This window comes from Beta vulgaris, chromosome 5 (genome assembly GCF_026745355.1).
Source record: "Beta vulgaris subsp. vulgaris cultivar EL10 chromosome 5, EL10.2, whole genome shotgun sequence".
Classification (NCBI taxonomy): Eukaryota; Viridiplantae; Streptophyta; class Magnoliopsida; order Caryophyllales; family Amaranthaceae; genus Beta; species Beta vulgaris.
The window spans coordinates 6,643,654-6,699,929 of record NC_079206.1 but is presented as its reverse complement, the minus strand read 5'-3'; the positions used below and the strand labels follow the sequence as shown (position 1 = coordinate 6,699,929).

The window sequence follows — 56,276 nt, the reverse complement described above, 5'->3', positions numbered from 1 at the left end:
CACCACCAGCATCACCATCAGCACCACCTCCACCACCTTACCCCCGACACTTTAGAGGATGAAACTATTATGACCTTTGGTTCATTAGTGGATAATTGGACCGTGATTTTCTGGCCGCCTTCGAGTTGGTTTGTACATGATGAAGAGTACCCTGAATATGAAATGCAAGATTAGTGCTTAATCTTGAAACTATTAAGCTTCTGACATTCTGCCAATGTTTCAAGAGTACTCAAATGCCTTATAATATCGAGAAGCTTGTGCAGTATTATTGTATTGTAAATTCTCTGCAAACACATCGCCACATCTTTTGATTTCAGTCAATTAGTACTGAAATTAAAGATTGTTTATTTCTGATTTTTTTTTTTTGAAGAAGGGAGGCGTCCACCAAGGACGCCCCACCACCGGTGGAGGCGTCCTTGGCAAGTGCTCCACCACATGGTGAGGCGCCTGCCAAGGACGCCTCCCTTTTTTAAAAATTCAAAAAATAAGGGGGCGCCCACCAAGGACTCCCCACCACCGGTGGAGGCGTCCTTGGCAGGCGCCTCACCATGTGGTGGAGCGCCTGCCAAGGACGCCTCCACCGGTGGTGGGCCGTCCTTGGTGGGCGCCCCTTATTTTCTGATTTTTTTTTAAAACGGTTTTTTCACCAAGTACCCCTGAGTTTTCAGAAAATTCACCTGGTACCCCTCAAGGTTTCAAAATACACGGGGTACCCCTAAGTTACAAACTAATACACTCAAAATACCCTTAATGACTAACGGCGTTAACCGCCGTTAGTCTTAACCCTAATTAACCGTTAATTTAACCCTAAACCCTAAAATCTAACTCCTAATTAAACCCTAATAGCTTCTAACCCTAACCCTAACCCCCTAACCCCACCCTCCCCCACCCATGGCAGCCCCCACCTCAGCGGGCCCCTCCCACCACGCAGCCCCAACCCGTCGCCACCCCCTCCTAACCCCTCCCCGTCGAATTTCGCACCCACCCCACCCCACCCCCACCCCGATGAATTCTGCAGCTCCTCCCCCCACCCCTGACGAATTCCGCAGCCCCTCCCCCACCCCGACGAATTCCGCAGCCCCTCCCCCCCGACGAATTCCGCAACCCTCCCCCACCCGACGAATTCCGCAGCCCCTCCCCACCCCGATGAATTCCGCAACCCCTCCCCCTACCCCCGACGAATTCCGCAGCCCTCCCCACCCCTGATGAATTCTGCAACCCCTCCCCCCCCCCACCCCACGAATTTCGCACCCCTCTCCTAACCCCTGTCTAATCCCGCCTAATCAGCTCTCCAGTTCGAAGATGAAGGTTGTTGATTATGGGCTCGTGAAGGCTTTGGCCTGTTGAATTTCGAGCTCGTGACGGAGGATGGGGGGGGAGGGAGGGTGAGATTTCGAGGGATGCAGTGGTTGCAGGAGTGGGGGAGGGAGGGTGGGGGTTGCGGTGGTTGGTGGGAGTGAGGAGGGAGGGTGGGGGTGGGTGGGGGTGGGGTTGCGGTGGGGGTTGTGGCTGCAGGGGTGGGGTGGGTGGAGGGGAGGGGGTGGTGGTTGGGTGGTAGTGGGGTTAGGGTTAGGGTTTGAGGGTTAGGGTTAGGTTAATTAGGCCTAATTAGGGTTTAGTTAGGTTGATTAGGCCTAATTAGGGTTTAATGGGGTTAATGACTAACGGCAGTTAACGTCGTTAGTCATTAAGGTCATTTAAGGGTACCCCGTGTATTAGTTTGAAACTTAGGGGTACCCTGTGAATTTTGAAAACTTGGAGGGTACCAGGTGAATTTTTTGAAAACTCGGGGGTACTTGGTGAAAAAACCGTTTTTTAAAAAAACGAAAAAATTTTAGAGTAATGTTTTCAATCATTATGCATTGTAGCAGGTATTTGATAGCTTACTGCTATATCCATATCCAACATAACGTTGTGATTGAGTAAACAAAATGTTTTGAAATCATACCTCTGTTTGTGGTTATTATTATCTTTATCTAGATTAGGTCATCTTATCAATCTCTACTCCTTTCCTTCCCGCTCTGGTGGTGCCATGGAGAAGGTGGTGGTGGTGGTGCTGTGGAGAAGGTGGTGGTGGTGGTGGTGCTGTGTAGAAGAAGGTGTGGTGGTGCCGTGGAGAAGAAGGTGGAGGTGGAGGTGGAGGTGGAGGTGGAGGTGGTGTAGTAGTAGGGAGTGAACATTTGAAATTGGATAGGGTTTAGGGAAGTATATAAATACAGTATAAAAATACTGTATGTAGGGCGTTAGTAGGAAATTGTAGGGCGTGGTTTAGCAAATGAGGAGGTGAATGTAGATTTTATGTTATACATTCCCCATTCCCACCCACCCTGCCCCATTCCATCCTTCCTTACTCTATTTATCATTCATTCGATACCTTTTATTTATTAAAAAAACATATTTTCTTCAGATTTTTTTAGATGTTACACTTTTGAAAAACACACTTATCTAGGCAAAATTTTAATTGAAGATTAAACAAGGTAAGAATGAGGATTAAAGGAAGTAGGACCACCCCTCCCCCACCACCCCAGCAGCCCAACCCCTCCCGGCCCCCACCCAACAGCCCAACCCATTCCCCCACCCTACAACCCCCCTCCCCACCACCGCAGCCCCCTCCCCACCACCGCAACAACCTCCTTCCCCACCGTCGCCCACGTGAACTCCCACCACCACCCCCACCAATGCAATAGCCTCCTTCCCCCACCCTCGCCCACGTAAACTCCCACCACCACCCCCCACCAACGCAAACCCCTCTCCCACCACCCTCAGTCTGCATCCCCCTCTCCCCCACCCCTACGAATCCCGCAGCTCCCTAAACGCACACCACGCTCCTTCGAATCTTCAACGTCCAACCGAATTTTTCGGATCTGCAACTACCTTCGAATCTGCATTCAAGTGGCCACGTTTTTTAATCTTCAACCTCCGACCAACGTTTTGCAGTTCTTTCAGTTCTGCAACGCAAAGAAGATGGCGTGGTTTTGCGCGTGGATTTGCGGCGTCGTGGTTTTGCGAGGTTGGGGGAGGGGTTGGGCGGCTGAGGTGGGTGGGGAAGGGTGGTGAGAGAGAGAGAGATGAGGTTTATTTAATTTAGATAGTATATAATGAGGTTAAATTAAGTTGGTTTAATTTTGGTTAATTGTTATAAATAAGGATAAGTTAGTAATTTTGTAGCATAAAACTTCCCAGATTTGGGGTAGAAAAAAAATGTAACATCTAATTTGAAACATACCATTTTGGAAAGTGTAACATCTAATAAAAAACGGATGAAGTATTACATTTTCTAAAAACGTTCATGTGTACATTATTTTGCAAAAAGTAGTAATTTGCAAATTGTAAGATTGGTATATGAGCTTTGACCCATAACGTAAAGAGTGAAGAGTTGAATACTAAATATAAGTTAATTTTGTAATTTAGTTCATAATGATTTATCAATTTTACAATATTTTGGGAGAATAGTTGGGGCGGGTGATAAAGCGAGTATGAAGGGGGCACGTGTATCAAGGCGGGACATGCATGGAGCGGGGACAAATTTAAATTCATACCTGTTGGGACGGGGATAGACTTGGAAATTTCTCGACAACAGGTGGTGGGCGGGGATGATGATGGGATTTTTAGACGGGTGCGGTTGTGGAGGGACCATCCTCCGTACTTGCCTCGTCCAATTTGCATTCCTACGGTGTGATCTTCCCATTTCTTCCCAAAAAAACCTAATATTTTCCATTCAGATTGGGCTGTCATCAACCTTTTGATGGTGGTAAGTCCTCTATCTTTTATTATCTTCTAGTTTTTGTTGCTTATGTTATTAATAATCCTCTGTTCTCTCTCTCTTTTTGATAGTTTTCTACTGAATTGTGAGCTCTTTCTCTCCTTTGATATGATATTGGAGTTTGAATTTTTTTTCTCTTCCTATTTAGAAGCAAAGAGATTGCCTATCAAAAAATTAAAAAAATTGGTATCATTACAGTTAGAAATTAGTACCTTGGGAGCACTTTTTGGTACTAATAGAGTATCACTTAGGTCCTATTATTTTGGATTGAGAGAAATTGAAATGGCCGAATTAAACTGAACTGAACTGAGAGAAATTGAATTGAACTTAACTGAGAGAAACTGAATTGAACTGACTTGAAAATAAATCCAAAAAAAGTCCTTAAACCGTTCCTAGTATCAAACTCCCAGTGGTCCCTTGTCAGTAGACTAGGCTCAACCTAATAAAAAATGGAGTATTAAGCTGATGAAATGATATTATTTACCTGATGGATTCAAAACATACTCCAACCATTAATGGTACAAAATTTTGTAGTTAACGAGTAACTCCTCGATCGGCCGAAGATCTCACGAGGATCAAGATTCCAATACGTGGATCCAATGGATCCAGTGGATATGGATCCGAAGCTAATTCCTTAGGATCCAAGTTCAGCTAGCTTGTTGTCATCTATAATATACCTCAATGTTATAAATTTTAACATTTATCAATAACCCAAGCAATGCTTGGTAACATAAACTATGTCTTAATTTATCATTATTTTTTTTTAGGTAAGATGAGTGGCTCTAACATACCACTTACTAGTCGGCCCAACTTGAATTGGATTAGATACTTTGGGAGTTGGGGGTGGAAGGGTAAGAAGAATAGAAGATCTCCTCTTCTAAGGTACTCTCAAAATATATTGAAGGGAGGGGATATTTATAGTACATCATATAAAATCTAACTTAGGTAGAGCTAGAAAAACATATCCTAAACTAAATATAATACTAATAATATACTTACCTAATATCATAAAAAAACTGTATATACTCGTTTCCTTATTAGTCTAGGACTCTAATATAATATATTTACCATAACTCTAATAGGTACTCCTAGTAGGAAATAAAACCTCGACCTTAAAAATTGAAAAGTGCTTCCTTTTCACTTGTCCAAACTTAGCTTGGTTGTCTTGATATGCCTAATTCTAAGTAAACTTTTGGGTGTATTATGTATACAACTAGACTACATAAAAATCACGAGACTCAAGAACATCATGATCTGAATTTCTCCGATTTTGAACAAAGGCTTTTTACCCAAAATCCAAAATGGCTCGACCCTAGTGAACATGGAAATTTCGAGTTATGGTCACGGTTGAACTTGACATGATGGACCAAAATTCAAATAAAATTTTAAAAACTAAAAACTAAAATATAATATTATAAATAATAGCTAATCAAACATAATTATATATTTACCTGAAATAAATGTTTACTTTCACATCAATTTCAACGTTCTAATTTGTTATCATTATTGTTCTATATTTTTACCAATTTTATTGATTTAAATCATATATAAGTTACTTATATAGTAGTGCGATAGTATATCATACTAAAAATGAAATAATAGTTTTTGTAAGAAAAAAAAAATACTCATTTTATATAAAAAAACAAAAAATAGATAAAAAAGTATCATTGACCCATATCTTGACCCTAACACGACCCATAACCTATATAACCAGACTCAAAAATAAACCTGACTTGTATTTATAGAACCTGGAGCCCGCCTGCCCGACCCGTTGGATAAGTATGTATACAACAAGTTGTACAAAAGAATTGAAATGTGAAAAGATAGGAAAATAATATTCACTTTTATTTGTTTTATTCTTTCAGTACTCCTGTACAGTGTACATTTCCAGTGAACAATTAGATTGAATGATTATTTCACCCTAGCAGAAAAGAGAAACAACCAATTGTTGCAAATTCAACATTTCTGCAACAAGAAGATGAGATATCAAACTACTCGTTCTGCAGTGGCATATAGGTTATAAAATATTGCAGCAGCAAAATAAAGCATAGATGTCAAGGTTAAAAATGCTTTGAAAGATCCAAGCCATTCCACAAAGTACCCTGCACCAATTGTGCTAATAATTGCAGCTAATGTCCCAACTGCATTTGTTATACCTGTTAAAACAACCATTTTCTACTCATCAATATCATATATCATCCTCTTGAATAACTAACTGTATCTCAATCTATGTTGCTCGGACTCGGGCACCTATATCCGACACGGGTACGTCACGTGTCCAAGTGTTTGACTCGGCTATTTTTTGGAACTTTTTCCATTTTTTGGCCCAAAATGAAGTGTCCAAGTGTCCCACCCATGTCCCAGTGTCGAGGATCTGACACGGGTACTTGAGGTGAAATGAAGAGTTCGAGCAACATAGATCTCAATATATTAACTTGTCAAAATATGTTATACATGTATGACAAGAGATCAAGAATGTACCATGAACAAGTCCCGCGGAATGTGGAGCAATATCCTGTTAAACAAATTTGTAGAGTCTCGATTAACATTTACGAGAGACACATTATAAGACCAAATTGACGACAATGTTACATCTTATTAACTAACTTACATATAGGTCGATAGTTGATATCACCATCTTGAGAAAAAGCTACTCTTAAATGAAACCGTCTCATATTAATTTGTAGCAAGATAGTTACCCCTAATAAGGTTAGTAAATCACCCTTAGATTTAGAAATAGGTAGTGTGTTCATGTTGGTATCACAGTGAACTACTGTTAGACTGTCTATACAAGATCATCATTTTGGCAATTGTTTTACCAAGAAGGGAGTCACACAAAGGGTATTCATATGCAAACCAATATCGAACTCAACTCTTCAATCTTCGGTATTACATCAAGTGAGTACCGAAGATGAATGAATCAAAATAGTGATGCACTAAGACAGAGATGTTAATATACCTACTATCCGCGATATAGTTAGCTTATATGGACTCACTCTATAAGAAAATTTTGGTGTAAAAGGAAGAGAAGGAATTATTACTTGTATATTGAGGAAATATCCAGCTTGAGTGAAGGAACTCAAGCTCAGAGCAATTGTAAGAATTATAGATGCAATTCCTGGAGACGTAGCATAGTTTAAGCAAAGTAATGACAATCCAGGTCCAACAAATCCTATGGACTGCAAACATCAGAAGATGATTAGCCAAGAAACAGAAATTATGCCTAATAATCAAGAAGTAAAATACCAAGATCAAGGTTAAACAATACACATGATTTTTAGCATATAATATAAGGGGACGAAATGACGAATGTCTGTATTACGGAGAATATTTATAGTACACCTGGGTGTACCATGCTCATGGTACACCTAATACTATTTTCTCCAAATGAGCAAAATGAGAGAATGAGCAAATGAGCAAAATGAACAAATGAGCAAATGAACAAAAATTTCTACCACTTTTATTACAACATGAGCAAAAGAGTAAATGAGCAAAATTCCCATATGAGCAAATTTGGTGTCAAATGAGCACCTGAAGTTCTAATTTATTACAAAAATACCCCTGGGTGTATCATGCTCATGATAGACCCGGGTGTACCATGAGAGAACTCTTGTATTCTGTATCAAATCTTTCCTCTTCACTCCAATTTTAAAAATAGTAATATTCAGTATAAATCGGTTTTAATCAGCAATATATAGTTTCACTTATCAAAAATACTTTCAACATATAATTCACTTTAGAAAAGTGAAAATCAGTTCAGCAAATAAAATCAATTTCAATGAGTAAAAATCAGTATAACCAATAAAAAATAACTTTCAGCTTAACAAAAATCTGGTGAAGTTAGCAGGAACAGAACCAAGAAAAAGAAAAAAGGAGGCAAGCTAGTACCTGCATGATCTTACGAACTAATATCAAAGAATAGCCAGCTTTGGTTAAGTAATCTGATGTTGAACCAGCAACAAAGCTCGATACAGCCATCACTCCCCATGGAATAGCACTAAACCATGCCGCTTCCCTTAAATTTACATTTAGTACCTGCATTTACAGCCTTAAAACCCATCAACTAAACTTGAATTAGATCCCTTTATAGTTTACAATATTCAATATATTGCAAGTTTGCAACAGTGCTTACAGTTTTGAAATAGATAGGCATCCACGACAGAAGAACAAAATATCCCTGACAAATCGACAACAAATATGGTATCAATTATTCGTCAAGAATGCAAAAAAAAATAAATCTTAGGGCCTATTCAGTATCATTGTCAGTTTCCAGTTTTTCGTTTAAACATTCAATGAAATCCTACCCAATTGTTGGTGAAATTCGCAAAAACGATTGCCCAAAAAGGCCGTTTTGGTAAGAGGTGGCTTAATAGTTGGGATAGATTTTTTCTGTTGCTATGAGAAGAATCAGCAGTTTTCCCAGCTTGGATAAGTTGGAGTTCTAACTTGCTGACAAAAGGGCTTTGTTTTGGATCATTTGCAACTCCATAAATCCATACCATCGTCCAAAGTAGCCCAAGAGCTGACCACAGCACAAATGGTCCTGATATTCCGACTAGTGACATTAAAATGGGAGTTAGGCATAGGCCTAATACATTTCCAAGCTGAAATCCTGCCATGGAGATCCCTACCGCTCGTGCACGTTCATGGATCGGAAACCACCTAATCAAAGTAAAGGGCATCAATGCAAGTATGTACAACTTCGGATATGGCTTGTAATGTACCTAGGGTCTTCCCCAACCCCCTAGCTACAGTATTACTCAATGTATTGAGGATTCCAACAAACTTTTTTAAGTTAAAAAATATGCAAGTATGTAACCCATCTTCTATAACTTTTGTTTAAATTCAATTCTTTTTTCCTTTTATTAAAGATGTATAATTAATAATCTGACTCGAATATATAACCCGAATGCAAAATCATCTATCTGAAATCTCACCTTATCAACTCGTCTGAATGGTCTAACAGTTATACCAAGATTTTACCTAACTCTAGAGACATCCAAGTCTATTATGACTCAAGTTAAAAATCTCTAAAAGAGTAAAAAAAATGAGATTGCATTTGAGATGAGACTTCAATTACTAGTTACTTACCACTACAGCCTATATATATGCAAGTTGAATACTACTTAACAATACTTGAGTCAGTGCATTGTCATGCCACGTTAATCCATGTGCACAATCTTAAGCACACATAATCAATAATATGCTCTATAAAGATCATGGGATCGTAAAGTAGGTATATTAATTACCTTGATAGGAGGATGTTCATGGCCGGAAAAGCTACGCCTTCTGCTAGGCCAAAGACAGCTCGAACAACCAAGAGGGTGGCGGCCGAGTGGTTGGCAGCCCATGGGGTAAGGAGGGTAGCCAAGGACCACAATGCAACACCCCATGCCATTACTCTTGTTCCTCCCAATTTGTCAGCCATTGCTCCACCAATTACGGAGGATACTATGTATCCCCATAAAAATGATGACTACAGCAAAAACAAACATATGAACTACTGGATATATAGCATATTAGCATAAAATGTCCTTTAAGGCTAACATTAGAACATGATTGTCAAGAAGTATGGCTTAGCTTATAGAAGCTATAAAACTGGTAGAAGTGTAACTTAATACCCAAAGGCTTCATTAATTAGCCTGTAAGGCCAACATATAAGTAATAATCTAAGGAACTTGAGTTGTATAATTATTTTCTTCACCTAGAAAAATCTAGATAGTTCAAATAGTTGAGAGAAATCATTTTTTCCCCTCCAATTTCACAATGTATATATACTCATTGTTCATTAAACCTTTTGAGTAAGAAAATTGACATGAATTTAATTATATGCGTCTTTGTTGAGGTAAATACACCTCCTTGCGGAATTACTCAAGTGACAAGAACAACTACAACTAGCAAGTTCCTACTTCTAGTATGTTCAAGGTCACACCAAAATCACCATAATCATGATCTATCTCCCAAAATCAGAATTCTCCAATAATATCAACCAACAACCACAACAAGATAAGCAATTCAACAATATTAACAATGAAACAAAGACACACAAATTTTTACGTGGAAAACCCCTTCAATGAGAAGAGTAAAAACCACGGGACGATTAGGAGTCCACCCAATTGCTCTTATTATGATAAAAGGAAGGTTACACAAACCCAATTCCAAGTCCTCAAATGGGTACACAAATTACCCAACAATAGATGATAATTTCTGAACTTCAGATCACAAATGATTAAAATGTAGAGAGAGAAAGAGAGAAAGAGTTCAGGATATTTCAGTATTATTTCAGTATTGATTGAATAATTACAAGAATGAGAGAAGGGAGGTATATATACAGAATGTTGTAAGAAAGAGTTTACACAATCTGTTTGTATAACAAACTAACAGAATCATAACAGAATCAGTTATGTATGTGCTGAGCTGGATATCTGAGCTGGAGGAGTGTATACTCCAATACCCCCCCTCAAGTTGGGAGGAGGTGAAGAAGAATGATCAACTAATCCCAACTTGGATAATAGCAGCCTGAACTGAGGAGAAGAGAGGGATTTAGTGAAGACATCTGCGAGTTGAGAGGTAGTGGGTAAATAGGAAAGTTGCAGAAGACCTTCCATGACTTTGTCACGTGTGAAGTGACAATCAATGTCTATGTGTTTGGTCCTTTCATGGAATACGGGGTTGCGTGCAATATGAAGAGCACTTTGGTTGTCACAGTGAAGAGTGACAGGCTGCAGCTTAGAGACATCTAATTCTTCCAAGAGACGAACCACCCAAGTAACTTCAGCAGCAGCTGAGGCCATGGCTCGATACTCAGCTTCAGAGGATGATTTGCTAAGTGTACTTTGCTTTTTAGATTTCCATGAGATAGGAGAGGAACCAAACAAGAGAAGATAGCCAGTGATTGATTTTCTGGAATCAAGGCAAGCTGCCCAATCAGAGTCTGAGTATGCTTGAAGGGTAAGATTGTTGCTGCCATTCAGGAGAATACCTTGCCCTTGTGTACAATTAACATATCTCAGTGTGTGAATCAGAGCATCCATGTGAGAAGATCTAGGAGTTTGCATGTATTGGCTCAATGTCTGGACAGTGAAAGCTAAATCAGGGCGAGTGTTGGTGAGAAAATTTAGCTTACCAACAAGGGACCTATAATGCTCAGGATTAGAAAGGAGAGTACCATCAGTGGCTTGAAGCTTCAGAGTAGTAGGAAGAGGAGTAATAGCTTTCTTGGATAAGTCAAGAGCACAAGAAGCTAAGAGGTCCCTGGTGAACTTCTTCTGGCTGAGGATGATGCCTTCAGGTACATAACCCACCTCAATACCCAGAAAGTAGTGTAGGATACCTAGATCTTTGATGCTGAAAGCATTGTGAAGATGATGTTTCAAGGCTGTGATAGAAATAGAGTCAGTGCCAGTGAGCAATATGTCATCTACATAAACAGCTGCTATGGCAATAAGATGATCTTGTTTCTTGATGAAGAGACTGTAGTCATTCTTGGATTGGATGAAGCCTTGAGCAGTCAATGCTTCCACAAGCTTGGCAAACCATTGCCGAGAAGCTTGTTTAAGTCCATAAAGAGACTTATTAAGTTTGCAAACATGATTCTGTGCATTAGGGAACCCATCTGGCACTTTCATGTAGACTTCTTCAAGCAAATCTCCGTGGAGAAATGCATTGTTGACATCAAGTTGGTAGATAGACCAATGGTTGTGAGCAGCTAGAGCAAGGAGACACCTAATTGTAGTCATTTTGACCACAGGAGAGAAAGTCTCTTCATAGTCAACACCATATTTTTGGTTGTAACCTTTAGCTACTAGTCTTGCTTTACATCTTTCAAGACTACCATCTGCATTGAGTTTAACTTTATAAACCCACTTGTTGCCAATAGCTTTCTTGCCATCAGGAAGAGGAACTAAATCCCATGTGTGGTTATCAGTAAGAGCCTTGATTTCCTTGTCCATAGCAGAGACCCACTCAGGTTTAGAAGAAGCTTCTTTGTAAGAGAGTGGTTCTTTAATGTCAAAAGAGGGGACTGAAAGAAAAGCTTTATGATGAGAGGGGAAGGAAGAGTAAGCAACCAGGTTACACCAATGTGGAGATATAGCAGTAGAGTCTGTGCTCAGATGACAGTGATAGTCAGATAAGTAAGAAGGAGGTTTGTGAGGTCTGCTAGAAGATCTGGGTGGAGCAAGTGGAGGTAAGACAACACTGAGATCAATGAGAGGAGGAGAAGCAGAGACAAGATGTGAAGAATCAGAGACAGTAGGTGAAGAATCAGAGACAGTAGGTGAAGAATCAGAGACAATAGGTGAAGAGGATGAGAGAGGAGAAGAAGTATTATTGTGAGAATCAGGAGTATGTGCTGATGCTGGAGAAGTATGAAGAGATGGATAACCATCATCAAAGAAATCATATGTAGATTGAGGAACAAAAATGGGTTCAGGTTTGGATGTGGGAGACAAATGAAAGGGAAAGTGTCTTTCATAGAAGGTGACATCCCTGGAAATGACTACTGTGTTGTTTGTCAAATCTAAAACCTTATACCCTTTTTGAGTAACTGAATAGCCCAAGAATACACCAGGATGTGCTCTGGGTTGGAATTTAGATCGCTTGACTTTGGAAGTTGAGAGGTAACAAAGACACCCAAACACCTTAAGATGACTGAAAGAAGGAGCTTTCTGAAATAACTTAGCATAAGGAGTAACATTCTGAAGACTTTGAAGTGGCATCCGGTTGATCAAATAGGCTGCACATATCACACTATCTCCCCAGAACTTATCAGGAACTTTAGAATGGAAGAAAATAGCTCGAGCAGTCTCTAAAAGATGCCTGTGCTTGCGTTCTACAATACCATTTTGCTGAGGAGTGTCGGAACAACTTGTTTGGTGAACAATACCTCTCTGAGAATACAATTGTTTCATGTCTCCTTCACCCAATTCTTTAGCATTGTCAGATCTTACACAAGTAACTATGCTATTGAATTGAGTTTGAACATAATTGAAGAATGTATTTAGAACAGATACACAATCAGATTTGTATTTGAGAAAATGAACCCAAGTGAAACGAGTAAAGTCATCAACTATAGTTAAAAATTGATTACATCCTGAATGAGTTTGTGTTCTGTAAGGACCCCAAACATCAATGTGTATCATTTCAAATGGTTTAGTGGTGTGAATACTACTCATAGGAAAAGGTTTTCTAGTCTGTTTAGCAGCAGGACAGACTTGACACACTACATCATGTAAGCATGCTTGTACATTACAATCAGGAAGTATATGTTTTATTTGAGAAAAAGGTAAATGTCCCAGGCGTAGATGCCACAGTTTAGCAGTATCTATAACAGAATAGCATGAAGGAATAGAAGAGGATTGTACTGAAGGAGCTTCAACATTGTAAAGACCAGCTGTCAGTTTACCAAGAGGCATTGAATGACCTGTCTGAGAGTGGAGGTCCTGAAGAAAACACTGATCATGAGTGAAAGTGATTGTACAATGTAAATCTTTGCATAATTTATGAACAGAAATCAGGTTAAAATGAAAATCTGGAATGTGAAGGACATTTTGTAGGAGAATATTCTTGTTCAGATACACAGAACCAATGTGTTTGACCAAGATTTGTCTGCCATCAGGGATTGTTATGGTGTGATGAGGATTTGTGACAGGGTAATATGTGTGAAAAAGACTCAAGTTAGAACAAATATGATCCGTGGCGCCACTATCTAGTAACCATTCAGTATTAAAGGTTGTAAAGAGACAATGAGTACCTGCTAGTAAAGCATGGTTTGGTGTTTCAGAGTTCTCTTTGGAGGCAGATGAAGATTGTTGCTGAAGCAAGGACATAAGTTGATTGAACTGATCCACTGAAATAGAATGTGGTGAAATGGAATCTGTAGGAATAAGACCATCTGATGAAGGAGCTAGAGCAGCAACTCTCTTATCCTTGAATCCTTTGAAGCCTGGAGGAAAACCATTCACCTTAAAACATCTCTCTCAGCTGTGCCCTGGCACTTTACAGTGTGTACAGTAGTAGTAGGAACCTGGCCTTTTCTGGCCACTGATATTCTGATTCTTGTTGTATCCAACAGAATTGTTACCAATGTTATTGTTCCTTGGAGAATTATTGTAAGGTTTGTATCTGTGATTTCCATCAGCAGCAAAAGCAAGAGATTCAGTGTTTGTAGATAGTTGAACAACTTCTTTGTGACGCTCTTCTTGAGCAAAGATCCTATAGGCTTGAGCTACCTTAGGAAGAGGTTTAGTCATCAAAATGTTCCCTCTGATAGTTGAGAAACTATCATTTAACTTCATCATGAAGTGAATAAGTTTCTGTTCTTGATCTCTAGTAAGAATTTTCTGTGTCAAATTGCATGTACACTTGTTACATGTACAATAAGGCAATGGATTAGCATCATGCATCTCATCCCAAATGGTCTTGAGTTGAGTATAGAATTCAGCTATACTAGAGGTTCCTTGATTTGTCTCGGCTAATTTCTGTTCTAGAGAATAAAGTTGAGCCATGGAAGAGAAACCATATCTTTCTTCTAGATCTTGCCATATTTCTCTAGCTGTCTCAAGAAATAAGACACTCTTTTTGACAGAATGATCTAGATTAGCTAATAACCAAGAAATGACTAGGTTATTACATCGTTCCCAAGCAACATATTCAACTGTACCAATTTCAGGAATCTCTAGGCTGCCATCAACAATTCTGAGTTTATTTTTAGCAGATAATGAAACTATCATAGAACGTTTCCAATCACTATAAGCACTGCCATTGAATTTGACAGAGACTATCTGAGTACAGTTTGCGTCCGAAGGATGTATATAATACATACTTGTGGGATCTTGATTCAGTGGTAAAGTATTTGTTTGATTATCAGATTTAGACACATTTTCAGGCATTTTGAAAGAATGAGAAGAATTATGACAGGAATATGTTGAGGTAAACTGAATAATCAAGAATTTCAGCAAGATTATCAATCAACAGAATATGAATTGAATTTCTTTCAAGTTTGCAGAGATTTATCAATTGAAATCAAAGAATTTCCAAAATTGCAAACAGAAAATGAAAAATGCAATTATGATCAATTAAGACCTCAGAGAAGAATTGAATACACCTGAATTTGAGATTTCACGAAGAAGATGCAAAATAATTGCAGAAGAAAGATTTCTGGAATTCTCAGCGTTGCAGAAATATGATCGCAGATTTTATCTCTGCTCTGATACCATGATAATTTCTGAACTTCAGATCACAAATGATTAAAATGTAGAGAGAGAAAGAGAGAAAGAGTTCAGGATATTTCAGTATTATTTCAGTATTGATTGAATAATTACAAGAATGAGAGAAGGGAGGTATATATACAGAATGTTGTAAGAAAGAGTTTACACAATCTGTTTGTATAACAAACTAACAGAATCATAACAGAATCAGTTATGTATGTGCTGAGCTGGATATCTGAGCTGGAGGAGTGTATACTCCAATAATAGACATCATAATTAGCAACTTACAAAAGAGGAAGATTGAGAAATATCACCAGAAAAACAGAGCTTATTACAGCAGCGATATCTCACGAACTAGAGCACCAAAAGACAATCACACCGTCCAGAATGTAGCCCAAGATGTCCCGGATATGCTGTCAAAATTTCAGCCAAATCGGACCACGAACGACCTTCGATCGGAGGTGTTTTGTAAAACTGTGCCCAGAAAACCGAGAAGGGGCTGCTCTCCTTTTCTTCTATTTTCTCACTTCTCTTCTCTCTGTGTTTTTCTCTTGCGTATTCAACACACTCTTCTGCCAGTCCAAGTTGAATACTACCCCATATTTATGAAGCAAGCCAAAGTCCATTTTGGCTCCCTCACATCCACGTGAGTTTTGCCCCAAAAGTCAAACTTCTAAAAGTTTGATAACTTTGGCTAAATAACCCAAACATAATGAGTTTTTCCACATAGGAAGGGACTCATGGCCCAACAAATCTCCCCCTCCCGACTATGTGGAGGTGGTTGCCATTCCGGCAATCAAACGACAAGTCTCAAACTTGCCTCTTGGCAATGCTTTAGTCATCATGTCAGAACCATTGTCATCGGTATGGATCTTCTCAAGCTCAAGGAACTTAGCATCAAGAACATCACGTATCCAATGATACCTCACATCAATATGTTTCGACTTAGCATGAAAAGTGGAATTCTTAGCAAGATGAATTGCACTTTGACTGTCACAATACAACACATACCTCTTTTGTGTAAATCCAAGTTGACAGACAAATCTCTTCATCCAAAGCAATTCCTTACATGCCTCTGTCGCTGCAATAAACTCCGACTCCGTAGTGGACAATGCCACACATTTCTGCAACCTAGATTGCCAAGATACTGCTCCCCCTGCAAAAGTGATCATATAACCCGAGGTAGACTTCCTCGAGTCAATATCACCCGCCATGTCAGAATCTGAATAGCCGACAAGAATAGCCTTGTCACTTCCAAAACAAAGCTTCATATCTGCAGTGCCTCGTAGGTATCTCATAATCCATTTAACTGCATTCCAGTGCTCTTTTCCCGGACTAGAGAGAAATCTACTTACCAAACCAACTGCATGTGCTATATCAGGCCTCGTACAAACCATTGCATACATCAAACTGCCCACTGCTGAAGCATAAGGTATATGCTGCATACTTTCCTTCTCTTGAGTAGTAGAAGGACTTTGTTGGGCACTCAATTTAAAATGCAAAGCAAGAGGAGTACTCACTGGTTTTGCTTTCTCCATATTGAACCTTTGAAGCACCTTTCCAATATATGCTTCTTGAGACAACCATAGCCTTCGAGCCTTTCGATCACGGATGATCCGCATGCCTAAAATGTGTTTTGCAGGCCCGAGTTCTTTCATAGAGAAAGTCTTACTCAACTGTTGCTTCAAGCTTACAATTCTAGCCACATTTTGCCCTACAATCAGCATGTCATCGACATAAAGAAGCAAAATGATAAAGTCATTGTCAGAAAACCTTTTCAAGAAAACACAATGATCGCAAGAAGTCTTCTTGTAGCCTTGCTCCCCCATAAAGGAGTCAAACTTGCGATACCATTGTCTCGGAGCTTGTTTTAGGCCATACAAGCTCTTCTTCAATTTGCACACATAATCTTCTTTTCCCTTGACTTTGAAGCCCTCTGGTTGTTCCATGTAGATGTCTTCTTTAAGGTCACCGTGAAGGAAGGCAGTCTTCACATCTAGCTGCTCAATCTCCAAATCAAGGCTAGCAGCAAGACCCAAAACAACTCTAATTGATGACATCTTGACAACCGGTGCAAAAATTTCTTCAAAGTCTACTCCTTTCCTCCTGATTGCAACCCTTAACAACAAGTCTAGCTTTGTATCGTGGTTTCTTCACATTCTCATCTTGTTTTTGCTTGTATACCCACCGATTCCTCAAAGCTTTCTTTCCCTTTGGTAGCTTCACAAGATCAAAAGTGTGATTATCATGCAATGATTTCATTTCATCTTCCATTGCATCAATCCAACACTGCTTGTCATCACTATCCATAGCTTCCTCAAAAGACTCAGGTTCTCCCCCGTCAGTTAGGAGAACATAATCAGAAGAAGGGTACCTCATAGAAGGATTCCGGTCTCTGATAGACCGTCTTACAGGAACTGGTTGAACTTCAGGAGAGCCATGATGATCTATCTCAATAGCATCATCATCAACAGGATCATCAACCTCAGGAATATTTCCATCATTGCCATTACCTTGCACTTCTTCAGCCGGTGCAGGTGCAAAAGTCAAAGGGGGTAGATCCAAATCAACCAGATCATAACCATTATAAGATGTAGTCTCTTGTGCCTTCTGAATGTCTTCAATAGTCTGATCTTCAACAAACACTACATCCCTACTACGAATTAATTTCTTCTCTACAGGATCATAAAACCTGTAGCCAAACTGGTCTTGACCATAACCCACAAAAATGCATTGGCGAGTCTTAGAATCCAACTTTGATCTTTCATCATTCGGAACATGCACATATGCCTTACACCCAAAGACACGTAAGTGATTGTAAGAAACCTCCTTGCCGAACCAGACCTTATCTGGAACATCACCATTCAAAGAAACACAAGGAGACATATTAATCACATGAACAGCAGTGAATAAAGCTTCACCCCAAAAGTGTCTTGGTAACTTTGCCTCGAAAGCATGCACCTCATTCTCTCTAACAAAGTTCTGTTCATTCTCTCGGCCACGCCATTCAACTGTGGAGTTTTCTTCGGAGTTCTCTGATGTCTAATACCCAATGACTTGCAGTAGTCATCCAAAGGTCCAATGTACTCACCACCATTATCAGAACGGAGACACTTTAGCTTCTTACCGGTTTGCCTTTCAACCAAAGCTTGAAATTGCTTGAACACATCAAGTACTTGATCTTTGTTTTCAAAGCATACACCCACAGCTTTCTTGAACAATCATCAATGAAGGTTACAAAGTAAAGTGCACCACTAAAAGTTTTAACTTTCAAAGGACCACAAACATCAGAATGAACAAGGTCAAGCAAACCTGATTTCCTCGATGGAGGATGTCTCTTAAATGAGACTCTGTTTTGTTTTCCAGCGAAACAATGTGAACACTTGTCAAGTTTTGCACTCTTCAAATCAGGTAGTGCATTCTTCTTGATCAGACAACTTAGCCCTTTTTCACTCATATGTCCAAGTCTTCTATGCCATAGCCTTGCTGGATCATCATCTGCTACATTTACACGATCTGTGGAAATTGTGGCATGCAACAAATATAGGCTTGTGTGCTTCTTCCCGCGAGCTAGCACTAAACTACCTTTAGTGAGTTTCCACTGACCACTATAAAAGGTACTACAAAAGCCTTCATCATCGAGCTTGCCAGTGGAGATCAAGTTCAATCGAATGTCTGGGACATGTCGAACATTCTTGAGCACTAACTTTGCTCCAATGTCAGTCACCAAGCAAACATCTCCAACACCTACAACTTGAGCCAAACCATCATTACCCATCTTCAATACCCCATAGTCACCTGGTGTATAAGATGTAAAGAATTCCTTCCTTGATGTCACATGAAGTGAGGCTCCACTATCAATCACCCAACTTGTCTCATAGTTAGCTAGGTTCACCAAACTCTCATCATGCACAATGATAAGATCTTCAACAGTTGCAGCTGCAGCTCGATCATCATTATCTTGGTCTTTCTGATCTTGCTTCTTATCTTGTTTGCCATTGCCACCCTTGTTATCTCTTTTCATCTTGTAGCAGTACTTCTGTATATGACCCGTTTTATCACAATAATGGCACTTCAAATTCTTATATCTCCCACGAGACTTGCTCCTACTTTTATCTCTGCCACTAGGAGCCCTGCTCTTACCTCTACCTCTGTTCTCAGCAACATATGCTTCTTCGGGCGAAGATGACACACCATGAGATTTCTTTCGCATCTCCTCATTCAAGATACCAACCTTAGCAAAATCCAAGGTGACTTTGCCATTTGGTGCCGAGTTACAAAGTGTCATTCTAAAAGTATCCCATGAATCAGGAAGAGTACCAAGCAATAAAAGACCATGAATCTCATCATCAAACTTTATATCCATAGCAGACAATTGTTGGATAATGCCATGAAAATCATTCAAATGATCAGATAAAGCCTTACTTTCTTTATACTTCAATCCCATCAATTGCTTAATCAAGTACAATTTATTATTGCCCGACTTGCTAGCATAAAGGGAATCAAGTTTTTGCCAAAGAGACCTTGCATGAACCTCATCATTAATGTGGTTAAGAACATTATCATCAACCCATTGACGAATAAACCCACAATTGTTCATGCTCAAATTGCCATTGCTCATCAGTTTTACCTTCAGGTTTCTCGGTACTAAACACAGGTAAATGCCAACTTTTGACATACAACAAATCTTTCATCTTTCGTTTCCAAAGGTGATAGTTAGTACCATTCAAACTGACCATTCTACTACTGTTGATATTACTAGAATCCATGGAGAAATCAACAAACAATGTACCGTAGCTCTGATACCAGAATGTTGAGGTAAATACACCTCCTTGCGGAATTACTCAAGTGACAAGAACAAATACAACTAGCAAGTTCCTACTTCTAGTATGTTCAAGGTCACACCAAAATCACCATAATCATGATCTATCTCCCAAAATCAGAATTCTCCAATAATATCAACCAACAACCACAACAAGATAAGCAATTCAACAATATTAACAATGAAACAAAGACACACAAATTTTTACGTGGAAAACCCCTTCAATGAGAAGAGTAAAAACCACGGGACGATTAGGAGTCCACCCAATTGCTCTTATTATGATAAAAGGAAGGTTACACAAACCCAATTCCAAGTCCTCAAATGGGTACACAAATTACCCAACAATAGACATCATAATTAGCAACTTACAAAAGAGGAAGATTGAGAAATATCACCAGAAAAACAGAGCTTATTACAGCAGCGATATCTCACGAACTAGAGCACCAAAAGACAACACACCGTCCAGAATGTAGCCCAAGATGTCCCGGATATGCTGTCAAAATTTCAGCCAAATCGGACCACGAACGACCTTCGATCGGAGGTGTTTTGTAAAACTGTGCCCAGAAAACCGAGAAGGGGCTGCTCTCCTTTTCTTCTATTTTCTCACTTTCTTTCTCTGTGTTTTTCCTCTTGCGTATTCAACACACTCTTCTGCCAGTCCAAGTTGAATACTACCCCATATTTATGAAGCAAGCCAAAGTCCATTTTGGCTCCCTCACATCCACGTGAGTTTTGCCCCAAAAGTCAAACTTCTAAAAGTTTGATAACTTTGGCTAAATAACCCAAACATAATGAGTTTTTCCACATAGGAAGGGACTCATGGCCCAACAGTCTTTTGATAAAACTATGCCGTTTCTTATTTTTGTGAACCCAATTATAACATTAAGTCATCAATTGATGACCACCAAAATTTTGAAACCGTCCCAAGTATGTGCTACTTTTACAACCTTGCAAATCATATTCTCCATCCGCAATGAATTACTAGCAACAATTAAATATTTTACCTCTCATAAATAATACCAAATGTTGCTAGTAATTTGTTACGGAGGGTGTTAATTTTCAAATTATTCAAAAATGGGCCTAGGTGACCCAATAAGGAGGAGGAGAGTTTAGCCCACTACAAACTAGGAGGTTCCATCTTAAAATCAATTGGTGATATGAGGAGTAACTCCTAATCTTATAAAGTGGTTTATTCTCTCCTCTCTCTCCAAGGTGGGACACTCACAAGTAGACTTTCAATGGGTTTCAACACACCCCCTCACTTGTGAGTGTCCTTAGAAATTCAAAGCTAACTGGAAAGGTCAGAGCAATAATCCTCTTAGGGGTTGGACATCCTGTCGAGGTAAATCCTTATCTAGTAGCGATCAAATACCTAGTTTAGACGAGACCCGCAACCTGGGCTCTGATACCATGTTAATTTTTAAATTATTCGAAAATGGGCCTAGGTTCCCCAATAAGGAGGAGGAGAGTTTAGCCCACTACAAGCTAAGAGGTTCCATCCTAAAACCAATTGGTGATATGAGGAGTAACTCCTAATCTTATAAAGTGGTTTATTCTCTCCTCTTTCTCTAAGGTGGGACACTCACAAGTGGACTTTCAATGTGTTTCAACAGAGGGAGTATATATATGAGATTGCTCTGGATCGGAAATACACTCGTAAGGGTTAGATTATACCAAACTAATCATTAGTTGAGATTTGAGATTGATCAAATCGAAAAGACATAGTTAGTTGGGACTATTTGAGAATATAGATTAACACAAATTGAGGTTTGTATCATAGGGATTGTGTGAAACATTAAGGAGGATATAGATTTATATATAAATTAAGGGTGTGGGTGTGTTATGAACTTCTTAGACATGATTGAACATGATCCATTCTAATTTCACCCCATATTTACGCCTAATCGAACGTAATTAGCTCTTATTAAAGATTTTGAGCCTAAAGACTTTTTTAAGATGAAGAGAATGCATCCAAAAGTAATCAATCATATATAGCTAAAGCTAGAAAATACTTAAATAATACTCCTTTTTTTTTGTTATTTACTCACTCCAGTTTGGTGGAGAACCAAGAAGAGAGAGAAACTTAAAAGGTGGGTTAAAATATTAAAAAGTGGATGGCGTAAGTGGAAAAAGAGGATAAAGTGAACACAAATTTGTGGGTGTAAGTTTTACACCATAATTTAACTGCCCACAAACCACGCTTATTTTGTGAAAAAAAAAACTCAAATGAATTAAATACAAAATAACACGAGATTCATGTCATTATTTATATAGTTCATGTCATTTTTATTGGAGTCTATGTCATTATACATGTTAAGCAATAAGTTAATGGTGTAACATGTTACATCCAAGACGCACTCTAAAGTAAATGAGACATATTATTAAGAATAAAAAAACAATAGTATCTAGATTAAAAAGAGACATACTAGAAATACAAAGTGCGTAGATAAAAAAGAAACTGAGTGAGTAAACTAACAGGCTCTATAGAATAGTTTAGTATACTTCCTTTATAACAAAATAGATGTTACATTTTGAAAATTATACTATTCACCTATTACATTTGACAATGCATTTTTCAGTTTTAGAAAAAATCAATTATTACTATATGATATGTTGTTGGATTCCTCCCAATTATACTTTTATAATATTAACTTCTTATAATATTTATTAATATACAATAAAGTTATTAATAGTCTAGGTACTGCATTTAGAAGCATAAAATTAAAGTCAAAGTGTAGTACGTTCATTGAAGTATCATCCTGAATTCTCATAATTCAAATTCTCATCCCAACAATATAGGTTAGTACTTAGTAGCCTAGCCGAGGTTGGTAACATCTACTTTGTTACGGAGTAAGCATAAGTGATGATACGAACCTGGACAATGCCGACAAAAGAGGTAGACCAAGCATGCGTATGAGCCAACGGAACAATAGCTACCGACATAACAGTCCTATCTGCACTGCAAAGACACATAACAAACGCCACCAAACAAACCACCGTATATCTGTATCTCTCATTCTCCTTATCCTCCACCGCATATTCTCTCTCATTCTCCGCCATGGACTTCACCACTTTCGCACACCTCCGCCGTTTTCCGCCGTAATCTTCATCACCTGCTGCGCCTGCTAACACCACCTCAGATGATGATGTCTTTTTCCATCTGTTATTATTGCTGTTGAATCTTGGTTGTAATCTGATTTGGGCACTTGTGAGATTGTTCATTATTGGAGTTAGAGATGAAGGAATAATGAGTGCACTTTGTATGGATTTTTTTGGATGTTGTGTTGAGTTACATGGTTTTAGCAAAGTATTGTATGAAGAAGAAGGAGAAGAGATTATTTCTACCATGTTTATTGATGAAGTTATTGATTCATTTGATAATGGAACTGATTAGCAACGTTTTAAGATTGGTTGGAGATTAAGTTGCTGCTACTAGTTGTCTTTTTGGAAAGAGCCAAACAGCTCAGAGTCTCTTATTATATTATCACTATTCACTAGTGTGTGCTGTAGATCTGTAGTATAGTTGCTAATTTGATGCTTACGAGGCCAAATCCTGTTTATATAAAAATTAATGCAATTTCAAAGCGTCTAGCGTACCGTCGGCCACTCCATATATATAGATGTGGCCGCCACACGCGTCAACTCATTTTCAAAACGTCGTATCTCACTTGTTTTTCATGGGAATTATTATCAAACTTTTGACCATGAGGTTACTAATCATTTCATTCTTATGAACGAATGAGGTTACTCTTATGAAGAAATTGAGTTACTTTTATGAACAATTGAGGTTAATCGTATGATTAACTAAGGTTGTCATTAGGGGTGTGCACCGAGACCGAAATTCCAAAATTTTCCGGACCGCGGACCGGACCGGTCCGGTCCGATCCGATTTTGGACCGGAATGGACCTGTTTTTCTTTTTAAATAATGATTTTTGATTTTTGACAAAATAAACCTATCATTTGATGCTTTGAGCTCTTTGTGCGCGCCAAGCCGCCAACCTTTGTTCAAAACTTAATAACAAGCTCAAATGTTCAATACACCAATTTGTAACATTAAGGCTATGTTCAGTTCACCTTATTTTTGCTTATTTCAGATCTAATCAGATCAGATCAGAAAAATAAATCCAGATCAGAAAAAAATAAGTTCAGATCAGTTCAAATCAAATCATGCTCATATTTAAAAACTCATTATTAATATTAGATATCTTTCATTACATATTAGTAAAAATTATAATAATTGAATATTAATAAAGTACTCATTGAGACGAATCAAACAAGACCCCACATGACTATATTTTTTCTTATATATTGAGAAAAATCTAAAAGATTCTCTCTAATTGTGAATAATGTCAAGATTCTAAGTGAGAAAGATAAAAAAAATACAAAGGGAGTATTATTATTTACTAGTACATGTGTTCAAAAGGATTATTATTGTTGTTGTTGTACTTATTAATTATTAATATTGGTAATTATTATTAATCTTATTGCTATCATTATAAATGTCATTGTTATCATTATTTTAAGTTATTTTATTATTATTAAATAATAAAAAATTAAAAGCCACGTGTTAAGAACATAAGATTGACGCAAATATAAGAAATATATAAAATATGATAGCTCAAATTCATGACAACAAAACTATTAAGTTCCGATTACATTTCAAAACAAGCTAAGTGCGAGATACAAATTATAAATTTAGATTTGGTATACCTCTTCCTACCGAATTCCAAATCTCTCTAGCTATTATTTGAAGTTGCACGCTATTTATTTCTTTCTTGCGCAAGTCATAGCTCTTTGTATATCTTATTTTATTGTATATGAAAAAAAATTAGTTGAGTCTGCCGACTTCTCAAGTGTGAAACATTTTTTTTTAAGGGAAAGTATGAAACATTGTATAAGTGCTCTTATAAATTAATGACTTTGGTTATATAATTATTTTTAGTAATTATGATTATTATTATGATTATAATTATTGTTGTTGTTCTTATGATAATGATAATAATTATTATTATTAAGAATAAAAGTTGCGTAAAAGTTGTAATAGAAATAAAATGATAATAATAGTAATACTATAAATAAGATCTTATATTGTATTGCATAATAATGAATTACAAAGTAATAATATATTTTATAAAAGATAAGATCTTGTAAATCAGATTAGATCAGATCAGATCAGAAAAGATAAGTTCAGATCAAATCAGATAAGTTTAGATCAGAAAATTTCAGTTGAACTAAACATAGCCTAAGTCCTCAACTACTATCCAACTTAATACATAATAACTAATTTTAAAAGTCATCACTTCAAAAAAAAAAATTAACTTTAAAAGTCCAAGTTCTTAAGTTAAGACAATACTAACATAAACTACATAATATCTTTAAAGTAACTTGACAATCACAAATCTTCAAGATTTTCTTCTTCCTCCAATTTCGATCACACAAAGGAGTCCACAAAAACGACATCATCATCCAAATCATCATATTGCATATCTAGATTTAGTCATGAAAAGAAAATTGATTAATAGTCAATATTAAAAACTAAGAGATATGAAAAAATGGAAGTAAGAAAATATAAAATAGCATTACCTTTCTCAATTTCCTCCAACTCCTTTTATATTTTCCTCCACATCAACTCCCGACATTCCCTTTGCTTCCCTAACATCACGAGCAATAGTAGTACGAGATGGAATGTGAAATCTAGGACAAGCAACTTGCACAAAATGCTTAAAACCATCTTTTTCCACATGTTTAAATGGAAGCTCATCAACAATAATCATATGAATTAATGCTTTCCTAACATATTTTAGGTTCTTGTGTGGAGTAAGGACTTGCACATGCACTTCTTCTATATCCGTATTGGTAGTTGTATCTGATAATGTTTGTGCAGTTTGATCTGAAGAATAGACGGGTTGCCTTTTGGATTGAGAGCTCTCCATCTACAATATAACATAAGCAATAAGTAAGGATCAAAATAACTTACATATATAAACTATAACATAATCCAAGTATTCATTAATTATCACTTTGTAAGTGTTAGATTGAAGTTGGACAAATATATATATTTGATGAATAAATATTCTGCTAGCCCACACCACAAGTATACAAGATAAGAATGAATAAATATACATATTTCATAAAATGAATTCAAATTTTTTTTTTTTGACGGGAAAATGAATTCAAATTAACATATACAAATATAAATATTTCATAAATATATATACACTTACAAATCCAAAAATAAATCTTTCACACGAAAATTAAAGAATAACCAAATAAAAGCATACTTCGATTATATTTTCTAAAGCAACTATGGTATTTTCTTGACTTTAGTCCACAAAACTTTTTTTTTTAAAAAAAAAAAAAAGTCTACAACACAAATTAACCCAATATTATTCCCCATATCATATGTACCCCAAAATGAACATTAACATACCACACTAAGATTCCTAAGATCCAACCATATAAAAGTCTTAAAGTACTTTTACACATATCCCACCTTCCCTTAATACACAAACTTTACTTCAGCCAAGTAAAAGCAGCATCCTCAAACTTTCTTCCTCTACTACTACCTCCCTCCCTATCTTACCATCCTTTCCTTCCAAGATCCATAACCATGAAACATCAAACATATTACTTGATTTAAACTTTGGCTTAATGCCGAACGTATCGAAAATCTTAGCACCATCTCCTCGATCCGCCACTCTTTGTCAATGCCAAGGCCTATAATCGGGTCGCAACGCCGCACACACCCGTTAATATGGTGCGTAGCAATAGTCTGCACATTCTGCACGGTAATAGTTATCATAACTGGTATGGTTGTGTTCATCGGATACCTCGCAATTCAACCGAAAGTACCCTTTGTAAGCGTTACATATGCACACGTTGATAAGTTTGAGTATATTACTCAAAGTAGTGTTCTTAATACTGAGATTAGCATTGTTTTTAAGGCACAAAATGATAATGCTAAAGCACATGTTAGCTTCTCAGAGTTTGTTTATTACCTTAAGTTTCATGGTTTGATTATTGCTAAATTGCAAAATCATGCCTTTGAAGTTAACAAGAATGATTCTGTAACATTTAATTATGATGTTAAGTCTTATTCTATACCATTGGATTTGTATCATAGTGCTATGGTTGATCGTTCTTATAGGGAGAATAGAATAAGTTTTGATTTAATTGGGCGTACAAGAACAAGGTGGAGAGTTGGGCCATTCAAGTCTGTTAAATTCTGGTTGCACTTGAATTGTGAGCTTAAATTTCAGTTGGATGGGATTAATGTTGATTCTCATTGTACCACCAAGTCTAAATAAGAGAATTATGGGAGCGTAATGGTTGGAGCTCCCACCTCCCAACCTTATAATCGGGAGTTTGATTCTCATTAACCCCAAAATTTGGGGTGTTTGTGGGTAAAAATCTCCACTTTCCAGTCTCTGGAAGTTTTTCTTATGGGTTGAGATCCCCTTGTTATCCACTAACTCATGAGGGTCTAAATAAAATTGGTTTTTTTTAGGATTTGTAGAAAAGGGAAAAAAAAAAAAGGACATAGTTATAGTTTGGTTAAAATGGGTATACTTTTGTAAATTGTATACATGAGTTTTTTTGATTTGGATTTATTTAGATTATTTTCTTGCCTAGCACTTTCTTTTGAGATTATTGTTCTACATTTCTTTTCTTTTGTCATTCTTTTTAAAAAGTTTCGGGGAATAAAGGAATGAAAGTAGTTTATCATTGTAATTAAAGTGTTAATTATTTAATTTATAATTGTTTGTGATAAATAAAAGTTGTATCTTGATTCGAAAAGTAGTATTATAAATGAAAAAATTAGAGTCTTTATAAGATTTACTAAGTTACCCCATTGTTATGTTTATGATTTTCTACACCTAGATATTTTTCTTTTCTATTGTATAAAAGTATATATTTTACATTTGTTAATGAGATGGTCAATAAACTCAATCAAAGTTAAATCATCGAAGATCGACTCATCGATACATTTTATTAATTACAAATGCTAACTAGTTTCTTTGTTGTAACTAAATTTTAAATTCAATTCTTTCTACGTTACTCAGACGAATGAGTATCATATTATAAGTTATCAATATCAATAATCTCATCTCATTTATTTATGAACTTCTTAATAATTTTTGTAGTTTTCTTCCATTGATTTTTATAAAACCGCAAATTTGTCCAAGATCTAAAAGACTGGATGAACTTGAGCTTTATGAGTCAATAATCAATTGTAGTCAACTAATAGTGGTACATTGATTTGAAATTGGTTAAAGCATGAAATTTTTTAAAAGAAAGTTAAATGTGAAAACAAAAGGTTACTAAACAATTGTGACAAAGTTGCATGGACTTACTTTCTTTAATCCTTGCCAGTTTTTTTGTATCAGATAATGGACCAACTTTTTTTTCTTAGTGAGGCTACTTTACTTGCCAAACTGTAACCTTTATTGAGTTTCTCCATTAATAAGAGGCTGAGGTTAGCCTGTCAAAAAAGAAAAAGGAGGGGATGATGTTAGCTTTTTATATTAAAACTTTGCAATTAGTAGAAATGCTAGTTAGTATTATCATTTGTGTTTCGCAAAAGTGTGTAATATATTTATACTAGTCTATTAAAAGGCGTTATTAAATAAGGAACGGTATTTCATGAGGCTTTTCCTAAGGTCATTTTATCCTACGTAATTCACATATAATAAAAAAAAATTAGAAATTGCATAGTATAAGATTCGATACTATAACTTCAAGTTTATATACTAAAGTTTTAACCACTATATTAAGTAATATTTAGTATTATTATATTAAGGTATAATATTAATAAATAAAAATTTTCATTACCCAAGATATAACATGAGTCTATTAACTCGTTAGAACATAAAAAACATTTAAAGCCCGCGACAGTTCCACATGACTCATGAAGTCATGAGTGATAATTAACTCGTTAGAGATCTCTTTCCTTCAAAATTAAATAAAAAGTATGTTCTTTTGTACAAAGATAAAGACATAGTAGTATATTCTAAGAGTGGAATATAATAAAAAAAAACTAAAATAAGTAACAATTAAAGGTCCGTTAGATTCAACTTATTTTGTCTTGTCTTGTTTTATCCTATCTTATCTTATCTTATTTCATTTTATCTTATCTTAATTTTTTCTGAAATAAGAGAAGATAAGTTAACAGAACATCTTATCTGACCTGATCTAATCTTATAAGATATTAAATAAGTTAAACAGTATTGGGCCTAAGTATTGGAATTGTTTCGTGTCAAAAAAAAAAAAAAAAAGTATTGGAGTTGTTTAACCAAAGATATAAATTATAATGGAGAAAGGAATGGACCAGACTCCTTCCCCCTTCATGGGCTTCAAGCAACAAAGATGGCCCATATCTTGTACTTATTTTTAACTGACCGAACTATTGCAAGAGTATAGGAATTGGGATGAGCATCATTACCAACCATCGTTTGTGTGTGTAGGGAAAACGAGTACTGTCGATTCGAATACTTAACTTGTATTTTAACCGGGTTAATTTGAGTTTTGGGTGGGTGAAATTCGGAACGAAACTTATTGATTCGGGGTGATAATAACTCAAAATCAACAACAAACGAAAATGAAAAGTATTTAGATTATGGGACGAAGGAAGTAACTCTTCTTATCTCTTTTCTCAATACATAAGCGTTTTTATATATGTGTCAAATGCTTATGCCCACTCACCTCGTAACATCCCATTTGCTTCATTTCTCCTCTGTCTCATAGTCACCTATTACCTCATGAAATAAAATCATATTATATACTTCCTCCGTTTCTAAATAAGTGCAACATTTCTTGTTTTCACGTTTACCAATGCATAATTTTAACCATTAATATCTTCAATTATCAATAAGTAAAAATTATAAAAAGTTGATATTAAAAAAATTCACATTCAGACGAATCTAACAAGATCCCACATGACTATGTTTTTCTTAAAATGTAAACCACCAAAGCTATTTAAAGTTTAAACTGTGAATAGTAAACACTATGCAAATGTTGCACTTATTTAGAAACGGAGGAAGTATATATTAAAGGATCCCATATAAATTATTTTTTTTCATATGCAAAGAGGCCTCAAGTAAATTTATCATATGGTGGAGGCAGGTGTCACTACCTAGGTTGGTGGTGGGGTGGGTTGTAGTGTGAGGATGGTTTTTACTTCGTATTCATTGAAGTGGGGATAAAATCGGATATTTTATCCCATCATAAATAGTAGGAAAAATTGACAATAGAGGTCTGAACTTTGGGCGATAATTTTTAAAAGGTTTGAACTATTGATTAACCTGTGTAAGTCCCAACTTTAGGGGGTCTTAACTTTTAGCGGGCTCGGTGACTTAAAATCGACGATTTTTTTAAAAAATCTCACCTGGTTCCTACTTCCCTCCCTCAATTAACCCTTCTTGTGTGACCTAAGTTTTACAAGTTATGACCTATTAAGCCAGTTTCAAGTTACTAAGGCCCGCTAAAAGTTAATACCCCCGAAAGTTGGGACCTATACAGGTTAATCAATAGTTCAGACCTTTTAAAAATTATCACCCAAAGTTGAGACCTCTATCGTCAATTTTTCATAAATAGTAAGCAGAGATCAAAATGAAATGTTAGGAAAGGATGGATATATAGTATTTGTTCTGTCCATCTTATCATTAATCATTATTAAAAAAATATTGCAAATTAGTTTAGATAAGGTCTAATAAGTTCGCATCAACAAAAATAAAGTTCAACACACTCGCAAAAATAAATTCAAATAAGTTAAATTAGATTAAGATAGTAAATTCTAGAAAGTACATATAAGCATATAAGCGAAAAAGAAGTAAAAATGAAACACATCTATCCATCAAGGGCAAAGCATGGATTATGCACTAGGATGCACAGTGCTCATTGTCCACCTGAAAGAACATACCATTCATATAAAAGAAGATGAACTTTCTGTAAAATAATATTTCATGATAAAAAAAGAACACGTAATTTAAAATTATAGAACATATAAATCTCCAATATTAAAAGAACATAGGTCGTAATGAAAAAGACATATTATAAATGAACATCTAGTTTAAATTAAAAGAACAAAACACATTGAGAACGAAAATAATTGTAACAATATACATGTAGTATAAAATGACAGCAATGGAATGCCATCATTTTAATTCAAATTTGAATAAAGGAATCTCGCCAATAATTTTTTTTTAAAAAAAGCCAAAACAAGTTGCAAGATTTAAGAAAACAAATAACAATATTTTTTTCAAAAAAATTATAGAGTTTTAAAATATTAAAACTACATCGTTTATGAACATACATTCATCACACCATCCTATCCTATTTACATATCAAGGGACCATCCTCGACACCCACCACCGGCCTCCTTCATTAAACACAGAAAAAAACGAAACACTTTCTTCTTCTTTGCTTTCTTTCTCCTATAAATTATGGGCAATATTCAAGATCGTCTTCAATCTGTTTTTTCATCAACACTGGAAACACATAAACCATGGATCCCTGGAGATTGGTATGAGTCCGTATGTTATTGTGGGGCGAATTCAACTTTAGGGGAATGATCTTTTCACACCATAATTATCAGATAAATTAGATTAATCTGTTACCAATTTTCATTCCTATATACATATTAAGAGACCATCCTCGACACCCACCCCACCCCCCTATCCTATCCCCATTGATGCAATTACAACGAAACGGAAGGTATATTTGGTTCAAAGTTTAAACTGCTTGACTGCAAAGACTAGATGAGACATGAGAGGGACAGTGGACCAGTGCAAACTGCGACGCGTATCTTTTCATCACACGTGTCTTTCATGGCGGTTCTGTTACTGCCACCTCTGTACTCTTCACTTACTCCCATACCTCCTACACTTAAAACCCTTCTCTAGACTCTAGTTAAGTAGTTATCTCTCTTTCTCTCTCCTAACAACCGCTATCATTTCTGCAACTGTCAGAGAACTGAAACACCCTCTCCATTCTCTCACAATCATAGGTTATCTCGCCTTTCTCCATTCTCATATTTCCTTGTATTGTTTTTTTGCATTCTTTCATTTTTCATACTTATGTCAATAATTCCTACTTAGAACTTACAAGTAGTATTATATAATACTTGTATATGTACTGGGTTCTTTTGTGTTTTTCTGTTTGTATTGGTGCTTCAACTTTGAACAATCAAAATCAGTTCTTGCTCTGTATATAAGTCTTTTTCTCTTCTCTCCTTTTCTTGTTGTTGGATTTTATAAGCTCATTTGCATGTATGAATGTAGAGGAAAATATTATCTTATGTTTGATGTTATTGGTTTTTTTTTTTTAGTTTTTATTAATCTTGTTTGATATGGTTGTATGATTGAAGAACTGTTGGGAATGCATAATTTGATAGATTTTTTTTGAATTTTGAAATTTGAATGTTAAAGGTGCATTCTCTTCAACTTAAATAAGTTTTTCTGGTTTGCTCATGATCTAGTCAGGTATGAATATGAGGTGAAATCGGTATTATCAGGTTCAATCAGGTGTAATAAGCTAAGTTCAGTTAAGAAAACACCCTAGATGAAGATGAGGATTAGTTAGGTATAAGGCTCCATACTTGTGGGTATCTTGAGATTTGTATTCCAGATATGGGTATGTGGAGATTTTGGCTATTATTCTGAATTTCTGATTTGTATGACGTTGGCATTATTTTGAATGTTGGAAAATAGTGAAATTCTGCATCTTTAAATATCACCTTGATTTTAATCGTGTGATTTGGTAGAGGGTAGTAAAATATGGTAATGAGAGTGGAATTACACGGAATGTTGCAAGGAAAGTCTTATAAACTTTATAGAGGGTGGTATTGAGTTGAGTTGTGATGGAAATTTATGGAAAACAACATATGGTTGGATTAGCTTTGATGAGATGATAATTGAGCTTAGGCTAAAATTTCTTCATCAATGAGACTGTAATTGAGCTGATTAAAAAGAAGGGGTATGTAGATGACCGTTGCTGGGCTTTGAACTTGAGAACTTGGTCTACCTAGTTTATGCTGGTCAGGACGTGGTGGAGGTGGAGACTTATGTTTATTCAAGAGTGGCATTTGTCTATTGCACCAAATATTTGCTAGCTATGACCAGAAGACTTGCAAGCCCTATCCATTGGATGCTTGATGCAGAGTGTATGAGAGCATTGGTTAGACCTTACTTTAGTGCTTTTCACCATGACATCGATGTGATGGGAAAAGATTTATATTTCTGTTAATGTGGGTAAGCAGGGCAGTTGTTGGCTAGTGTCCATATCTCTAGGGATCTTGTTCTGTGGCCTATTACTTGAAATTCTTTTAGCGAAAGAAGATGTTGAGTTTAAAGGAGGAGGTTATTGCAAGTAATGTCTTGATTCCTACATTGAGTCATCCCAACATTGTTGTATATTAGTCTTTTGGATGTAATTTTTGACTTTTTGGGTTCTAGCCAAAAAAATGACACTCTTTTATGTTTTAGGAAATCTCTTTCAAGTGTTACCCATGATATGCTATAGCTATAGTATATGAGTTTTTTGGTTTTTTCTTGGGGTTTGTGCAGTCAATTTCAATGTTAGAAGATCACTTCATTCTGTGTATGTGTGTGCTTAATGTAGCAATATGAAGCAAGATCGGTGGTAGCATTGTTAATTATACGTTGTTTATTAATTCTGGCTATTTCTCCACTCATGTTTTTACCAAGCCTGTCAATCTAGATTACGTGTATCTTTGATTTAAATCGAAAATTGTCAGACATGTAGTGCAGATACTCGGAGAACTGCTGGTAAAAGTACTGGGTCATTCAGAAGTTGTGGCTGCTGCTGGTCGTGTAGCATAATTTTTCGTCCTGAAGCTCATGTTTTTACTTGCTATGAGGAGCCTTTGGTTAGCGATTGTTACTTGGATGCAGCTTTTGGGAGCGATAGTTAGCTGGCACACAAATTTGTGTTGGAGAATTATTTTGTGCACTGTGAACATCACAACTCTTCCTATACGAGCTGTGGGTGCACTCCGAAGAGTGAAAAAAGTAGGTTTCCTCGAAATTTTTCTTTAATTAGCTGTCTTTTCCATTTTTTTGGGTCAGAAATCTGTGAAGTATATAAATGTCTCTTAATCAGCAATGGATGTTTGATACTGTTCTAATCTTTATGTATGAGTTGACTTGCAAGTAGTATTAGTTGTTTAACTTGTATCAGCTGAATTTAGTCTGATGTATGCATTATCACTTCAATAAAGGTGTTAGAAACATTAGGTGTCATCTTCTTTAGCTATTAATGTGTTAAATGATTGACTTAGTCATTTTTGGCTCTGAATGTTACAAAAAAGAAGTATCTTTTTGCAAAAAAGCTGGTTTCACAAGAAGTTCTTTTGGCAAACTTGTTTTATGTACTGCACTCTAAGCCAAAAGTCAATAGCAAAGCTGGCCTAAGCGATTACCTAACAAGGCCTATACAAAGGAATTTGATGACAGGATGGGAACCAATAATATGCTGTAGAAAAAATAAAGCTCACACTTTTCTACCGCCTCTTCTTGCTGTCATATTGACGCTAATGCACTTTCTGCGAATACAATTACAAGATAGGTATGTAATGGAAGAGTCCTATGATAGATATTTGTGAATTGTGATCCATCTGCTTGGATAGTAAGTTTCTGTGCTTACAGACACTTATGTCTGATCAGTTAGTGGAATGGTCATTGTTATTACCGAAAATATGAGGTTGAGGTCAGCATAAGGGATTTTATGTCTTGCTTCCTACTTCCAAGCTCCTTTATTTGCTGGACTTATTGTTACTCATGGGAGTTTCCAAAAGATGATAATATAGTGCCTTCCAAATTCCTAGTCTTTGCTAACCTGGTGTGGTAGATAGTATCAAGAATTCAAGATCTTTATCCATAATATTTACAGGAGGTTTTGGGATCAGTTGGGATCAGGATTTTTAGTAGCAAAGCCACACAACTTTGAATTATGGTTCTTAACTTGCCCAATCTTGGTGCCAAGCTGTCCACTGCTACATTTCCTTTTTTTTAGTCGTCCTCTCTTTCTAGCTACCATTGTGTTACATCTCCAATTTGAATTTGGTCTTTGGTGTTCTGTGACGAATCAAGTGTTTTCATGAAGGGCCAGTCGAAAAACAGTATAGAATACTAGTAAAAGGGATCAATGCTGAGTTTGGTGCAAGATGAGGGAGGTGGATGTGCGAAGGGAGATTTGTGAGGAGGGAGGTTGAGGTATAATAGTTCATTGTTTTTTAGATCAAAATTCTAGAGATACTTTCAAGGGCAGTTTCCATCCTTGTATCTCTGTACTTGATTGAATTCCTTTTGTTGAAGCTTCGTGAAGTGAAGACACCTAGTTAATTCCACTCATTGTCAAATCTCTATGGACAATGAGTAATCATCAAGATTCAAGGCTTACCTTCATGGGATGGTGTATAAAACCTGACGTCCTTAACCTTGTCTTGGTTACCAGTTTTGCCCACTTATAATCTCTGACAAAGTTTTATATGGTGCCTCTTTGTTCAAGTGCTTCTTGACATGAAGCTTACTCAACTTGGTCTCGATGAATTCAATATTTTATTAAGTTATAACATTACTTTGCCAATTAATTTAGTAATTTTTGATGTCAGACAAGAGTGCTTCTTCTAACGCTGCCTTCATGCTTCCCCTTCTCTCATCTGTTTGGCTCTATTTTTTTGTTGGTGGGGAAGGGAAGAATGGTATGGCTCTCACACTGCAAGCTGTTCTAATGTATGCCTTGGTGCAGATGGAGAGGCTTCTCCAGGAGATGCAAAGTGAGCTAGACAACCTCTCATGGGATAACGATAAACTTGCGGCACATTTGAGGGTGGCCATTAAGGAACATCATCTCATGGAGTCGATGTTGGCTGAAATAGAAGAGGAGCATGACAAAGCTATTTATAAAATTGAATTCCTTGAGCAAGAGGTGATAAATTCTTTCTTTTACAAGCTGCATTTGTGTCCTAGAGTTCTTTTTTAATGAAAATATTGCTGATACAGCTTAACTAATTGCTGATGTTGCTTTAACTTCAATATGTGCCGATTTGGCTTTTGTATCGTTTGTCTCTCAATTTTGCTTAATTTAGATTACCATCTGTATCATTGTTTAAAGCATCGACAATAGTACATTTGCCACTTGACATTCTCCCTCTTGCGAGGACCCTTGAGAATTTTTTCAGACCATAGACAATTGTATATATTGTCAATACAAAGCCTTTAACCTGCAACCTCTTTAAGTATGGATGAAATGGACATATCCATTTCTCTGTAATGTTTAGATTCATTTCTCAAATGTGAAGATGAAATTATTGGCATATAATGGAATTAGTCAACATGCTTAAGTTACAATGAATTAAATGCATACCAAGAATGAAATGTCCTCTTTCTCCTAACATCTTCCGTCATGAAATTGACACTACATATGAATCGAGACAACAATTGTTCATCGCTTGCCAAATGTAAAACACACAACTCCTCGTGCATGGTGCATCCCCAAGGACATACACTGAGAGATTTATATCTTTCTAAAAATTTTAAATCTGAAACTTTCTTTTACATTAGACGTAGATTCTTTCTGACGGGAGAGCTAGACTGCTTATTTATTTTGCACCTTTCTGCTCCATTAAGGGCAATTTGGGTCAGTTGATTTCTTGTGATACTTTTTTATTATAGGAAAATGAAATGGTAATTGTAAATTTTCCGTACATCATCCATAATGGCAACCACCCTTAACTTGAAAGGAATAGAAAAGTCCTCTTTTAAGTTCTTTCACGAGTTGCAACAGTGAACAGTCTGAAGTGACTCTGACATCATGGAATTGTTCCCTTCAGAAAAAAAATGATGATAAGACATTGTCCTTCTAGTAGTTCCTTCATATTTGAAATCTTCGATGTTGTAACAAACAGAAACTCTCATTTATCTGGTAGGACCATAACTTAAGCAAACAACAAATAAGTTAGAACCATTGCTCGTTCAAAGTTTATGAGGGGACATCATTGAGATGGTTTCGACTTTGCGGTTAACTTTCCTCGCAATTTTGCTTATCCTTTTTCTGATGTCTGGTGACTGCTTTGTCAAATGAACTCTCTTGACGAAAATATTGGCTTTGCTACTTATCTTCCCCTAAGGTCTCTTGTACTGATGTTGAACTCAGAAAATCACTATGCTCTCCTCGACCGGACTCAAAGTAGGAAAGACTAGGTGCTAAGCGGAGTCCCAGATGATTGAGAGAGTGAAATAAGTTCTGACGGGATCTTAAGCACAAGCGTGAAGGTTATTGTTGGTACTGAACATCAATTAGTGATGGAGTTTTTGCGGAGTTTTGTGGACGGGAAAGTTAATTGTATCTTGCAAAGTCTATTGAACAACTATCAAGCAAATAGAGTTACTCATGGAAAATCAGGTTTTGGATAAGACGGGTGCATGTGTGATAGCCGATAAGACTAAGGTGGGATATGGGGTAACTTTATAAGTGACCATAAGGAAGTATGACTTATTAATAGATTATGAAAAACAATAGAAATCTAAAATTTTAGATAAATTACGTGAATGGGAGAGTAACTGCTTACTCAAGTGAGGTAACAGAAAATATCCCCACATACTCATGTAGTCACGTTTCAAGTATTTAGATATTTAGCCATTTTCAGAGTTTTTTCAGGGGTTATTTGGGATGCTTTATTCGTTATACTTTAGTACTTCATCTATCTTATAAAACAAGTTGAATCTATGGAAAATTGAAACGGTCAATATGTGAATGGAGGAAATCAGATAATCGGGAAGTCTTTCTTAAAAAATAAAGTAGTATGGGAAGTCGCCTGCATTAGAGAATGGACTTATTGGAAACGAGTATCTTTTTATTTTGTTTTTTAACTTTTTGGATGAGTGTAGTTGTACCTGCTGTTGTCAGGAGTAGCATATTGATGATAGCCATTTATCATTGCTCTGGCACTAGATCCAGAGCAAAAGATTGCCAAGTCTGTAGGTTCCATTTATGGTGTTTTTAGGTGACACCCACCTTGGGGGCACACTACTTTTGGGCCTAGAATTATATGATTGTAGCCATATAATAGCTGTTGCCAGGAATAAACTATGTGGAAGTTGCAAAACAATGTTCTTGATGAGAAAGAAAAACAGAATTATCAGGAAGTGTAGTTCAGCATGCTGAACTAGGAGTCAAATAAATGGCATAAAAGTAGTGAACTTCAAATTTATGTACCAAAATTCAGTTTGTGGTGGTGTCTCTGCACACTACAATTTAGGAATCGAGAAACTTTTCTTAACCTTGTATCACACTCCATCAGGGTATTCATCTTGGTTTAAGGCAGTGTGTATGCCAAGATTATTTAACTTCATCAGTGAACAAGTAATGATGTAATGATCTGTTTTTCAAACTTTGTTGAAATTGAAAAAAATAACAATTTAAATTCAGAAGTATCCTACTTTCAGTGTGTTACATTAGTTGAAGTGTCTTCTTATAGGTGGAGCACCTGAAAGATGAGAATCTTAGACTGAAGGAAGTTCAGACGAAGGGGATGTGGGACCCAGCCCTAAAAACTGATATAGGAGATGGGCGAATGACAAGTGATCCTGAAAGGTACGGCTTTGATGGAAGTTCTTGGCAGCCAAGCAAAAGTGGAGATGACAACTTGCTAGGAGATCCCCTGTTGCAAAAAAAATCCCTCGATAACGAGAGACAACTCAAAGCGAGCCGGATGAATCCTGTTGGGCTTGTGGACCCACTTACACCATTGATTTTCTCGAGAGATGTAGATGCAGACGCAGCTCTTGATCAAAGAAGGGAGGTTGCGCTGTCACAGAGTCTTTTTAGTGCCTTGTTATCGCTCTTGGTTGGAGGGATTATCTGGGAAGCCAAAGACCCGTGCATGCCCCTTGTGATGGCGCTCTTCATGGTGGTGGGATTGTCTCTAAGGAGTGTCGTGCAGTTTTTCTCAACTATACGAAACAGACCCGCTTCTGATGCGGTTGCACTTTTAAGCTTCAACTGGTTTGTCCTTGGTACACTTTCGTATCCTACATTGCCAAAACTCGCCCATATGCTGTCACCTGTTATTGCTACCTTTGTTGAGCGCGGGCTTGGATTTGGATTTGGCTCCGGCTCCTTGTAGTACTGTAGTTGGTAGATATTGCAGGCAGCCAATACTTTTGGATGTGTATGTCATGATTTTTGTCCTCTAAGGGGGACAGTCCATGATTAAGGTCTATTGAGGTGGGAGTTTCGTCTCTCTATCTTCATCCCATCCCTTGTTTTTTCTTTTGGCCTTTGCCTAGAAAGTTGTACAAGTGGTTTTTATAGTCATAGACATAGTTGTATATAGGTTTTTCCTTTTGCCTTTCTTTCCTTACTTTGCATTCACTATTTCACGTTGTACAAGACCCCATATTTCTATTAAGATGTGGGTGGGATATGCAATTTTCTTATTTCATAGTGCAGCATTTAACTTGATCATGTGAGATTTCTTTGCTAAGATTATTGTGGGTACTAGAAGTCTATAACTGTTGTTGATATAGTATACAAAAGTAAGAAAACAGCTACAAATTTCGAAGAGTGTTATAAACTGGAAGTTATTCTATATATAGACTCTGAGGTGTTGTCCTCGTGAGGAAGGGATCCTAAGCTTTTTATTCTTCTATACTCTTTTTTTCAACATTATATCCATGTGTTGCTTCATTTTTTTATGTTGTATCCATTTCTTTTGAAATTTTTGTGCGAACTTAGCTTTTTAATGTACAATGTCCTATTGCAGATTATGTGTCATAAATTTTGTCAACTTTTTGTGATTTGTAGGTGCTATGGTAACTTATTCATAATTTTACTAATAAAGGTTATATTTTATTGTCAAAATTCATTGATTAGATTATAAATTATAGACAAATATTCGCCTTCGAGTTAATAGTAAGGACAAAGTGACAAAGTGCATAAAATTTTGTAAATTCAAGGATATCATGTGTAATTTCAAAAATGTTGGGGTACAACGTAGAAATCAAAGAATGGCAAAGTATAAGATGAAGTTCCTTGCAAGGAGGGATCTCTAATCCCCCTTTGCTAGGGGTGAGACTCGATCGCAGGATTTTTGGAATCGAAGGTGATGCCAACACCACTATGCTATCACCTGGTGTTCCGTAGAACATTTAATATGATACTATCAATAACTATGTAGTAGAATTGTTCCGGTATATTTTTAGAAGAGGCAAGCTTGCCAATGTGACATATCTTTAGCAAAATTAAAATAAAATCCTAACATAATTTAGTAAGACAAAATCTTCTAATACCCAATGAATTGCCTAGTATCATCCTCCCCTCCCCTCCCATAAGGGTTTACTTTTATCGAACCTCCCTCTAATTCTATCACTCCTCTTCCTAAATTTCGAGGCATTATTGTTTATTTTGATGTATATCTTTAATGCGGTAGAAAAGCATAATGAAGCAGCTATTGCTTGTACAAGCAAACCAACATTAATTTAATGGTATGGTATATCGTAATACTTCTATATGTATTATACGGTTTTTTTTTTACCATATACCCCCTGACAAATTCGATTATTTACCATTTTTTATAAAAAGGTAAGGAAAAAAGAAGATTAAGAGAGTAGTTTCAACATTATCGTTTTCAAGTATAGAATAAAGAGTAAATTTAGTATAATTTAACAATATTAAACTGAGAATCAATTAGGTGCCCGATATTGACAATTTAATCTTTTGTTTGCTTCCCGGTAAACACTACGAATATACCACAAAGCAGAGACCCCAAAATAGCCCAAAACAGTACATATACACGTTCGTAGGATGAACACCATGCGCACGATGAACCTCAAGCACTAGATTATGAACATAAATATCAATACCAATGAACATGTACTAATAAAGATGTGCATATGTTCATTTGAACTGTTGTTCATATATATTTGACTTGTTAGCTATATATCCATGTGCGCACCAAGCTTTACGCTACAAACTTATGTATCATGTTTTTGGGCCCCTTTTGAAAACTCGTGGTAAGATGAAATTCCTTTGGGCTGTCCTCGCACAAGGCCACTCATTTAGAGACCCAATAATCCCCAACCATCCATATTGAAATTTTACTTTCATCCAAATTTGAATATTGATTTCTCACGTAGGAGATAAGAACTAAGAAGCCATACCATTGAATCTAAGGATCCTTGGTAAGCTTTTGTATCAGCCAGGCGTTGCCAAAATAGTAGGTATATTAGTATTTTGTTAGATATACTAATTTTCCTTTTGAAAAATAAATGTTCGTAATCGATACAAAGAAGAGAGAAGAACTTGTTCATAACCCTAACACCTCGATTACTTTACTACTCTCTCTATAGATTTCAAAAAGTTGATGAATTATCGCACAAATTCCGGATTTCGACCATCAAATTACTTTCTCTCAATTTGATGAACAGAGAAGAAGTGTTGGGAAAAAATGAATTTCGGGCAAATTTAACTTCTTTCGACGAGGCCAGAAATCTGAATCTTCCGAAATTTTGAAGGTTTGTTTAGGAGTAGTTGTAATATAAGTTTGAAGATTTAAACTTTTTTGTAGCTTATACTACATATTTGGTTAGTAATTTCATAATCTACTTATTGTAATTTTTTCAGTTATATACAAAAAACAGAGATTTTGGGGGTTCAGTTGAACTCACTGAACCCCCTTGCATTATAATTAGTTTATTACTGCACTAATTTTGTAAAGGTTTGAACTTTTGAATCAAGGAACAAACTTTTGTGACATGGGTGAGAGTTTTAATTTCAACTATTCGTCAAGACTTGTCCCTCCTTCATCAAAACAGCAATACCCAGAAAGATTACAGCATGAAATTCAAGGGAGTAGTTTCCCAACTTACCTTGATGTTCCTTATGTGACCCCTAGAACTAGAATTCTGTGTGATATTATCTACAAAACTCCGATACCGGATATCGAAGATGCGTTGAATAGCAGTGGTATAACCCCTAGCCCCGAGCTCGTTGAGGAGGTCCTTAAGCTTTCCTATGGCAGTCCTAATGCTGCTGTGAGCTTCTTTCGGTGGGCAGGGTTGGCCCACAAACCCTCACTCTATGCCTGGAATTTGATGGTGGATTTGTTAGGGAAGAACAAGATGTTTGATGAATTGTGGGCTGCCATACGGTCTATGAAGGAGGCGGGGTTGCTCTCCCTTGCGACGTTTGTGTCTGTTTTCGGGAGCTATTGTGTTGAAGGGAAATTTGACGATGCTATGATGACGTTTGATGTGATGGAGAAGTATGGGATTGAGCCTGATGTGGTTGCAGTGAACTCCTTATTGAGTGCTATTTGTAGGGAGAAGAATCAAACAAATAGGGCTTACAAATTCTTTGACAAAATTAAGTTGAAGATTCCACCTGATGGGGATACCTTTGCTATTTTGTTAGAGGGTTGGGAGAAGGAGGGAGATGTTTCCAGGGCTAAGACCACATTCGGGGAGATGGTGGTACGTGTTGGTTGGGATGAGAAGAACATGGCGGCGTACAATGCTTTCTTGATGACTCTGGTTCATGGATCACAAGTCGACGAGGCTGTCAAGTTTCTCCATGTTATGAAGGGGAAAGGCTGTTTACCAGGTTTGAAATTCTTTTCCAATGCTCTAGATATTCTTGTTAAGCAGAATGATTCGACCCATGCTGTACCTCTGTGGGATACGATGGTGGGGAGCGGCATAATGCCCAATTTAATCACGTTCAATGCGATGATTGGCCTGCTTTGCAACAACAATGACGTGGACAATGCGTTCCGCTTTCTTGACGAGATGCCAATTTACGGAGTCTTTGCTGACTCGCTGACTTACAATATGATCTTCGAATGTCTGATAACCAACAAGAAGGTTCGTGAAGCGGCCAGCTTTTTCAGAGAGATGACCAAGAATGAAGTTCCTCCCACACAGGCTAATTGTGCTGCTGCTATTAAAATGCTGTTTGATCGAGATGATCCAGAGACGGGGGTCGAGATATGGGACTATGTGCTCACTAATAGAGTCATACCTGCTGATGAATGTGCAAACATGCTCCTCATGGGGCTTTGTAGTCTGGGTCGATTTTCAGAGTTGAAGAGGTTTGCCTATGATATGCTGGACCAGAGGATTATCATTTATGAATCCACAATGCGAACATTGCAGAAGACCTTATACAAGGACAGCCGGAGTGCTAGAGATATATATGACAGCCTTGAGAGGAGGTGGAAAGCTTCATACACTTAGAACGTGTTCGGCAACGGTAGTTGTGGTAGTAGCTTTTAGCTGTGAGAGTAGTTGTTAGCTGTGTGTGTAGGTGTCAGTGGTTGGTGTCTAACTATTAGTTGTCCAAGTAGCGGGATAAGATATTGATGTTCGGTAAAAGAATTTGTCAAAGTAGCTGTTTACAAATAACTTGTTAAAAACTCAAACGAAACTTCAATATATAATTTGTATACCACTAAACGCTACCCCAAAAGCTACAAATTGTAGCTTTTGACAAACACTAATAAAACACTACTTATATCGCTAAGAGCTACTTATACCACTCCCAAACCAAACACTACTATTTTTTCTTTACTAGTGTTTTGATTAAGTCAAAACACTAAAAGCTACTTCAAAAGCTTGTGCAGGCCCTTAGTGACGCCTCATTTTGTTGGCCTCTCTCTTCCTCTTTCTCTTTGTGCTCTCTACTTTCGTCTGATCTCTACTTCAATTATTTTCTGCGTTCTTTCATTTTTCCTAGTTATGTTAGTAATTCCTACTTACAAGTATCATATATACTGGGTTTCTTGTTTTCGTTTTGTTTGTATTGTTGCTTCAACTTTGAACAATCAAAATCCGTTATTGCTCAATATATAAGTCTTTTTCCATTCTCTCCTTTTCTTGTTGCTGGATTTTATAAGCTGATTTGCATGTATGAATGTAGAGGAAAATATTATCTTATGTTTAATGTTGTTGGGTTTTTTTTGTAGTTTTTATTTATCTTGTATTGATTAAGAAATGTTGTGGAAATTTGATAGAATTTTGAATGCTAAGGATGCATTCTCTTCAACTTTATAAAATAGGTTAATCTGGTTTGCTCATGATCAAGTCAGGTATGAGTATAAGGTGAAATCGGGATTATCAGGTCTAATAAGCTAATTTATATAAGGCTTCGTACTTCTGAGTATCTTGACTCTTGAGATTTGTATTCCAAATATGGATATGCGGAGGTTTTGGCTATTATTCTTAATTTCTGATCGATGTGTACACATTGGCATTTGAATGTTGGAAGATAGTGAAATTCTGCATCTTTAGATTTCACCTTGATTTTAATCGTGCGATTTGGACCATTTGGTTGAGGGTAGTAAATTATGGTAATGAGAGTGGAATTATATGGAATTTGTAAGGAAAGCCTCATGTATGTGTTTGCGGTAACACTTGTCTACCCTGAAACATCTATCTGTCCTCGTGAACTTTTATTAGAGGGTGGTATTGAGTTGTGATGGAAATTTATGGGAAAAAAAATATGTAATCGCATTAGCTTTGATGAGACGATAGTTGAGCTTTGGCTAAAATTTTTTCATCAATGAGACTGTAATTGAGCTGATTAAAAAGATGGGGAGGTAGATGATCATTGCTGGGCTCTAACTTGAGAACTTAGTCTACCTACCTAGTTTATGCTGGTCATGATGTGGTGGATGTGGAGACTTATTTTCATTCAAGAACGACATTTTTCTTTCGCACTGAATATCTTCTAGCTATGATTAGAAGACTTGCTAGCCATATTGATATAGATGCAGAGTGTATGAGAGCATTGGTTAGACCTTTCTTTGGGGCAGTTCACCATGACATTGATGCTTTTATCATTCTGTTAATGTGGGTAAGCAGGTCGGTGGTTGGTTACTGTCCATTTCTCTAGGGATCTTGTCCTCTGGCCTATTACCAGTGATTCTTTTAGCGAAAGATGTTGAACTTAAAGGAGGAGGGTATTGCAAGTAATGTCTCAGTAGTTGAGTCATCCCATCATTTTCGTCTATTAGTCTTTTGGAGTCGATTTCTTACTTTTTTGTTTGTCTCATAATTTCTAGCCAAAAAATGGCGAACTCTTAATTGATGTCCCTTTTAAGAAATCTCTTCCGAGTGTTGTCTATGATATTCTATAGCTATAGTGTATGTGCTTTTTGTTTGTTTTTGGTGTTTGTGCAGTCGATATCTAGTAAGAAGGCCATTTTGTTCTGTGTCTCTGTATGCTTAAGGTAGCATTATGAAGCAAGATTGGTGGTAGCATTGTGAAGCAAGATCAATACTCTGTTGCATGTTTGTTAATTAGACGTTGTTCGCTAATTCTGGCTACTTCTCCACTCACGTTTTTCAACGAGCTCCTCACTTGAGTACTTGTAGCTTAGACATAAATCGAATGTTGTCAGACATGTAGTGCAGATACTCAGAGAACTGCTGGTAAAACTACTGGGTTTCACTCAGACGTTGTGGCTGCTGTTGGTCATGTAGCATAAGTTTCTTGCTGAAGCTCATGTGCTTACTTGCTATGAGGAGCCTTTGGTTAGTGATTGTTACTTGGATGCAGCTTTTGGGAGCGATAATTAGCTGGCACACAAATATGTGTTGGAAAATTGTTTTATGCACTATCAACATCACAACTCTTCCTGTACAAGCGTTGGGTGCACTCTGAAGGGAGAAGAAAGTAGGTTTCCTCGAAATTTTCTTTAATTAGCTTTCTTTTCCATTTTTTGGTCAGAAATCTGTCTCTTAACCAACAATGGATGTTTGATACTATCCCTAATCTCTGTATGAGCAGTACTTAGTTGACTTGCAAGTAGTATTAGTTGTTTTACTTGTATCAGCTCTCTTTATTCAGCTGTATGCATTATCACTTTAAACAAGTGTTTAGAAACATTAGATGTCATGACCTTTAGCTATTCATGTGTTAAATGATTGACTTAGTCATTTTTGGCTCTGAACGCTAAAAAAGCAGTTTTTTGGCGAAAAAGCTTGTTTTGACAACAAATTCTATTAGCAGACCTTTTTCTATTTATTTGACCACATTGGTTAGCTTAAAACCAATAGCAGAGCTGGCCAAAGCCATTTACCTAACAAGGCCTATACACAGGAGTTTGACAACAGGATGGGAAGCAGTAAGATGTAGAAAAAATAAAGCTCAGACTTTCTACCACCACTTGTTGCTGTCATATTGACACTAATGTACTTTCTACTGATACACAAGATAGGTATGTCATGGAAGAGTCCTACGATATATATTTGTGATCATCTGTTTGTTTGGAAAGAAAGTTCCTCTGCTACAGAAAATTATGTCTGATCAATTAGTGGAACTCTTCATTGTCATTGCCAAAAAATATGAGGTTGAGGTCAAAATATAGGGATCTAATATCTTGCTTCCTACTTCTCCAAGCTCCTTTATTTGCCGGTCAGCCGGACTTATTGTTACTCGTTAGTCGTTAGAGTTACCAAAAGTTGATGATATAGTGCCTTCCAAATTCCTAGTCTTGCTAACCTGATGTGGTAGATAATATCTATCGAAGTGATCTTTATACATAATATTAAAGGAGGTTTTGGGATCAATTGTATTCATAAGCTTTATCAGGATATTTAGTGGCAGAGCCACACAACTTTGAATTATGGTTTTTGACTTGCCCAATCTTGGCGCCAAACTGTCCACTGCTACATCTCCTTCTTTGTATTCCCCCGCCCCCCGTCTCTTTCTGGCCACCATTGTGTTACATTTCCAATTTGAATTTGGTCTTTGATGTTCTGTGATGAATCAAGTGGTAGTCAGGCAGGGATGGTGTAGAGAAACAGTATAGGTTACTAGCAAAGGAGGTCAATGCTGAGTTTGGTGCAGGATGAGGGAGTTGGATGTGCGAAGGGAGATCTGTGGAGGGAGGTTGAGGTAAAGTAGTTCATTGTTTTTTAGATCAAAATTCTAGAGATACTATCAAGGGCAGTTTCCATCCTTGTATCTTTGGATTCAATTCCTTTTGTTGAAACTTGGAAGCTTGCTGAAGCGAAGACACCTAGTTGATTCTGCTCATTCTCAAAACTCTATAAACAATGAGTGATCCTCGAGGCTTACCTTCATGCACCGGTATATGAAACCTGATGTCCTGAACATTGTCTTCATGCTTCTTCTTGACGTGCATCTTACTCAACTTGGTCTTGATGAATATTTTATCAGAAGTTTAAGTTATACTTTTACTTTGCCACTTTGTTTGACTAATTTTTGATGTCAGATAGGAGTGCTTCTTCTAAGTTTGCCTTTCGTGCTTCCCCTTTATTCTTCTGTTTGGTTTTAATACTTTGTTTGGGTAGGAGGGGGGAGGGAGAATGGTATGGCTTCTCACACTGCAAGTTGTTCTAATGTATACCTTGGTGCAGATGGAGAGGCTTCTCCAGGAGATGCAGACTGAGGTAGACAACCTCTCATGGGATAACGAGAAGCTAGCGGCACATTCGAGGGTGGCCATTAAGGAACATCTCATAGAGTCGATGTTGGCTGAAATAGAAGAGGAGCATGACAAAGCTATTTATAAAATTGAATTCCTTGAGCAAGAGGTGATAGATTTTTATCTTTTAAAAGCTGCATTTGTGTGCTAGACTTCTTTCTAATGGAAAAAAAATGCTGATAGAGCTTAACTAAATACTGATGTTGCATTAACTTCAATCTTCGCTGGTTTGGTTTTTGCATTGTTTTGTTTCTCAATTGGTTTTTTAGATTACCATCTGTATTCTTATTTGAAAGAGTTGACAATAGCACATTAGCACATTTGCCACGTGACATTCTCCCTCGTGCAAGGACCCTTAATGATAATCTCATACAGTAGAAAATAACAGATGTTGTCGATACAAAAGCCTTGAACCCACAACCTCTAAAGTATGGATAAAATGGACATATTCATTACTCTGCTACAATGTTTGGATTCATTTCTCAAATATGAAAATGAAAGTATTGGCATATAATGAAATCACATGCTTAAGTTACAATAATTTAAATGCGTAACAAGAATGAAATATCTTCTTCCTCTTACATCTTTCATCATCTAAGTGACACTACATATAAAGCGATTACAGCAGTTGAATATCGCGTGCCAAATGCAGAACACACAACTCCTCCTGCATCACCAAGGACACACACTAAGATATTTATATCTTGCTAGAATTTTCAGATCCAAATCTATTTTTGCATTTGACATAAATACTTCCTGACTGGAGATTCAACTGCTTATTTATTTGGCAACTTTCTGCTCCACTAAGGGCAATGTGGGGTGGTAGATTTCTTCTGATATTTTTAATTATAGGAAAGTGAAATGGTAATTATAAATTTTGCGTACAACATCCACAATGATAACCACCCTTAAATTTGAAAGGAGATATTAATAGAAAATTCCTCTTCTAAGTTCTATATACGAGTTGCGACACTCCCAAGTGACTCTGACATCATGGTGATGTCCCCTTCAGGAAAAAATGATGATCTTCCTTTTAGTAATCCCCTGATATATGAAATCTTGGATGTTGTAACAAACAAATATATCCCATGACTTAAGCAAACAAGAAAATAAGTTGGTAAAGAGGGGACATCATTGAGATGGTTACTACTTTGTGGTTAACTTCCCCCACAATTTTTGCTTGTCCTTTATCTGATGTATGGTGACTGTTTTGTCATATGAACTCTCTTGATGATTCTCTTAGGGATCCTTCCTGGTGACAGAACTACTGTCTTTGCTACTTGTCTTCCCCTGAGCTCTCTTGTACTGATGTTGAACTCAGAAAAACTCTATGCCGTCCTCCAACCGACTCAACTTACGAATGATTAGGTGCTAAGCGCAGTCCCAAATGATTGAGGCGGTGAAATAAGTTTAGAAGGGATCTTAAGCACAAGCATGCAAGTTAATGTTGGTAACTGAACATCAATTTAATTAGTGATGGAGTTTTTGCTGGTTTTGGTGTGGGTAGAAAAGTCAATTGTATCTTGCAAAATCTTTCTTGAATGACTAAGGTGGAGATATGGGGTAACTTTATAAGTGACCTTTAGGAAGTGTGACTTGTTAATATATTATGAAAAACTATAGATTTCTAGGATTTTAGAGATATATACGTGAATGGGAGAGTAGTCGTCCCCACCTCGATTGAGGTAACATAAATATCCCCCACAGTCATGTTTTAATTATTTAGATATTTAGCCATTTTCATAGATTGATTCGGTGTTATTTGGGGTGCTTCATTGATTATACCTTTATATACCTATCTTATAAAACAAGTTGAATTTATGGAAAACTGAAATATGGATTTTGTATATAGTCAAGAATATGGAGAACAGATATTTAGGAAGTCTTTCTTAAAAAAGATAGTATGGGAAATGGCCTGCAGTGGAGAATGGTCTTATTGGAAGTTATTTTCTATTTTCTTTTTTTACTTTGATTATTTGGATGAGTGTAGTTGAATACATGCAGTTGTCAGGAGTAGCATATTGATGATAGCCATTTATTATTGCTGGCACTAGATCCATAGCAAAAGATTGGCAAGTCTGTAGGTTCCATTTATGGTGTTTGTAGGTGACACTTACCTGGGGGGCACACTACTTTTGGCCCTAGAATGATATGATTGTAGTCATATAATAGCTGTTGCCAGGAATAAACTTTGTGCAAGTTGCAAAACAATGTTCTTGGTGAAAGAAAAGATGACAAAAAATAATAGACTTATCAGGAAGTGTAGTTCATCATGCTGAACTAGGAGTCAAGTGAATGGCATAAAACTAGTGAACTTCAAATTTATGTACTGTTATTCAGTATGGTGATGTCTCTGCACACTACGATTTAGGAATCGAGAAACTTTTGTTGACCTTGTATCACACTCCATCAGGGTATTCATTATGGCTTAAGGCAGTCTGTCCTAAAATTATTTAACTTCATCAGTGAGCACGTTCAATGTAATGACCTGATTTTCACACTTTGTTGAAAGTGAAAAAATTCAATTTAAATTCTGAAGTATCCAACTTTAAGTGTGTTACATTAGTTGAAGTGTCTTCTTATAGGTGGAGCACCTGAAAGATGAGAATCTTACAGTTCAGACGAAGAGGATGTGGGACTCGGCCCTTTTAAACTGATATAGGAGATGGGTGAATGACAAAGTGATCCTGAAAGGTATGGCTTCGATGGAAGTTCTGGGCAGCCAAGCAAAAGTGGAGATGACAACTTGCTAGAAGATCTCCTGTTGCAAAAAAAAAATTCCCGCGATAACGAGAGACAACTCAAAGCTAGCCGGATGAATCCTGTTGGGCTGATGGGCCCACTTACACTATTGATTTTCTCGAGCAATGAAGATGCAGATGCCCAATCAGAGTCTTTTTAGCACCTTGTCATCGCTCTTGGCTGGAGGGATTATCTGGGAAGCCAAAGACCCTTGCATTCCCCTTGTGATGGAGCTCCATGGTGGCGGGATTGTCTCTAAGGAGTGTCGTACAGTTTTTCTCAACTGTACGAAACAGACCCGCTTCTGAAACGGTTGCGCTTTTAAGCTTCAACTGGTTTGTCCTCGGTACACTTTTGTATCCTACATTACCGAAACTCGCCCATATGTTGTCACCTGTTATTGCCACCTTTCTTGAGCGCGGGCTTGGATTTGGATTTGGTTCCTCGTAGTGTTGTAGTCGCCTAGTCGGTAGGTTTTGCAGGCACCCAATACTTTTGGATGTGTATGTCATGACTTTTATCCTCTTTGAAGGGAAGTCCATGATCATTGGTACGATTTGTAACATATAAAACCATGATGCATTAATGCTTAAGGTATTTGTCCTCTTCAAATACTTTTTTTTTTCAACAAAAAAAAAAAAGAATTAGTTTGTGGTGTTTGACAATATGAATCAATGCAAGTTTCTGTCTGCATTGCAGGCTAGTTCTCTGTTTAAAGAGAAATTGAATGTGTTCACTGATGGGATCTGGGAGGAATATATCTTTGCCTGAACATACACGTATTCAAATATGACGTCTATAGATATCAAAGATTAGATCTAGCATTGGGGCTATTTCTTTGTAGAAGATATTAATTGAAACAATTTGACGGGAGTATTTGTCAATATACAATTTTAGCCATTAATATCTCTAATAATGTGAAAATTTGATATGAATAAAATATATATGCATAGAAGATAAATCATAGAACATCTTATGTAATACATTAATACTATTAACAACTATTGTAGTAGAATTGTTCCAATCTATATCCTAAAAATGCAAAATTGCCAATATGACACATCTTCAGCACAATTAAGACAAAATTTCCTAATACCTAACGAATTGCCTAGTATCATCGTCACATCGCCTCCCATAAGGGTTGCTTTCATTGAACCTCCCTTTGATTTTATGACTCTTCTTCCTAAATTTCGAGGCGTTGCTGTCTATATTGATATTTATCTTTGGTGCACTAGAAAAGCAAAATGAAGCAGCTATTGCCTGCACAAGCAAAAAAACATTGATTTAATGGCATCGTATAGCATAATACTTCTATATATCATCCAAATAAAATATCTTCTTTCTGGAGTTACTAGTGATATATGGATTATGGACCAGTTCAGAATAATAGATGATGGTTATAGGTTTTAAGGGTAAATTAGAGATACACTATCTGACAAACATTTCAATTCGTAATGAAATAGTCTTCTTTTTTAATTCAATGTTGGAAACCGACAAACCGTATCTATAAAAGCCCTTCTTTGTAACAATTTGGGAAAAAGTCACTCCCTCGTGGTATAAATTCTTTCATATAACAATGTCAGAGCCTTAATCCCATCAAATGAGGTCGGCTGCATGAGTCAAGATTTTATCTCCAGCAAGTTCACATAAATCTAGTTTCTATTCTCTTTTATCAAGCGTATACACTTGCAAACCTAATTATACATCATTTCCAATTCCCTTCATCAAAATCATCTTCACCCTCCACCAATTTCTTCAAAAATCTCAAGTATCCGAAGATTCCACTACCCTATGACATCTCAATATGAGGACCTCACTACCCCCATTTTCCTATTATGATCCTTCCTAAATGCCTAACACATCCATATAATAACGTTGGTCTAGCAGTTGTCCTATAGAGTTTTCCTGTTTACCTTAGACACTACAGTTGTAGATATACAATGTTTCCATGAATCAGAAGAAAAGATTACCTGCAGATCAAGCTGGTGTACATTGAACACATTCTTCATGGAATGCGAGTTATATGACTTTATGTAGGCGCTGTATGCATCTTTAGCTGACCTTTTCAAGTAATAATTATTTGCCACCAATCTCTCCTGCCAAAATCCACAGCCTAAGTAAGGTGCTATCCTGATTAGAAACAAGAAACAGAAATAGGAAGATTCATTACCAGATGAGACTGCACATTTGGCAGCTTCGTTGTGTCGATCTCATACTCTTTCATGGGAACCTTCTCACTCTGCATTAAAAGTAGCATATTGAGCTAGCAAGAAAGCAGCATAACATTAAGGAACGACTGGATCTACCTAGCAAACTAGCACAGTTGAGGAATATATTTAAGAGTTTTCTGCTCGTCCGTGTTTGCAGTCAGCACTCATTCAGCATTTAAAAAGAATCTATCTGAGCCATCTTGCAGATATCTCGCACCAGGAGTCTCGATTACATTTATGTTTATCAAATTGCAAGCTCAAACCATATCCGTCTCACTTAATTTTCATCCTAGGACCTTTAGATGGTGCTAGTGAATATATTTATACCTTTAAATAACTGAGGAACTGCAATTCTTCTGGGATCAGGAAAAGCAAAGCCTTTCCTTTAGCACCTTCCCCACGAGCTGTTCGCCCAACCCTATGAATATATTCCTAAAAGAATATCATCAGTCAGCATATCGACTCAAATAGAGCTATTCAGAGGGGATCAAGTCGCAAACCTTTGGTTTATCTGGAGGATCATACTGAACAATCAAATCCTACAAGAATCCAAGAAAATAAGACATAAAACCATAAGAGCTTTTGTTATAACAGAACCTATAGTCTGTTGTCATAACTGTTATTCATGAGAACAGCAGCACAAAAGGCACTAACCACAGCAGGAATATCAAGTCCACGAGCAACAACATCAGTACATAAAAGTATGCCTGTTTCTGCTTTGCGGAAGTCAGACAATGTTGTCCTCCTCTTGTTCTGCTTTTGTTTCCCATAAATATCAAAGCAGTCCATTTGAATGTATCTCAGGAGTTCTGAATGAAATTGAACTGATTTGCAGGAAGAAAAGAAAACCATAACTTTCTTAGACAGATTCCTCTTCAGGATCGAATAAAGAAGAATTAATCTCTTTGCACTAGGAATAACACAAAAGCCCTGCTCTAGTCCGTCATTGGTAACCTGTGGAATCCAGCAAATGGAGCAAATAAGGCTGACAGATAAAAAAAATGGAGCAAATGCAGCATCGATATCTATTTCCCACTTACCTTTCTCCTCGCCTCATCCACATCAACATAGATAGCTGTAGACTGGAACGACAAGCGTCCAAGGTCCTCCACCTACAGACCAAGATAATAATACCACCTAATCAGCAAGTAGAGTCAGAAACTCAAAACAGCAAACACCATCTCCCCCTCAACCCCTGCTTCTTTTCCCTGAAACTGAAGTATACAGAACAAAAATTGACAGCTACCTTCTTGGTTTGGGTGGCCGAAAAAAGAACTGTTTGCCGCTCCTGTATGACAGAAAATTTTCAACAAGAACATTTTTTCAGAAACTTCATAGTCTGGATAGAGTTAAAGAGGAGCATTAACAACATTAGCATAGCACATACAATACTGGAACCACAAAGTGGTTAACCCACAGAAAACAGGCACTGAACAACATCACAGATAATGAAAAAAAACCCATCCCAAATACTGCAAAACGCAACTTAATTATATAGGCTGTTCATGTCAATAGGAATCAATAACTTCAACAGATTGACATGAATGTTCTGTGTGTCTTTAGTCATTACACAATGTCATCATATCTCCACATATAAATTGTGCAGAATGTACAGAGTATGTCAATCAACACATGCTCCATAAAAATCATATTTCTGACCTTTGGTAGAATCTTTATGATTTGCCTCATCTCTTCTTCAAAATTAACTTCCAGAATCCTGTCAGCTTCATCGATTATCAGGCACTGCAAACGGCAAAAAATATTAGAGATTTCAACATCCCAGTGAATGCAAGCATTACTGAGCACTTTACTTTTCCATCATTTCCAAGGGTATGGAAAGAAAAGCAAAGAGATCTCCTCCATTTTTAAGAAAATGAATACAAAAAACCAATTTTTTTATACATCAAGGATACTTTTTATTTCATTGTAGTATTTTTAGTTCTGAAAGATTAACAGAGTGATGTTAAGAAGATAAATTCACTTGTGTTTATAAATTACAACTGACTTCACATGAGAAGAAAGGATCATAGAACTACACAAGGTCACCTTTAAGTTCTTGTATATGAATCCCTTAGTATGTTGAAGATGATCATTTAGCCGTCCAGGAGTTGCCACTAAAAGATTAACACCTTTGGCAAGCTGTTCTGCTTCTCCCCTTCGGCCTGGACCACCGATCACCAAGCCAAGGGTTTGTGAATGATGCTTCATAAGGTCTTTGGCAACATCATGTATCTGAATCATTCGCACAATAAGTCAAGGGAAACCGCCAAATTGATTCAAAGCCAAGCAAGCACAAAGAAGAAGACAGTGTTTTGTGAGACTGAATCAATAGAATGAGGAATAAAGTTTCACCTGTATAGCTAGCTCCCTTGTAGGACAAATAATGAGGACACCAAGTCCATTACGAGAAGCGAAGCGAGCTTGAAACAACAACTCTACAGCTGGAACAAGAAAAGCAAGAGTCTTCCCAGAACCAGTCCTTGCAGCTCCAAAGACGTCTTTGCCTTCCAAGAGAAGAGGTATAGCTCTAGCTTGAATCTGCAAACATAGTAAAGCAAGGCATCAGCATAGCAACATTTACTTCAAACTACTATCACAAGAACTCCCACTACCATGTTACGCTTCAAAAGGTATCACAATCTAAAGAACTTTAAGCTTTCAACAAGCAAAAGAAATCCAAAATGGAGTTAACTTTGTTGGTGCCACTTTTTTTTTTATTGGGTGAACAACCAATGTATTCAGTGCCGACAACAGTGACTAATCTCCTCGCCATGGGTGCTCCACTTAAAGGGTGAATGACTTACCAAGAATCACTTTCCATTTCTAAAAGTTGAGGATCGAACCTCCAACCAATTGGTTAAGGAAAAAGTCCAAGACAACTTGGTTCCGTAAATCAAATTACATGCTGAGTCCACCCAAATAACAATGTTTACTCGTGCCACTTTCTTATAGCTATCTCTTAGGTACAAAGTCCATCTCTTTCAATCAAGAGATCATCTTCACATCTTCATCTGTTCGAATATAAGTGAAATACTTCTCTCAAAAAACTATCATATAGGTACATGTTCAAGGAGCTCTATCGAGAAGAGTAGTTGGTTCATCATTAATATTAAGTCATAAAGGTCAAATATCCACTCATGACTTACTTTAATTAAAAAAATAACAGCTTAATATTAGTAATATTTATTTACGATAATACCACTTCATATATATCACCTACTACTTAATGTAACAACCTCTTTACCTACATTAATCAACATGATCATACTTACACATAAGGTAGATTATCGTCTTTCTTCAATACCAAATTTTGTATGTCACTTTATATCTCCGAATTGATAGTACGTAATTTCAATGAATGTCCTAAGATTAAATTTTCCTTTGGTATATACGAGCAACTAAACAAGTGATATAGACAGATTGAATCCTAAGTCTCGAATATTGTACCACCCCTACAAGACTTTACCAACTAAGCTCAATAACATCTACTCCTAACATTAAATTTGATGGGTCTGTTTTGTTCGGCATAAAATAGTTGAACTGAATTGAATTGAACTGAATTGAATTAAACTGAATTGGACTGAAATGAATAGTGATATGTGAGTAAAAATATTGTCAAGAGCTAAACTGAATTGAACTGAAGTGCACTAAACCGAATTGAACTGAAGATAAACTGGGGAGAACAGGCCCGTAGTGTGATTGCAATTATTAACGAGGGATTATTATGACATGAAAAAAAAAGACCTGAGTCATGTTGGAGAAGCGAAGGTCGGTAATCCCGTCAATAGTAGGTTTAGAAAGTGGGAGAGAGAAGAAGGATTGATCACTCATAATTCCAATCTCACTCTTAATTTTCTTCTTTTGCTTCTTAATCTTCTCATCTTCAATTTCGGCTCGTAATTCTTCTCCGTCATCTGATTTATCTCTCTTCTTCTTCTTCAAATTCTCCATCTTTTTAATTTCAACAAACTTTAATTAATTCTTACTCTGTTACTCAAATATTTATTTATTATTGCTAAACTACAAACCTAAACTGATTAGCAAAAGGAATTAGAGAGA

At 36.8% G+C, this 56,276-nt stretch overlaps 5 protein-coding genes across 12 annotated transcripts in view; 3 read left to right on the top strand and 2 right to left on the bottom strand.

Annotated features, from left to right (window-relative positions):
• Positions 1-5,585: 5,585 nt before the first annotated feature.
• Positions 5,586-23,300, bottom strand: LOC104892452 (probable anion transporter 3, chloroplastic). Of its 3 annotated transcripts, none has more exons than XM_010678393.4 (8): positions 22,670-23,300; positions 9,013-9,239; positions 8,068-8,425; positions 7,896-7,940; positions 7,652-7,798; positions 6,805-6,942; positions 6,245-6,278; positions 5,586-5,919 (listed from the first exon to the last, which is right to left on the bottom strand). In XM_010678393.4, the coding sequence occupies exons 1-8, from the start codon at positions 23,141-23,143 to the stop codon at positions 5,750-5,752; spliced, it is 1,593 nt and encodes a 530-aa protein (XP_010676695.2). In that variant the 5' UTR covers positions 23,144-23,300; the 3' UTR covers positions 5,586-5,749. The 3 variants fall into 3 exon arrangements, with proteins under 3 accessions (XP_010676695.2, XP_048501030.1, XP_048501032.1); XM_048645073.2 differs by lacking the exon at positions 22,670-23,300 and adding an exon at positions 15,262-15,688; XM_048645075.2 differs by lacking the exon at positions 22,670-23,300 and adding an exon at positions 15,288-15,688.
• A 2,935-nt stretch (positions 23,301-26,235) lies between these two features.
• LOC104892715 (NDR1/HIN1-like protein 12) lies at positions 26,236-27,491 on the top strand. The gene has a single exon (XM_010678702.3). It carries the CDS (start codon positions 26,504-26,506, stop codon positions 27,101-27,103), a length of 600 nt encoding a protein of 199 aa, XP_010677004.2. The 5' UTR covers positions 26,236-26,503; the 3' UTR covers positions 27,104-27,491.
• Positions 27,492-31,545: 4,054 nt separating this feature from the next.
• Positions 31,546-39,260, top strand: LOC104892450 (hypothetical protein). 3 transcript variants are annotated; one of them, XM_057394922.1, is made up of 4 exons: positions 31,561-31,800; positions 33,563-33,823; positions 35,562-35,741; positions 38,293-39,260. In XM_057394922.1, exons 2-4 carry the CDS (start codon positions 33,653-33,655, stop codon positions 38,938-38,940), a joined length of 999 nt encoding a protein of 332 aa, XP_057250905.1. In that variant the 5' UTR covers positions 31,561-31,800; positions 33,563-33,652; the 3' UTR covers positions 38,941-39,260. The 3 variants fall into 3 exon arrangements, with proteins under 3 accessions (XP_057250906.1, XP_057250905.1, XP_010676691.2); XM_010678389.4 differs by having other exon boundaries at positions 31,562-31,800; positions 33,550-33,823; XM_057394923.1 differs by lacking the exon at positions 35,562-35,741 and having other exon boundaries at positions 31,546-31,800; positions 33,550-33,823.
• A 1,791-nt stretch (positions 39,261-41,051) lies between these two features.
• Positions 41,052-50,120, top strand: LOC104892451 (pentatricopeptide repeat-containing protein At1g77360, mitochondrial). 3 transcript variants are annotated; one of them, XR_007274613.2, is made up of 3 exons: positions 41,052-41,329; positions 47,198-47,374; positions 49,851-50,120. XR_007274613.2 is itself a non-coding variant. In XM_048645077.2 (2 exons), the coding sequence occupies exon 2, from the start codon at positions 41,570-41,572 to the stop codon at positions 43,046-43,048; it is 1,479 nt and encodes a 492-aa protein (XP_048501034.1). In that variant the 5' UTR covers positions 41,059-41,329; positions 41,553-41,569; the 3' UTR covers positions 43,049-43,681. The 3 variants fall into 3 exon arrangements, 2 of the variants coding, with proteins under 2 accessions (XP_048501034.1, XP_048501035.1); XM_048645077.2 differs by lacking the exons at positions 47,198-47,374; positions 49,851-50,120 and adding an exon at positions 41,553-43,681 and having other exon boundaries at positions 41,059-41,329; XM_048645078.2 differs by lacking the exons at positions 47,198-47,374; positions 49,851-50,120 and adding an exon at positions 41,533-43,681 and having other exon boundaries at positions 41,059-41,329.
• Positions 50,121-50,938: 818 nt separating this feature from the next.
• The window catches only part of LOC104892449 (DEAD-box ATP-dependent RNA helicase 27), a 5,433-nt gene continuing 95 nt past the window's right edge, over positions 50,939-56,276 (bottom strand). The window contains exons 1-12 of one of the 2 annotated variants that reach the window (XM_010678388.4): positions 55,962-56,276; positions 54,570-54,755; positions 54,264-54,449; positions 53,877-53,960; positions 53,464-53,505; positions 53,258-53,329; positions 52,872-53,171; positions 52,718-52,756; positions 52,545-52,649; positions 52,178-52,246; positions 51,978-52,103; positions 50,939-51,267 (exon numbers count right to left, since the gene is read on the bottom strand). The exon at positions 55,962-56,276 is cut by the window's right edge and continues 95 nt beyond it. In XM_010678388.4, the coding sequence (XP_010676690.2) occupies positions 51,097-51,267; positions 51,978-52,103; positions 52,178-52,246; positions 52,545-52,649; positions 52,718-52,756; positions 52,872-53,171; positions 53,258-53,329; positions 53,464-53,505; positions 53,877-53,960; positions 54,264-54,449; positions 54,570-54,755; positions 55,962-56,168 (1,587 nt within the window). In that variant the 5' untranslated portion in view covers positions 56,169-56,276 and the 3' untranslated portion in view covers positions 50,939-51,096. Of the gene's footprint in view, positions 51,268-51,977; positions 52,104-52,177; positions 52,247-52,544; positions 52,650-52,717; positions 52,757-52,871; positions 53,172-53,257; positions 53,330-53,463; positions 53,506-53,876; positions 53,961-54,263; positions 54,450-54,569; positions 54,756-54,829; positions 54,990-55,961 lie in introns of those variants that run through there. The other variant, XM_019249457.3, reaches the window with a different exon arrangement.

Coding starts and splice junctions, on each gene's coding strand:
- LOC104892452 (XM_010678393.4), bottom strand. CDS start 23,143: ATGGTAGAAATAATCTCTTCTCCTTCTTCTTCATACAATACTTTGCTA. Junction 6,943..7,651: donor TAGTTCGTAAGATCATGCAG/GTACTAGCTTGC, acceptor TGATGTTTGCAG/TCCATAGGATTTGTTGGACC. Junction 5,920..6,244: donor TTCCGCGGGACTTGTTCATG/GTACATTCTTGA, acceptor TTGTTTTAACAG/GTATAACAAATGCAGTTGGG.
- LOC104892715 (XM_010678702.3), top strand. CDS start 26,504: ATGCCAAGGCCTATAATCGGGTCGCAACGCCGCACACACCCGTTAATA.
- LOC104892450 (XM_057394922.1), top strand. CDS start 33,653: ATGTTTTTACTTGCTATGAGGAGCCTTTGGTTAGCGATTGTTACTTGG. Junction 33,824..35,561: donor CACTCCGAAGAGTGAAAAAA/GTAGGTTTCCTC, acceptor GCCTTGGTGCAG/ATGGAGAGGCTTCTCCAGGA. Junction 35,742..38,292: donor TTGAATTCCTTGAGCAAGAG/GTGATAAATTCT, acceptor GTCTTCTTATAG/GTGGAGCACCTGAAAGATGA.
- LOC104892451 (XM_048645077.2), top strand. CDS start 41,570: ATGGGTGAGAGTTTTAATTTCAACTATTCGTCAAGACTTGTCCCTCCT.